Source organism: Athene cunicularia (assembly GCF_003259725.1).
Source record: "Athene cunicularia isolate RWA chromosome 2 unlocalized genomic scaffold, athCun1 chr2_part1, whole genome shotgun sequence".
Lineage (NCBI taxonomy): Eukaryota > Metazoa > Chordata > Aves > Strigiformes > Strigidae > Athene > Athene cunicularia.
In genome coordinates this window covers 59,974,034-60,043,628 of record NW_020799095.1, presented here as the reverse complement: position 1 = coordinate 60,043,628, position 69,595 = coordinate 59,974,034, and the positions used below count along the sequence as shown (strand labels likewise).

The following is a 69,595-nucleotide window of genomic DNA, read 5'->3' as shown; positions in this document are numbered from 1 at the left end:
GGGGGGGGGGGGGGGGGGGGGGGGGGGGGGGGGGGAAGAAAAAGAGAAAGAAAAAGTATGTTGCACGTTCACTTGTGCCATTATCAGTCAGTGCAAAAATAAAATAAGTTTTGTTGTGCAGTTATCCCAATGATTAAAATATAATAGGCTAATGAGATTACAAAGCTGATTGTGAACAAGACCAATTGTGTTAATTGGAGACTCCTGAATGGCAATTTGAGCTGCTGCCGCTGCTGAGTTTTGAAATATAATCAGTTTTACTAATTTTATCTGATTTCTTAATGAAGCTTGCCTTGAGCAATTGTTCTATGTGTTCTTTAGCAAACAGCGTGTGTCATAACTGCTGACATTAATCTTGATTACTTTAGTTAAAATAAATAGTTATACTTGGGCGGCTTTCAGAAAATACATCAGAGCAAATGTAATGTTGGGAAGAGATGGGGTTTTACTTCTTATATTTGTTGTTTTTTCAACACTGTATTTGCAAAGTCCCAACTGTGAAACATCTTTCTTGTGTGACCTGATCTCTTTCACCTGCCCTTCAGAAGACATTTTTGACTTCCAGAGAAAGAGGGATAAAGACAGTGTCTTTATTACGGAAAAATCTTTACTGAGAGGAAAAAAAAAAATCCACCAACAAAACCCATCTCAAAAATACTACAAAGAGCTTTTTCATGCATGAATCTCAAATTTGGCACACACATTCTCACCACCTCATGCTCCAGCTGCCAGTACTAACACTCAAGCCTTATAGAAATGCTCTCTCTCATATAGCTTATTTATTTTTATGGAGGATTAATATACTTAGGATGGCTCTTTGGAGCTTTCATAGTGCATTTGATGGGATGCTGTACCATATTGCTGCTTACAAAGGGACACATAAACATTAACAAAAATAAACAATAGAAGACGGGAAATGGGAATATAAGTGCAGTCTGAATTAATGGTAAACATAGCTAGAGATTGTTCATATTTCAGAACTCCTATTATATTATGGCCTTGCCTTTATAGGGATAATCCCTTCATAATTAAGATAATGGCTAACTAGTCTGATAGGTATTATACATCTTTTTGAGCCAGTATGCTTATATGACAACATAATTTGCATGTACTTATTACTGGACTATAAAATCTGTGGATTTTACATGTAGTTGCATTGATTAGGTACTTGGATGATAAATAGAAACCATTTTGCAAAAGATGATATAGGATACATTAAACATTTATTTCACCCTCTCTTCATAGCCAGCACTGGTTTGGTAAATTAAAAGTGTTTAGTCTGGCCTGGATAGTAATCTATGCCCAATTAGGATCTAAATATGTATAATAAACAGTCTAGCTTTTAATCCATATGCATATAGCAATTTCTTTAGTCATATGGTTTTAGAAAGAATTAAAGTTTTTTCTCTAAGATACAGTATTCTGGAACAGAGGAAGGTCATGGGCAGCAGTGCAAGCACAGAGAGCAGCTTTAAGACATCACTCACGAGGACTGCACTGAGTACAAAATAGCAGAATTTTCTACTCAGATATAATGGGTGAAAGTCTGGATTTCCTGCGCAAAACTCTGCTTCCTCGGTGCTTAAACGCACTACTGCTTGAAATGCTGCGGTTAGAAAAGATGTCAGCTTTTTATGGGCAACTCTGACTTTTACGGGGAAGCTGACTCCTTGCCCCTGAAAGCATCGCCCTTCATTTAAAACTACTTCCCGTCCTGCTTAAAAATCGAGCTAGAGATTTCGGGAAGAAAAAGAACCAAACATAAGATGTTTCCACAATGACCTTTCCTTGAAATAATAATAATTCATAATCGTGACTCATAACCATAATTCCAACCCTCACCTAGAAAGGCAGTTTGGCTCCCTCAAATGCCAAACAACGTTTAGACACACTTAAGTCTTCAGTGAGTAGGCTTGTGGCTTCTTTAGAAGGCCTGCTTCACCCAATGAGTAAAAAATACATGTGAAATTGAATTTCTGTATTTTCATTTCTGCTTAATAAATATGAAAACTTATACTTAATGAGAAACTACATTTACCCCTCTCTGCCTTCCTTAATGAAAGCTAATTGAATAGAACAATCTTCATTTGGCAGGACACATCACGAGGGTTTGACTATACTTAGAAATTTAGTGAGATAAGTAATCTAAAATGGTTGAGAAATATCCCTACAGCTTTCTGACCAAATAGGTGTTCCAGAGCAATTATTTCAAATGAGCTATTTTTGTAAATTTTCAAGTGTATACAAGTCTCAAATCTAATAATATCTGGCTGGCATTACATACCCAACTAGTTTTTATGGATCAACCTATTTGATCTGGTAAGTCACACTGCAGTAACAAAAAGAATATACTAACATTAGCTCTGATTTGCCTTTATACTAATGCATGGCACTATGAAAAAAAAATAAAAATCATTAGTGCCACTGACAATTTGGCTATATATGACCTGGATATCAATTCCACAGTACCAGTTGCAAATTCCTAGCCCAAATACCTTTAAAGGTACCATACAGTCTACTTTGTAATAAAATTTTTCACCTTTCCACTTCCCATTAGGACTGAATAATTTATTTCTCAAGTGCTTTCCCTGCAATTTACAGAGACCTAGGCTGCTGTAACTTTCAAAGGTACATTAGTGTGTGATAAGCCCTATTTTAGGTCCTTGCTGTGCTCAGTGCAAGAATGGCTACCAAGTTTCAAAGCTCACACGTATTTCTTTGGGGTCTGGCAGCACACCAAAACAGCAGCCTCTGCTAAAACAGCCTGGATTCAGCAGACGTGGATTGATCCTTTCTTGTTATGTGTGAGAACCATTTCCCTCAGCATGACCACTGCTTTAATCTTGTATTTTAAACATAAACAGAATGACAGATTTTACAGTATAATCTGGTAGGCACAGCAGCCTTTTAGAAGAATGAATCATTAACCTAGAAGCAATGGTTAAGTAAAAAGGACAGACAGCAAGAAAGGGGGAGAGAGGCAGAGGGAGAGAGATTGGTTTTGTTCATGATTTAACACACAACTGTGATCTACCCGCCTCTAAAATGCATTGCTGGAGTAGAAATAAACCTCGCTATAAGCAGGGCAGGAAAAAGTGGCAATACAAAAGAGCTTGAGGAGCATGGGGAGAGAGGGGAAGGAAAAATTAATTTAAAAATTTTCTCTCCTGCTGCATATTTGAAATCTAACACATACTTTTATGGTGGTAGTGTTCTTGTTGCTGTGCTGGTGTAAAGAGACTGAAGAGAAGGAAGGCATGTTGAGAAAGGCAATGCCTCTCATTAGACCAACTGATATAAGTGGAAAAAAACAGAGAAGAGGAAATATAGATCTACAGTTTTTCGTTATATTCAAGTCTAGCAGTTCAAAAGAAACTTCCATTCTATTACAACATTAGGTCATTTTTGTTTAGAGGATAACTAGATTGCAGCTAACATTGATATATTAATCAATTTGCAGAGGGAGAGCTTCTGGGACAGTTTCTCATTTATACTACTGTCCCTTTTGTATCAGACTGGGCAGATTAAATGTAATTTACACCCCTGTTTAAGTTTATTTTACATTGCTATGTTATTAGTGTAAATAAGAATCAGACCCTCTGCTCTTAAACTACTCCCAAAGGTGACTTGAATAATAGAGACCCAAATGTGAAACTGATACTGCTCATTCATTATCTCCTTTGTCTTAGAATAAATTTTGTTCTCATTTATATGATTATAAATGTATGTGTAAATGTATTGACATCACAGGTACATAGGTGGAGCAGGAGAATCTGTTAGCATTGCTATAGTTACAGCATTTATGTTTGTTCATCATGTGTACACATGTAGTGTTCTTTCTCCTTGATTATGTCTAGAAGATGTTAGATTGAGCTGTTATTATCTTTAATGTTTTGTTTGTGGGTTGCATGTTAAAACTTCACCCCTTAGGAAGACAGCATGGAAAAAAAAAAAGCCTTTAAACTTGTGGTTAGGGTTGGTACAGTCTTAAAAAATATATTTACCAATGTATGACTTAAATCCTTTGTGTAACTTGAATTTATGCTGCCCCGTTATTCACCGCAGTTAGTACTCCCAAATGCATATGCAACCCATGTGATCGGCATTTTTTTTCAGTCATCTCCTGAGCATTGCTTTATATACCTGAGTCACCAGAAATGATTGACCTAGATCAAAGTAGGGCAAGAGTGAGGTCATCCACTTGGGTGTCTGTTGTTATGTGCCTTAATATAATTTGGTGATGCAGTGATAGACCATGTTATTGTGACAGGATACATCAAAGGGAAATGAGATATGCTTGAAGGGAGTTCATGTCACCAGAAAAGCTTAGGCATGGCCAAGTGTGTGTATATACATGGAGCTATCTGAGGAGACATCCATGGCCATCTATAAATGACATCCTGCTGACCTGCCTATGATGGAGGACAATCATCAGCTGGGTTTCCCATTTGCTTGAGGGAATGAGCAATAACTCTTTTTTCTATTCTTCATTCAAACTAAGGCATTTGTAAACAAGAAGCAAACTCATACCAGATGGGAACTTACTTTTCATAATGCAAAGACCAAATTGTTATTTAATCATTCCAAATTGATTTACTATGTCAGACATCTCTTCTGTTGCTAATGGTAGGAGCTCAAGAATTTTGGGGTTTCCCCCCTTACCCTAGAATGCAATGTGACTTATCTCCCAGTTCTTATGACTTCACTCACAAACCTGAAGCCACAGATTAATCAATTATGTGCCAGGCATTAGAAGCCTTTCACAGAAGACATGCATGCCTTTACCTGCCTCTCCTCCTTCAAGCCATCTCTTCATATAAGAAAAAGGTGGCATTATGATCCTGTCTTTAATTCTTCACAGATTTCTTTTTTTAATGCTGTCACACCTGCACTTCTGAGATGCTTTGCTAACCTTTTTACTCTTAGTTTCTCAAGTGGATCTGCTCAAAACAGAGTATTGTTATTTTTCCAGGCAATAGTTACTTAAATTGTGTCATATAGTCTACATTCAGATTTCTCTTTCAGAAGAAAACATTGCCTCAAACTGTACATACATGTAGATAAAGTACCTCTGATATGTTTAGATAATTTAATTTTTTTTTTTTTTTTTTGTAGCTAAGATTTACATCTTTCCGTATTATTTTTATACTGCTATCTCTTAATTTTATTTTTTTTAACATATTTGTCATGTATGGATGTGGCTTTCTCTATAAGCCTTCAATATATATTGGAAGCTTTTTATACAACAAATAAGAATTATCTAATTTCACAAAACAAAAGGAAAAAACCCCAAAATATTAGGGTGGGGTTAAAGGCTAAAATTTACCTATAAATGCAGTCTAGCACTTAACCAGGCACGTAGTTTTAACTATAGGAATATTCCCGCTGAAATCTAGGACAGAGAACTGTATTTAGAACAGTTTTTAAACACTCTTCTGACCAACTGGGGTTGTAACAAGTTTTGCGTTGAAGCATAACACGATTAAGAACCATGGGGAGGGATGGGGGGTGGGGGGAGGGAAATAGGCTAAGGAGTTATCCTGGGTTGCCTGTAGAGTGGTTTTATTCCTGATGCCTTCTCTTGGTTGGACAAACCATAATCAAAGCACGCTAATGCAGCAGAAGCATGCTGTGAAGCAGCTTGCCAGGCACCCAGGGTTTGTGAGACAACCATTTCTGAACACTAGAGGAAAGGCTGATCTGCCTTATCTTCCTGCATGGACAAGACCTGAAGTGCTAGAAAACAGAGGGAGATGTTAGACCTTGGTTCTTTAGGTTTGCAGGAGAGTGCAGTCAACCTCAGTCAGACTGCTTTCTTACCTTCCTTCTCCTCCAGAATTAAATCAAAACTGACAGAGTAAGGAAAAAGATTAACATATTTGGAGTTTTGGAACAGAAATACCAACTCATTCTTGTTTATGATGCTTGCCTGGTTTGTGATTTGAAACAATAGAAAAGTATCCAGCTAGATTTTTCAAGCACGTGCCAAGCATAAAGTGTTGCCAGGCTTCAACCTTCCTTGTGACATCATCTGAAAGGCTGTGTAATTCCCTGCAGAAAAATACCCACAGAGATCATGGTAGCTTGCTTCAGCAGCTGAAATATGTTTACTGTCCCCTACACACCTGCATTTGAAGGAGGGTTTATGATAATTATCTAATTTGGGGTATGGAAAAGTTCACATACTGTTCATAAATAAACAGTGAGGACAACTGGGTGGAGAGATTTAAACAAAGGTGTGATCTGGTGGCAAAATAAAAAGTATGAGTCTTCTCTAGATTGCAGACCCCAAAATTGTCTCCTTTATCTTTCTTCCAGAAGAATTTGTGATCTCATGGAAAACTACCAAAAAAACCCCAGCTCTCTTTCCTTCTCCCAATATTCAGTAATCATAAGCCATTTGTCAAAAACAGGATCTCAGTGCTACACAGATCCACTTGATCCCTGTGTCTTCAAACATATTTATGTAATTCACCAGTGCTCACGTAATTCAGTTAGTTTGTGAAGCTAGCTTAACTATTTTCACCTTGTGGAACAACAGAGTTGCTAACTGAATTTCAATTGAAACTTTTGTCATACTGTTAATGCACATACTTGGGAGAACACCTTTTAGCTTTCATATTTCAACCCAAATGTAATAACTGGCATGTTGTCCTGAGAGGGGAAAGTTGAATCCGCATATTTCCTATCTTATTCACTCTGTGTCTTTTCTTTTGATTTAAAGAAAGACTACAATAACAGGAACTAATGCGAATTCTGATGTCTTTTGATAAATACCGTAATCCTCTATTTTCAAACTACAACTTTCAGATCTGCATACTTCAAGCTTTAGAAAGAAACATGTTTTCATTACTGTGCCTTGTCTTTTCTCTCTTTTTATCTCTGCAGTGCCGCATGGTTTTAAGCAGTGTTAGTCGCACTCTGAGGTTTTAAAAACAAGTCAAAACACTGATCTTGTATAATCACTAGTAAAGAAGTATAAACTAAAGTCTGCATTTTTTACATCAGTTTGGAATTTCTGATGGCAGAAATTTTGTTTTCAGGAATTCCAAAACTTTTTTCTTCATTTGAAAGTATTCAGTTAGTTCGTTTGAATGGATACTTCAACATTAGAAACCTATTGGAAGTTAAAAAAAAAAAAAAAAAGCTTGTTTTTGTCTTTCAATTATTATGCATATAATAGATATAAAAAGTTGGGCTCTACCATTTTGAAGGTCTCGATGGATATTATGAACAAAACCAGTTGGTTTAACTATGCCATTACACCATTTCTTTTATTTAACACGCTTGTTTTAAACAAAAGAAATCTGTTTAAGTAAATATAATTTTCCCTTCTGCACATTCTTTGAATTTAAAATAGATGTATTTATTTAGTGAGAAGTATTTTAAGGTGGGTTTTCCTGCAGCTGGAAAGATGTTGTGAGTTCTGTATAAATAATTTTTTACACAAATACCAAAGAAAAAATAGTTTTTGCCTAATGAAAAAGAGGTACAGCACTCACCATATTCTAACATTATCTAAAGGTAAAAATGAAGAAGTTAAATCATATTAAACTAAAAAGCTGGCTAATTGAATGGGCAAAGATTTAAAGTATCCTTCTGATCAGAGACAAACACATGAAGTGGGCAGCATACTTTGTACAATGTATTTAGCCACATATTTTACAGCTTACCAACCAACCAAAAAAGGGAAATCTTCCTAAAGGGTAAAAAAAAAAAGACAAATGCAAACAAAAGTAACAGATTACTTGAACCAAGCTAACCTCCTTGATGATTTAAATCATGATTAAAACAAAAAATTTAAATCCTAGGGAATTAAACCAAATCAATGAAAGCTTCGGGTTTGTACACATTTCTCACATGTGCCGCATTGAGACCCTGGCACACGCCTGCAATACCAATAGTAGTTAATCACGCCTGTTCTTACTTTGGAGCTCTCTCCTGGTAATCAAGCTTGACAGGTACCCCTGTCAACTGTACGGTTTAGCTCTGGGCCACAGCTGGATTATACCCATAATGTTTAAGGAATGAGCAATCCCAGTTTTGCAAACTGTGACGTATATGAATGCTAGCCAAGCTGCTACCAGTAGTTTGTGAACCACTTTGGTGTTAAATGTGACGTGAAGCTGGGAGCAGAACTGCTACCGTGGCTGCTGGTACCCAGAGAGACACCTGCCCCAGTCAGGCCTGGTTTCTCACCTCTCACACCCCTACGATCACCACCAGGCAACAGTGACCAGCCTCCTCCCCTCAGCGCAGAGCAAGGGAGCAAAATAATTTTCTCCCAGGGTCTGTGGTGACCAGTCTTATGAAAATGACCATGAACTTCAGGTTCAGAGCTGTCAGCTGGACCTCTCATGCTCCTTGCAACAAAGAGGTCCCTGCCCAGGATCTCCTTATAACTGGATGGCAGTAAGTATCACAGAAAAAAAAAAAATAGGCTTTTGGTTTGACAATAACTCTCACCACTATTTACCCTTTCTCAAAGATTTCTTTCTCATAGGTAGCTGTCTGCAATGGCTGCATCGAGGTAAGTTTGGAGATAAGAGTGTACCCAGATTTCCTGCCCTTTCTATCCTGTTTCAAGTCAGCCACTGTGCTGCAGGTTGAATTTCTCTAGCAAAGCGTGAGACCAACCAGTAATAAAATTTACCATGTGGTAGCTCTGGGGTAGATAAAGAGGCTGTTTCTTTGATGCTATAAACGTGTAACCTGCAACAGGGTGATGATGAGTCATTTGGCATTTTCTTTTTACTAGAAACCCACCAGTTCCAACTTTTAACTAATTGTCTTGCTGGGATTGAAACCTAAGTGAGTCAAACCCAGTTCAGTTATCACAAAAGCCTCCAGTCAAGGGGCGGGCTTGATAGCTGGTCGCACAATAGAAGAAATGTCTGGTTTTATTTCTGGTAAAAGAAGTCATTCTTTAGGAAATTGGATCTGTAAAACTGCGGGGCATGATACAACGATAATAAATGCATAGAAGCCTTCATATTTATTAATTGCACATATTATAAGATAGAAACCAGCCAGAGTAGTTTTCTAAATTGGGATCAAGATTTTTTAAAGCAGCAGCTCTTTGAGCTGCAGATTCTCATACAAAACCCACCAGTGAGCTTTCTGAGTATCAAGAGACTGTAGACTGTATTAGTATTTGAGGTAAGGTAAACAAGACCATCATGTGAAGCACACAGCTCCTTAAAATTGCCTCGTTCATATGTCCCAAGATGGACATTAAAAAACAAAACAAAGCAAGAAGTGACACTTCCTAAAATCTTGTCTCAAACCAGTCAATAAAAAGCAACTTTCAGAGATTACTTTCTCAGAAATTACTTGCAAGCTTCCATTTAGTGTTCTGAAACATGAATAAGTGGCAAGAAACTGCTGTTATTCCTAGCTTAGAAAGCAGAAACTCAGGCTCTGAAAGTTTATGTAACTTCTTCAGAATTCACAAAGGGCTTGGGAATACAACTCCTGTCCTTAGCCTCAAGATCCTCCATCCATTTTTCAGAAATGGGAGATGTTACTGTAATGACTGTACTCTGTTCCTTAGGGGGGAGTGTGAGTCTCCTCCCACCGTATTTTCTTGATATTGTACCTTTGATCTTTCTTGTCAAATTATTTCTTCTGTCTGTCAACAGAACATTTAAAAAATGAAATGCGTAAAGGAAAAGCTATGCCACACAGCAGATATAAAAAGCAACCATTCTAAAGATTTGTACAAATATTAAAACATACCTCCTACATTTAACCTGGTGTTGCTGGTGGTTTTCTGTTACGCTACCCAGTGGTATTTCATTGTTCCCTACAAAACTACAAAGGGATACTTGAATTTTTCCTTTTGCATTTATTCCAGTAATTAGTCATGACTGACATTTAGATACATACAGGGTGAGACAACCCCATGCATTTTATTTTGACGTTCCTTGATTTAGGCTCAGTGCTAAAAGAAAACATTTTCCTGCACTCCTCCTCTATATTTTTAAATGAATGTCATCCAAATGGCATTGCCATTCAAATGTTACAGCGAAATTCCTTGCATGCTGATAGTGCAGTGTGGGAATCTCTAAAATTGTCCCCCGTAGGTTCGAATTCAGCCCCTGAAGGTTCACTTGAGTTTAATTTCGCTAATCACACGGGGACAGTTATTTTTTGCTCTCGCTCAGCTTCTCTTTCACATGCGAGCACACACACCACACACACACACACACACACACACACACACTCACGCTACATCCCTCCCGTTCTGTTGCACTTAAGTCCAGATTAGCTCTGACCATTCCTGCACGCAAGCAGAGACCAACACAACACCACGGTGCCTAAGACCATAGGTGGGTCCTTTGCTTCAAGCCAATTTATTCACATTTGCGATGGTAAGATTGATTTTTATCCTGCATTTCTGAGTTTATTTAACTGATTTCAGAAACTGCCACAGAGGTGGGGGCAGAGATCGTCTTCAAGGTTGCTGTCATCTGGAATTTTATGTCCTTCATTTTCTTTCACTCTGTATGCCTGTCACATCGGCTTAACTGTGAGTAGCGTACTAGCCAGTACCTCTGGCATACTGTATATTAATAGAATATTGATATAGCCCAAATACTGTTGTGGGATTCATCATTTGGTAAATCCTCTGCCGTCTGCAGTTTTACAGAGCTGTTTAATTAGCAATTTTACAACCTCCTATTCTCTCATTAAATTAATTAATAATTAAGTTCAAATATAGGCATCTTTAATGTCATAATTATATTTCAGTTTTATGGTCACCAGAGTTTAGCTCATTAGGCAAGGTAGTCATAAACCATAGCTCTATTTAGGGGCTGCGGCACTGATGCACAGGTAGTCTGCTTCTGCTTGGTATTTTTATCCTTCTCACTTTCCCCTCTTCCCCCCCTCCCAACCCCGCTGCTTCTCCAGCCTCCCTCCCTCTCATTGCTCTCTGCTAGCACTGCCGTTTTTTCCTGTGGCAGCTCTTTCTCATTCATATGTTAGTTTTAAAAAATCCCCAACACACCCCCTCACATCTTCCCCCCCACCTACTCTCTGGAGCAGCGCAGTGACGCTGGCCTGTCATGGGTCCTGCTTCCTTGCAAGCCTCAGGGACCACCACCTTCAGGGCTGGGCACACAGCAGTGACAAATATTCTGTAGCATTGTATTGGTGACACTGTACTCCTGTTTGACTGTGTGATTTACCAAGGCATGGGACTTAGTAATGGCGTTTCACACAGTATGGTATGTTGTGCATTGTTTTATATGTAGTGGATTTATTTCAGTCATTATCACTGATTAAACCAGCTTAGTTGAAAAGGCAAAGCAAAACTTGGCTTTGAAATTGTTCTTATTTAATTTTGTTTGTGCTCACATAACCCAGGACAGCACTAATTATCTCTTTAGTGTAGCTCATATTTCTAATGTAATTCATATGTAAATTGTAATTTAATTCATACGGGAATGTTTGTGTTCCTTGCATATTCCCAGTAAAGAGCACAAACAGTGAATTAAAACTGTTTGGAAATGAAAACTTTATGTTGCCTTTTTTGAACAGTCTTTGATTTGTTTTGGCTTGTTGTTTCTCTAATGAATCGCGATTCAGTTGACTGGCTAAGGCCAACATACTCCGTTTCCTCTGTCCATATTTAGGTGCTTGCTCACTGGCCTGCTTTTCCTTCTGAATTTGGAAGGTGGAGTGGAGCTTTCTGCATGCTCACTACCTTTGGAAAAAAATCATTATATGATGACTACTATTAATTATGGGGCACATTTGTATGACTACAGAGCCTTTGAGCATGGCATGGCACTCTTTGTGCCACTTTGCTACTCAAACAGAATTGTGAGAGAGCACAGCAAATCTTCAAGAGTGTTATTTCTGGTTCAGTGTATCTGATAATGATAGGTTAAAAATGTGAGCCCAAACCAAATTTTCCACCTAATAACCTTTACATTTTTCTTGCCTTTTAAAACCATCAGACTGCTTAATGCAATATTACTGTCACCTCTAAAATCTGCTGCTGCCCACAGCAAAGTGGTCTTTTGACAGAGCAAATCAAAATTTCTTATTTATATGAGTAAAGTGTAGGACAGTAAAAGTTGTTCCCAGGCTCCCGGATTTTCAGGGCAGGTTTGCTTGCTGTATATGGGAATAATGCTACGGTACTCTCCAATACCAAAAGCAGAACTAAAAGTAACAGCAAATGCAACAAGGTGGGTGTCACCAGGAGGGCGGACATGGAGCACGCAAAGTCGTGGGCAGCAGGCGCCCAAGTGCTATTAGCTAGTGCAGCAGACAAGATGAAGTGAAAGACATGAAGGAAACAGAAAGGGTAAAAAGTTCAAATGAAAGAATAATTAAACCTGAAGATCTAGCAAGTTACGGAATGATGTTGTAAGATACAGCTTTCTTTGCTGGAACTGCCCTTCACATTTCCTAGGTAAAACTGCACTCATAACAGTAGGGAGATAAACGAATGCATTTCTTATCCTGAAGAAAAAGGTCTTTGCTTGACCCACACCAAATGAAGCCACCTGTGCTGTAAGGACTGAAGCCAGGCCCAGAGTCACTGCTTTCCCTGGTGACCCGCAACCTGACCTGCCAGTGCCCCCCCAGGTTTGGTGCCACCCCACTGTATGGTACAGTGCAGGGGACTCATGACATGACGGTCCTGGAAGCCTCTTCCCATGGACAATTGCTGCCCAGGCTGGTATGCAAAGCCTTCAGGGGAAAAATCCTTTATCACCCTCCCATCTTCTCTGTTGCTTATGGCCAGAAGACAGGTGGGGCTTTGAGGGCAAATATTTGTGTATTTGTTCCTGCTGCCATAATGCTGAGCTCTGGGACAGGTGGCCCTGCTCACTGGTGGGAAAGTTTTCTTGTGCCAGGACAAGAGGCAGAGGGGTCACAGACATGAACAAGCATGCCTGTTTCATAACATCGCTCTACCAACCCCCCCATCACATAAAGCTCTCTGTGTTTTAGGGCAATCTTGTCCTTCTCAGGCTTTGGGGACCCCCTGCAAATAAGCCCAGCTCAGTGACGCAGAGCATCAGGGCGCGATTTAGAGGAGCTGAACAGAGGGTGGATGACGTGGGCAAGAGGGACCACTGGTCGGGTTTCGCTGTGATCACACAACTGCCCCAGCAGCCAGATACCCTCCAGGGAGGAACACTGCCACATCTAGGGCACGCATTTAAAACACGCGTGTGCACACACACACACACGCACACTCCTCGTGATGACACAAGAGCTGTCCGAAACTATTTTCAATAATTGATTTGCTGTTTAATTGAACATCATGACTGACTAACATAGCTCATTACTTTACTCATTAGTTAATTATCGAAGAAAGTAGGACAAGTCAATAAAATGGAAGGCTGTAAATTCCAATACTAATTAGCACCATTTCCTCAGAGACATATTTAAGGGCAGATTGGCTACCCGAATGTCCCCGGACCTTGTAGATGAAGGGAAAGGGTAGACTTACCATAAATCTAGATTACCGGCAAGCAAGGCTCGTCAGCAGTAAGTAGTCAAGTACACAGGTGCTGAGCTACTGCCAAGCACCCTGTTTGAACTGGAATATTGGAACGCAAGCAGCACAGAAATTCCTATTTTTAAAAGAAAGGGGGGGGAGTGTGGTGTGGGTGAGGGAGGTGAGGGAGGAAGCACTCACACACCATAGAGGATCCATATTTGAAATAAATTATGCAAACTGAACTACTTCTGCAGAGCACATTTGCTTTCCTAAGCTCTCTCTTTTCCAGTCTCTCTCACATGCACTCACTTCACCTCTCTTTTTTTCGCAGTCCAAATCCTAGTCAAAACATCAGTGCATTCCTTCTGGAGTAGGCACATTTTTAACGTGTGGATTCTAATTTGTAAGTCTGATTTTGTTATTAAAAAAAAAGTAACGGAAATTATATTCTGTTATTGCTATTATTTTGTGTGTTATCTTTAATTTAAAATAAGTCTGAAATACCATCAGAGGTGGAATTTAACGTGTCCAGCAGAGCTTTAATTGAGCCAAAAAGTTATTTAAAGCAAATAAAGACAGTCTCAAAGATGACTGGGAGAAAAGAAGGCAAAGGGAGTGCATATGTATGTAAGCATGTTCGTATTCATATATATTTTATATATACATGAGCTTATATATACATGTATATATATACACATATAAATAGTGTATGTATATAAAACAATACATGCAGACACAAACATCCATCCACATAAAGACATACCTACTGAAATATGCCTATATAGGGTTATTGTTGCTCAGTAGGGGGAAATCAGCAAATTCCTTGAGTTCTGCAGTTTAAAAGCCCCCAGGTCTTACTGGCTGCCTTTTAAAAATCAACACAAGAGGACTCAGACTATGAAAAGGTTCTGTTGATATGCTGGCACACTGTTGAACAGTTTGTCTAAATTAATTATAAACAACTTCCCATCACTAAGGGATCACGACATACATATTTTCTTAATTCCTTTTATTTGAAGGCACATCTTGTGGGTCTTTCAACAAATAACCATTTTCCATTTTTGAAAAATTAATTTCTAGTTAAGTGAATGAAAACGGAGATCAAAAGCATTACTTGAGCTCAATTTAAGCAAAGAAATCACCCTAATAGCTCTCAGTCTGGAGCTTTAAATATTTAGGAATTCTAAACATATATTAATGGAATAATGCAAAAAAATGCTAACAAATGTCTATTACTTGACTTACTATATTTTGTACCTACAATTCTGATTATTAAGCCACAAGTTGTGATTTATTTCCAAGTGTTTTAAAAAAAGTACCTTGCCAAAGTGTTCTAAAGATTGTATGGATTTTTTAAATCAGCAGTTTTGAGAATCTGGCCTCTGGTGCTAATAAAGCAAGACTGAAATTTAGGGCAGAAGGGGGTAACTGTGGTTGTTTTGCTTAAGAGAAAGCTCCTGGTAGAAATAATGCAAGGAAAATTCTCTAATGATTTTAGTAAAAGGTTTTTTTTAAAAAAATAAAGACATATTTTATTACCCATGTTTGGGAGGGAATATTTGTTTGGGATGTTCTCTTTGCATTAGTGAAGGAATGAAAAAACACACAGCACATAAAATTGACCTGGGACAGAACAGAGAGGAAAAGAATTCCCCAATTAGATGTTCACTCGGTGTACACTAAGGCACAAGGTATATACAGCATACACAAGCACTGCATACTTGCTAACAGTTGGAAGTTATAAATGAGAACATTCCAAAAAGCAGGAGATGTGCTCTCTGTCTTGTCTCCAGACAGTGCCGAGCACTGTTTGATACTGAGATTTTTCTTCACGGTTCTGGTTAGGTCATGCTGGATCCCTAGCTATGCTTGAATGCCTTGGCTACAGGGCCTAGGGAAGAGTTCCCAGAATGAACAGCCAGCTTGCTCAGCCTACAAGGGCTCCATGTACATGCTTGGTATAGAAATGGGGAGAAGGCTGGGAGAAGACCCAGCCTCAAGCTTTGAGTCATGCTTGGAGCCACAAACGTCTCTAAAACATACACTGAGGTTTAACATATACAATACTTACATTTTACACTGACGTTTGTCATACATAATATAATGTACACAATGTAAGGTAATTCTGATTTGCATTTTTAACTTCTTGTCTGTATCTATTATTACATACTCCAAAACTGGAAGCACATTTTGGTTACTAAGTGCAATACCTAGAGCACTCCATGCCAGCCAGTGTTAAACATACAGACTGGAAGTGCTCTGATGAATTTGCAGTGGTCCTCTTTTTGAGACGGGCCCCCCAGGCCCCTGCAGCCTTTAATCAGCTGTAACTGGAGTGAAGCTGTCAGCTCCTGCTTGTATTCTGTCAGCTTCAGTACCACTTAGAGCATCTCTGACAAATGCACAATGCACATTTAACAGTCAATCTGTGAGCAAGCTTTTCATTTTGGAAGAAGCTTTCTAAAGTCCCGCTTTCTACAAGGGGAAACTTGTAAATTATTAGGGAGGGAAATACAGAAAAACATTCTTCAATCAAACTCTTGTTTTATGGAGAAATCCAGCTGGTATTTTTTCTTTAGTAGGATTGGCTCAGTCCAAGGTGAAATTCCAGGCAGTGCAAGACAGAGAAAGGGATAGCATATGATGGTGACAACTCTCCTCTTCTATCAGACAAACTGTGCTAGCTGTATCATAGAATAGCTATTGTTAGTAGTATTGTCATACAAATTATTCACACTGAAATATTTGTTCAGCTCTGGTGCATTCATAAGTTTCCCGTTAAGAGTTCAAACTTAAAAATCTCATCCAGCTGCACAAATTTCCCTAAATACTTTTTCTCCACTCACCTACCTCTGGTGTTGCTTCAACAACATACAGGTCTAAGTGTGACTGCTTGGGACAAGTGACTTTGAGCAAAGCTGTTCCTGTAAAGTACTAAATGCATTTCAAAATAACATAAACCCCCCCATCCACACTCAAGAATTCTTTCTTAGGTTTAAATTATTTGAAGACTTCTTCCTTATCCATTTCCTTCCTTATGCCTGACAATTTTTTCTTCTTTCTTTTTTTTTTAGGGGGGGAGTGTGTGTGTGTATATGTGTGTGTGTGTGCAGTTTATGGGCTGAGCCTATTATTTGCTACTTAAAGGTCCTCCCTATTCCCTTTGGGAGTTTAAAAATTCTAATATCTCTGCACAGAGCTCACTCCTACAATATCTGTGCTGTAAATGCAGCTGAATCTTACCTAATGGTGACAAAAATAAGGCCATGGCACATCTGAGCAAACTGAAGGGTACAAGGGGAAGAAGGGACAGACACAGATTCTTCACAAGTCAAAGCAGTCCATAGCATTCCATTTCCCCACAGTCCCCAGGGTAATATTGCAAGAGGGAAATTATTGTAACATTAGAACACTGAGCTCCAATAACCATGCCAGTCCCTAGGGACTCTGCTGTTTGCCATCCCACAACACAAAAATTCCCTGAATAGGCTCCTTCCCTAATCCCATTAAAAACAGTTTTCCCAAGGAGAGGACAGAAACTTCCTTGAGGTTGCTCTGAGTTAGAGTCCTCAGAAGACAGTATTTGGAGGTCTTCTATGCCATTTCTGTAAAATGGGAATGAAAACACTTCTGGTTTCCTGAAGGCACCACATGAAGATTATGGCAACCTCATCCAGACAGAAATTAGGAAATTAATTCTAAATTAATTAGAAATTAAATTAAGCATTGGAGTAATTAATATTTCTATGGCACCAATACATAACTATTTATTACTAATAGTATTACTGTTGTTGGTGTCACTTTTACTATTTTAATTATTTATTACTCTAGCACTTAGAAGTCCCCACCACAGATGAGACCACTGTTGCACCAGCCAAACAGAACAAATTATGGTCCTTTCTCCAAAGGGTTAAGGAGCAATGACCATTCTTGTGGAAGAAGTTCTGGTCCTACCAATACAGAGAGTTGCATAGTGAAATCTGGAAGAGTATTTAAAGGAAAAAGGGTATTAATTCATATTGCTTTCAGTGGGAGTTAGGTGCCTAACACACATTAAATCCAGGCCTAGATTAGTCAGTCGCAGCCAGTGACAAAGAACATTTACTGGCAGATTCAATAAACTGAAGCACAAGGAAAAAAAAAGCAGAAACAAACTTTTGCAGACTTCAATGCGGGAACGTTTCCAACCATATTTAAAAAGAGAAAAATTTTCACACAAAGCCAGGCCTACCCATCTTGCAGAAGTCCAAGGAATGAGCAGCACGCCAAAAAGAGTCCAAGTGAAGCCACCCATCTTCATTACGTATTAAGTAAGAGGCAGACAAATGGGGAAAGCAATACATATTTGTGCATATATTTGAAAAACCTTTCTTTCCTGCAGCTAGCATTCATCAAATTCTCACTGCCTCTCCCAGTCAATTCTCTCCTTCAATTAACCAATAAGTCAGTTTGTTCCTTCCCCATCAGAAAAATCCCTATCTCAGCAAAAAATGCATCACTTCACTATCAGATCAATTCACCCGTCCTTCTTGATGCTCAATCAATACACTCCTCCTCTGCATCTGCTAAACAACAAACAGATCAGTGGAAAGAAACCTGCCTAGGAAGCTTCTGTCCTTTTATTTGGCATACTACATATGTACAGGTGGCTCACCGGGCACCTCCTGAGCGTGGCCAACACGCAAAACAGTACGTAGAGAACTGGATTTTAAAACAACGTAAATAGCTGAGCTTTTATTTCCAACAACATTGAAGCTGTTTGGCTAACCAGTGGAATTATATGCTAAACCAAAAGTGCATGCAAAATTTCACTATATAAAAGTAAACAGAAAATTGAGGATGCAATAACAGCATTTTTGGACAATATACAGCTTTTACAGATCACAGAATCATTCAGGTTGGAAAAGGCCCTTGGATCATCGAGTCCAACCATCAGCCCTACTCTACAAAGTTCTCCCCTACACCATATCCCCCAGCATCTCATCCAAACGACCCTTAAACACCTCCAGGGATGGTGACTCCACCACCTCCCTGGGCAGCCTATTCCACTGTCTGACCACACCTTCTGTGAAAATTTTTTCCTAATGTCCAGTCTGAGCCTCCCCTGTTGGAGTTTAAAGCCATTCCCTCTTGTTCTGTCAAATCATCTATTCCACTGAACTATTCTGACTTAGTTTGATAAAAGTAACAAGTGCCCATACACAAAGCTCTAGACATCCTTAGACTGCAAATGGAAACAGCTATGCAGAAAGAAAAAAAAATGTATTCAAATAAAGAGTGACTGTATACCAGGGACTTTTCATTTGACCTCACCAGAAACCATCAATAAAGTTCAGTACATTCAAGATGACTTTGCAGATCAAAAATGTAATGAAATATGCTATTAGAAAAGCACAAGCTTATCCAAGAAGTTGCACCTTCTGTACAAAACACATACCCAGATACAAGCCCAGAGACTCCTTCAGCATGGGCAGGCATCCAACCCTTGGTGAAATACAGTTACCTTATAACAAAACAAAATGGCAATGCTCAGCAGGTTAGAGCATGAAGTTAAAAGTCTGTGTTTAGATTATAGAAAATAATGCAATTAGCCAAATTGGATAGGACACTGATATCAGTACTCACAAAAAAAGACAAGACAAGGAGCTCACTTCCACCTTCCACCTAGAAGCCTTAGGCAAACTACAATAAGCACTCCATCTGCCGATTAGGAATTAAATTTTGTGAGGTTATATTTTGGGGGGTTTCTCCACTATTTAGAAGTGTAAACACTTAAAATATGAACTGCTAAAAGCAATGGGTCTTTGCTTAATTGTTTTAAAAAGTCCTGCTCAATGTCTTTTCACTTTGGTTTTGGTTTTTTTTCCCCACTTCAACTGTTTGCTCTCTGGAGCAGTGAGAACGGATATGGAGCATATCTGTTACTTCCAACTGTTTGTCAAATCAAAAGTGAAAGCTACACCTTTTTCTCAGTGATCTTTTAAGATTAGTGCATATTTTAATAACTACAGTGCTATTTGAATATTTATAATAAAAAAAATCCATAGAATAGTAATGAGTTTGCCATTCTCATTCGCTGCCTGTTTCTTAGTTCTGTTTTGCCATTAACTGATAATCTCAACATAGTAGCCCAAGTTAGTCTTGGGCAAATGTTTCAGCTGCCTATTTTATTTATGGAAGAATGCAGATTTGGGCCAACCCAAACTATTCATAAACTTGTGCTGAATTTTATTAGTAGGTCACCTGAAACTAAAAAGAAACAAATTCACAAAAGTCAGACTGCCCCTTTCCCCTTATTTCAAAACCATGTTTCCATATATTGTCTCAAACTGATTCTCTTCTGTTCCAGGGAGAACCAGGTCTCAGTTTAACCCACTTAATTGCAACTTTAGGCACCAAAATCTCTCTAAAAACACCCAGGGAGCTGTAGTCTCCTTTGGGAGTCCAGCTGGTTTTCAATGCCTTGCAGCTGGGCATCTCACTTGCGTCAGAGCTCACAGTGTAAGGGCTCCTCCCTGCAAGGATGTTGCATCCCAGTTTAGGTACTGACAGTACCCTAGCAGTGAGGTGGGACATCACACACTACCTTCAGTTTAACTGCAGCATAAAAGAGCCAGGGGTCAAGGTTATAAAAGATGCCACAAGACATACAACGATTAGAGACCTTTTCAACTGAAAGGCTAGACCAAGATACATCTTCTCTGAGACAAAAACATCTTCACTTTTGAGACAGCTTAAGTCTATGTGTATAACATAGACATATGTATTTCGCATTATACATTTCAAACTGTGCATTGCTAATCACTTCTGATACGGCTTCTTTTGAGAACACACAGAAGCTGAGACTTTGGCACTGTCAGCACTGCAATTCAGTTTACCACTGATTTTCTAGGCACAGCAAATGGAGACCTTTTTAAGACTGAAAACTCTGAGGCAGCTGACAGTGCGATCTCTCCAGCCTGACCTTCCATAATACAGACATGAGTTTATTCTGGATCATAGCTGATTATATGTGCCTTAAGACTCCAGCACAGGGAAGTAATCTCTCCTTACTACATTGAACTGCCTTGGGCTGGGTAAACACAGGTTTCTGAGTGTCACCCCACAACTGTAAGAGCTGCATTGAGGGGAGGGAGGGGAGAACTAATCTATGCACAAGATTATGGAGAGCAGAGGAGATTGCAGGACATAACTGTGCCTATCACACTCTTTGTGATCATCACCCAATGGTTCTGCCTTAACCTGGGAGGACAGAGAGAAAAGAGGATATGAGATTTTTCTGGCCAAGCAATTTACTTCCACACTGTGTGGTAACAGGGAACAATACCTATACATCACTTGACCAGAAAGATGTTTTCACACTGTTGCCCTTGAAATCCTTATTTTTGTTAACCACAAGAATGACTTTACTCTTCTTCCTCTCCATTCCCTTCCCTTTCAGCTCCTAGTAGGAGGGAAGGGGTCGGGGCAGCCTGCTCCCGGCCCCAGGGAGGAGGTGGCAGAAGGCTGGCCTTATTTACCTTAGCCATTTCCCCGTGTAATCTGGGTAATCGTGTGGCTAATCAGCGACGCGGAGGAGCCCCCCACGCCGCAATTCACAATGCCAACCCATTCATATTTCATACAATAGGGTATTTAAGTCATTCCATGCCTTGCCAAGGCAATTGCGCTCCCTTTGTTCCAGTGTTTTGGGCAGGGGTCTCCTGCCCTACCCCCTCTTTCACACCAGCATATGTCCTAGCTCTTGCCTGCTGCAGCTGGACAAGGGCTGTTGTTTTTGTTTTGTTCTTCAAAACCAATGAATCAGTTACGGCACTGTGAAATGTGGGTTAAAACAGTCCCCGCATGTATGCATACATTAGTCATTTGCTACATTACAACTTCACAGCAAGGTGACCAAGGAGGCAACAGTGTTCATGCTCTTCCATTTTGAATGGGCAATCTGTTGAGCACAAAAGGAAATAATAAATAAAACACTGACTGCACGTATTGTTTCAAAAATGGCTCGCCATGCTATATCAAAGTGAAATAAAAGTGTCTCTACCCCGATGTACTGCAACCATAAAGAAAAATAAAAACCTGCTCTGTAACTGAAAATTACAGGGTTCACATTAGGATATTGAATATTAAATTCAAATCACATTCCTGCAATAAAGATTGCTATTGCTTATTCACCTTTACTTGCTGCCCCTCTCACATTCAAGATGGACTGAACTCAGCAACCTTACAGTAGTGATAGGATCTGATCTCCTTTTTGTACAAACCAAAGCCTACAGTAAACACCTGCAGTTCAGGATTTAGCTCTCATAGAGTGTGTTGATCTGTGGATCAAATTGGCACAGAGGTATTGCCTTCATCTGCTAGACTAGACCATCATCCCTCTTCCAACCCTGCCTGGTAATAACAAAAACTCAGTTCTCTACAAGAACTCTTTCGTACCTTGTACAAAACTGGTGTTGTGGATCCACTTCTCTCCCAAAGCATAAAGAAACGACACATCGCACAACTCCCTCAAAATTAATATTACAAGCTAAGGTTAAAGTTTGGAACAGAAATGCATTTTTTTATTTTTAATAATAACCTTAAATGCATTATTGTGAAATTCATGTAATTAAAAAGATGTGTTTAATGACAAGCTAGACAATGTCACTCATTCCTGGTTCAAGTTCATGCTACTCCACAGATGTACTGCTGGTGCTGAAACATGTCACTCATTATTTTTCTCTTAGAAATGCCTGAGCTGTGTTGTTTGGCTTGAATTCAGCATTTGACAGTTCACACCTGTGCTCTGTATTACAATCAATTTTCATTTTTACTCCTAAAATTGAAAAAAAAAAAAAAGTTTGGGGCCTCAATCTTGAGAGCAAATTTTCCACAGAAATCTAAGCCTTCTGCAAAGAGTTAATTAGTCAGCACATATGCAGTATTTTACAGACTTATAAATAGTACGGTATTGTATAAAGTACGCAAAAGGAAAAATGTGTAAGCATGCTCACCTAGCTATTTGAGTGCTTAACTGTAAAGCTAGAAACCAGGAAATCAAAATCTTGAGACGAGTAGAAGGCACAACACAGATGTATTTAAAATTTCATTTTGATGATCAAAGAAGTTACAATATCTTGTTTCAAAACACAGTTTTTTAATGTCAGTATTTCGAAGCCTCTATTTTTTTCTTTTCTTCTCAAAACCCAGATTTAACAAAAAAAATAAAAATAAAAAAAGCTTGTCAAAACTAATCTTTCAGAGCAGACACTGGCACTCCTATGTGCAGCATCAAATAATCTACCTGTACATCTCCCACTGAATTAAGGCAGATTTTGTTGAAATTGCTATCCAAAGAATTTATACCACTTGAAAACGATCCTGATACAGCTAAATTTGTAAATGGTTATGTCCCCCAGCACCCAAACAGCAGGGACACAGCTACAGCAATATAAATGTGCTAATCCCAGCACGACGTATTCCCACATCTCCCTGTATCAAATCATTCTAAAGGGTTTTCAATATACAAGTTAATTAGCTACAATGAAGCAGCAAAGTAACGTCTAATGAAGACCAGGGCTTAAAATACCAGAAGTGGCCTGTTGTACCCTTTCCCTCCTCTTTAATATTGGCATATTCTTTTGAAATGTGTTACAGATATAGTTCAAGTGTAATTTAACAGCAGAAAGAAGGCACTTAATGAACAGAATGGTTTTAACATATATATGGTAGACACATTGGACATTTTAAAATATGCATATTTAACAGTATCTACAAGAATACCATTTCTGTATTAGCATCTAAAAATGCTGCTGCCATACACTATATACACTATAAAGACATATATACACACTTGTAACACTGAGCAAGAAGGTGACACCATTTTTTTACTGAACACATGACATTATATTCTAATTACCTACTCAGTTTCTTATTTCTGAAAACAATCAGTGCATGGGAAAGCAGTTGCATGCATTCTACTCAAAAAATTAAATCTCTAAAACTAATTGCACAGAGTTAAAATTATACAAACAATCAATGCCTGACAAATATAACTTGCAGAGAGAAGATTAAAAGGAAAAAAAAAAAAAACAAACCATAGGAGAATAAACTTAATTACCTAAGAATTACCTGCTTTCAGGAAAACAGAGTTGTCACAGTTGCATGCTTCAGATTTATCTAAGAAATGAAAAGCCTTAATTAATTAAATTAAGGTCCTGATCCTGACTGGATGTGGAAGTCAATGAGACATTACCCATACGAACCTCATTGCTGGAGTGGGACTGAACACTCCCTTTTGCTGTCTATCAAGGATGAAGCTCATCTTGTAATCCCACCACTTCATTAGCACCTTTCCAGCACATTATCTTTGCCCTAATCCTCCTGTCACTTTAGGGATTCAGGGTCATTAGAGCATTTGAAGGGTCGATGTTATTGTGGTGGAGGTGTGAATTGATCACTAAGATGACAACTGGTGACAAGTGTACTTTATTAGTCTGCTACTTTGCCTCTTAATTGCTACTGATTAGCCTGTCTGTTAGAAAGAAAATTTGGGCTCCTTCTGCCATTGCCAAAGATTACATTGCTTTCTACTAGGACATCTAACAACTTCCCCCCACCCCACCCCCACCCCTTGAAATGAGCCTATTTAGACATAATATATTCACTCAACTCAGTAGAAATATTTATGTGAGTAAAACCACAAAGTAGGGCCCTTTAAACTTCCCTTTACATTTTGTTTAGCTTTTGATTGATAGCAGAATTTTGCTGTTAAAAAACCTCAGATATTTCTGATTGTTACTTTTCGTTCCCAAAAACATGAATAGGATCATATTTTTTCCAAAAATCCCATTTTAGACATGGCTGTCCTTACTATTTGAATGGATTTCCAAGAGGATGTGCTGGCTCTTCAAATATCACATTGCATTTAAACTACACATTAAGACAAAACAACAACAAAAAAATTAAACTTGTGCACCTTGCCAGAGTTCACATGCTTCAAGTCTTAATTGCTGCTGACCACAAGAATTGAACGTTGAGTCATGCAGGGCACATATGCCAGCAGCAAAGAAGTACACTTAGTATTTAGTTTTACAGTTCCCTGCTTAAAGAGGGGAAAAAAAAAAAATAAACAAAAAAACCAAAAAACACCAACACATAAACTTTTCAAGCTAGATAGCTAGCATAGAAAAATCTTAGTGCAGCATAAATGTACTATCATACTTGCTCGACAGCAACAATCTTTGTACTGCTGGTGTTTTTGTTTCATAACAGGTTAACATATCTATAAGGATTATGATTAGCAGCAAGATAATATGAATGCAGATCTCTGTAAACTGTCCACTTTTATCAACGTTAGCTCAAAAAGTAAACAACTCCCAGATCTGTTCCTACTCCAAAACCCACTAAAATTCAGCTTCTGGATTACACGCCCTTCCAAAAACAAGTGCTAAACTCAAATCAGCAAAAATTAAGAATTATAACAAATGTCTAATCTTGAATTGTGCACTGGATACATTATAATATGAATCTAGTCGCTCAAGATGAGTATTTGACCTTCCTGGAGTCATCTGAAGTGTTCAGGGTTATTTTACCAGATCAGTATTTCACATCCTAATTTTCAAGGATGACACATTTCCCATGAAGAAAAGCTACTTCATAAAATTCAGTGACTGGGTCTTTGAATTTACCTGTGATCAAAAGAAAACTTCAAACAGTTTGTGCAATAATCTGATTCCTCCCTTCCTATTTTAACCATGCCTACGTAGAACTTTTGCACAGGCTTTTTGTTTGCTTATTAAAAGAAAAAAGCTTGAAGATGATGGGAACCTTTAATTATTTTTTATTTGATTTCAGTAGAGAAAAATAGCAAATACCTATGGTATTAGTTGTCCAAGAGTATGACTGCCTTTTATAGATAGTTGTACGTGCATAGTCCTGTTCAGGAAAAACAAAGGTTCTTTCACTTTACCGACACAGGTTAATACAGAGCACATCTGCTCCTATCTAAGTATTGCTTAGTCTTCTGGTCCCACTGTCTTCTGCAAAAAGATCTGGCTCAGTATTTTAATGGAAGTCTCTGTAGACCCTATTTTAAAATGTAGCTACTTTAACTTCACCATTTTGAGCCTTAAAATATTTTAATTTAACTAAAGCAAGGCCCATGTGTGGTCAGTGTAATTTCGGTCGGAGTGACTCACGTCGGTTTTGATTAACCAGTACCTAAACAGTTTGGTTTACCTGAAACAAATTGGCCTGTGTGGAAATAATACCCATACCAGCTACAAGAGGTATTGGGTTGATGAGCATGATAGTTGGGAGACAGAATATATCTGAGAACCAAATGGAGAAGGTAAGCACTATTGAGGTCACTTCTGAAACAAATGTTTATGCTTGCTTTACACAGTCTGCTGCAACAAACACAGTCTTAGAAAAATGACCATTATCTGGCAGTATTTCTGGAAACATATATACCTGGACATTCATGCTAGAAGATGGGTACTAAGAAACAGAAGACATTGTAAAGGCATTGAAACAAAGTGGTGCAGTGAGATGTGGTTGAAATGTTTCCTTACCATTGCCACTCTGTTCATTCAAAATTTGGTTCCCATGGAATGTAATTGCCTTCCTGAAATAGAAAATTAGTGAGCAGCTGTTCCTGGACAGAGACTGGCTGACTAACCATAATCTACTCTTTATGAATTAGGTAAATCATAAGGTCAGATAGATTTTTGGTTTAAAAAAAAGAAAAAAAAAAAATCAGGCAAATGATGCCTGCTTGTCTGGATAGCTTTTCCAGTGATTTGAGATCTCTCCATTTTATATTAGAAAACATGGACTGTCCTGCTGCTCAGCCTTTAAATTTTAGTAGAAGTAAGCATCAGACAGCAATTTCTATGGTCAAGCCACTTCATGTTGTTCAGCGGTTTGCTCCAGAGCTACTCACAGATCAGAAGAATATTGTCCTCTTGGTGAAGTTCCCATTCCACTGAAATCTAAGTACAAGTTCATCTATCTTGCAAAAAAGAATTCTGAGTAGGTCCAAAAACTCACAGGAACAGCTTTCAGGAAATTCCTATCAAAGAAGGTAGTCCTTACGTGAGATGTGAAACAGTAGCTCAGAAGAAAGGACACTGAATGCCTTGGGGAGGGGGATCTTAGTGTGCTACAGTGGCTAACTTCTCTAACTTGATGGCACAGACAGGACAACATCATGAAGAAGAAAATAGGTGATACTACCTCTACATCTGGTAATGAGAAAACTGCTCATTCATACTGAAATATACTTTGATGTCCATATTTAAAGGACGGGGCAGATCATTTGAAAATTTTAAGAGAATAGTCACAAAACTAAAAGACTGAAATATAGGACCAAAACTGGGAGAAGACTGTAAATTTCTCCTGGAGGAAAAAGTCTGGTATCAAAAGAGAAACTAGGATCTCCTGACTAAAGGCTGTGAATAGTCATACTTTGAGCTGAAGGAGGCCATATATTTTTCAGCACAGGGAGGGTACATACTCCTTTGCTATGAGTGAAGAGAGACTGTTCAGTAACAGATCCATCCTCACAGGTAAAGCTGAATGGTTTTCTCAGAGACTTGCTCTTTTCAAGCAGAGCATCAGCAGATGATAAGGTACCAGAGTCAGCTCTAGGGTCCCTGTGGCAGAGGCCATATCTGATGATAGCAGCGATCAGTTCTAGACTTAGCATCTCTATAGGAAGTATCCCTGACCCTACCAATTTTCTCCCACTGCCTGAATAATTCCAGGGTTTCTTCCCTCCCATAGCCTTGGCTTCCCAGACTATTGCTCTGGTGTATAACGCCCAGGCACAATGCAGCTACTGTGCACCCCAGGCCCTCTCACAAACAGCCCTAGTAAAGGAGCTTAAGGATGCCACAGCATCACAAAGAAATTAAGGTCGTCTTTTCCTAAAAAGTACGTTGATATTATGCATTGGTGTTAGCAGGACTTCCAGTTCAAGAGATAGCTGTTTGGACAGGCAAAGCTCATGAAGTCCTGCTCAGATTGATAGCTTAGCTCAGAACTCTGGCATTTGGATTAAAGCAGTATAGAAATGAATCTTATATTTGACATTTAAAACACTTTCAAAGGGAACCTTTTCCACTGCCTGTAGTTTCTTAAATCATAGCAGAAAGAACTGCCATGGCAGAACGGTGTGAGAAATTACTTTCCAAGTGCTTCTGTTTTCCCACATTATGACTGAAGACATTAGTCCCTGAATCATTTTACATCCTGGCATTATGTGCAACAACACTGTGCGTAATAAACAGATGATGCAGCAGAAAGAGAATTTAAGAATTAATTTCTCCTTTCTTTTGGACAACATCTAGAATATAAATGCGGTCTGTGGCAGCTTCTGCTGAAAGAAAAAGGGCTGCTTTCGGAGGTCTAGCATGACTAAAAACTTTGGATTTATACAGTCGACTCCTATTTCCTGTGTGACCTTGGCAAAGTCACTTATTGTAACATTTTCAGAAATGGATGCTATTTCCTCAGGCTTTCATTCTACTTCTCATCTCCAGAGTATCTGACTGTTTTGCATGTACAACCCATATCAAAAGTAACTGTCTCAAGGGACTTTATGTAATCCCTGGATCTTGATCCTTTCAGGGCTTAAGAGCTCTTTGACATAACATACATGGCATGATTTGTTAGCTTGTTTCAGGACATCCCAAAAAAAAACCTTTTGGGTTTTACAGAAAGTTTTTATGGACTACCAGAGTTTTGAAAGCCCAGTTTGAGACAGCTAAGTCAGATGAAGTTAGTGGGAGATACAGTAGTTCTGAAATATCAGATCTTTTTCCAAATTTATTTCTTCCCATGCACATGAAATGATACATTTAACAATTGAAGGATACAAAACTGAGAAGTGGGTGTTTCATCTTTCCCATATTTCTTGGCTCTCAAATCAGGGTTTAGCTATTTTGGAATGGTTGATGCAGAAGTAAGGAGACGACCACTGAAGAAGTTGAAGACCTCCATACTTGGAGGAAATGAAGTAAAATGTTTTATACATATGCTTATATATAAAGTGCTTCGTACATTTTCTAACAACTTGCACTGATTTATAAGAAACTTCCTCTCAAACCCAGGTGTTCAGGTTAAATTAGTAATTGCATTTCCAGTCTGCTTCAGTGTTAAATAAATAGTACATACTCTCGGGCTGAAAGAATCAATTCAGCAAGGAAGGACTACATCAGATTACAAATACAAACAGACTAAAGCTCTGCTGATCTGTTAAATTAGCTGTTGTAGGAGATTGAGATACACTGTGGACTTTATCTTCACCAGTCTTCGTCCTGCTTGAGGTCAGACTGAGGTGGGATATCAACCTTCACAATCAACAGAAATCATGTTCTCATGAATATTCAGGAGAGTCTGACAGAGCATGGGAACCTGAAGTGTTCTGAAAAGGCTTGGAAAAACATCAGACTCTCTGTTGGTGTTCATTCCACCAGCCTTAGATATTCTCTAATTTTTACCTTAGGACAATTTCAGTGATGCCATCTTATGGTTCTCACTGAACTTTTTACATGTGTGTGCTGTATATTTTACTGTGCTCATAGGAAATGTAATTTTTCATTTCCATGGCTTGAACTTTCATTTTGATGTTCCTCCTTTCAACTGTGTGCTCAAGAAGCTTTCGCTGGCTAACATTTCTTCTCCCTTTCTTTCTGTTTTAAGAATATATGTAAGAACATCATCACTTAAATGCTCTACATAGTTCTTAAGAGATGTTCCATTAAGTCAAAACTATACCAAGGTGTCAATATTTATCCCCTGCTTTACATACTGGATCATAAAAAAAAATATTTAGCTTTTCTTAAAATTCTGGACGTAAAGTTTGCTCATAAAAATCGAAAATAGTAACTTCTGATCAACCTATTGTTTAGTTCCTTTGAACACCTCTTATTGCCAGCATCAGGACAGCAGACAATGGCATATGCTGCTCTTACCAGCAAAATTTACAAAGGGACAGTAACCAGTAATGAAAGGAAAGTGCATGGACGTGTTCCTGTAGTTAAACCAAACTGAAGTGGAGTGAAAGTCCTCTGTACAGGTGATCATAACATTGCATACTTGTTAGTGAAATACTGACAAGTAACTGTGTCAGCCACTGTGCCTTGCACTGACTGCCTTTTACACTAGCAAAATCCAGTTGTACTAAGACTAGCCAATAAAAGCAATAAAAGCAGATGAGTAAACCATAATGTGGGTATGAAATACAAAAAAAAAGGCAACACCTGGAAAACAACAGAAATGTGCAAAATCATGATCTGAATAGGATCAGATGAATTAGCTGTGGCATTCACTCTATCCCCTCAAAACATAATAAAAGATATTATTGTTTGAGGGGGAAAAAAAATGGAACTTGGCTCCAGTAGCTTTTCTTAACTGCCACTTTCTAATATTTTGGAAACAAAGAAACTGCGGTACACTGAGCTGAATGGAAACACAAACTTTCTAACACCTCAGTAAATAGATGAAAGAGAGCATTAAACTAATATCTGTAAATCAGGGAACTTGAAATTAACCCCATATTCATTAAAAAGCTTGCTGATTTTATGTTTTTGTTATCTTTCTGATACAAGTCTGAGAACAAAAGTGCTTAACAATTCCAGTCAAATAGGATAAGGGCATTAATTCTTGTTTGGATGCAAGAGCAACATAAATCATCTGTTCTAAGCTAACAATTTAAAGAGTGCACGGCACTTTATGTTAAATAAAGTATTAACACTGAGTTAAGAACACCTATTAAGGGACTTTGAGAGTTCTGTCTCACATTACCTTACACCGGTTTTGAAATAACCTTATTTCAGCTTTTTAATCCCATAATTATTCCACAACAGTATTGTCAGAAAACTCTACTGCTTCTAACAATTTATAGCTGTAGGACATTATGTGAACCACTTAAGTTCTTGTACTTAATCATATTATCAGCTTGGCTCAGGTTAGTGTCTTATCTTCTAAGTTTTAAGATATATAACTTTGTAATTGCAAGATAATTAAGTGTACTTGATAATTTAAACTTCTGTGGTTTTTGAAACAAAGTGCTGAAATACTGACAAAAAAATCAATTTTATGTGTGCATGTACATATATACATATACATGTATAAACGCACACTTGTACTTAATATATACTTGTGATTTGCCTTCACTGAGTCATTTAGCAGAATGAATTCTTCCCAGCCACTTTCAAGGTTTATAGGTCAATTATCTGAGGCTTTTCTTTCAGGACCTCAGTTTTCTTTCCGAGATGTCTTCTCTTTCTCTGTTCCCAATTTCAGTGCATGTACTAGATCCACCGCTGTGCAGATACTCCTATTAGATGTTGGCACAGAATTAATTTATAGCCTGAGATTCTGAGAGGAGAGTGTAAGAATTCCTCAGTGGGGAAGCTGATCTGGCAGCAGAAGGGAATGGTGGGTGGTGAATTCATGAATTTAGGCATTGGCTTGTGTCTCTGGTCAGACAGGCCATATCCTTCACTTGTTTGGAGCACAGTTACCCTAATTACCTCATTCCGAGACATTCTTCATAGCCTCCTTTAATGGAGTTATGTCTTCTTCAGCAATACTTCTAATCTCTTTGACTCAAATAGGTGGGATTGTGAGTGTATGGAGTATCTAGGGGGGATATGGCAACTTTATATGTTTATACAAATACATATCCAGAGAGAAAGAGCTCTCCAATGTTACAAATTATTGATGTTTAGGTAGAAATTAGAGAAAATTTAGGAGATATTCCTAATGGCCAAAAGCTCGGATGGTCTGAAGTCAGTACTATGAAATAAAACTTATTGAAATATCTGTATGTTACTGTAGTTGTCAGAAATAACAAGTAACAGCCTTGAAAAAGTGGGTCTCTTACTGTGTCTACTTTTTGGCCCTTCAGTACGAGACAGGGACAAACTAGAGCCAGTCTTGCTGAAGACCAAGGGCCAAGGACTAGAGCTGTATGTGGGAGTTGAACTGGACAACCTCCTCAAGTCCCTTCCAGCATGAATTATTCTATGACTCTGTTAGTCTTTCTGGTACTTCTCTTCAATATAAATTATTTGGAATATAACCAAAATAATATAAAGTGAAAAAAGGTCCCAAGGATCATCCTGGTCTGTTCCATTTTTACCACCTCCTCAGCCAGGTTTTCCATCTGACAGAACTCCATAAAGTTTTAAGTTAGCAAAGAATCTAGCACCCAACCCTATTGGATTTAAGTACATTTGTCACAGAAATTGATTGGGACAATTAGCTGAATAAACAGATATAGCATATCTTTAAGTGCCATAAAAGTGACATGACTGCAGGTAAATCATATGAATAATTACAACCAGGAGTCAGGTTTTGCAATCATTCTCTGTACAGACTTTGAATTGCAGGGCCTTCTGGTGACTAATTTGCCACTTTTTATAGAGAAATTAAAGAACACATTTGCAGTGATGGCCAAGCTGCAAGGTACCAGCGAAAATACTAAAACATGACACTTTTAAGAAACATTGAATTTTGCTTTTGTTACTTCTCACAAATATTAATGTGAGCACAGTGCCAAGAGAGTGAATTTTTATGTCTGGAGCTGAGACTAATTCATTCATGAAAAGAAAATAATTTTGCAAAACAAATAAACCTTACTTCAGGCAGAAGAGAACGCAGTTTATAAAACCTTACCCAATCAGAAAAAATAAGAAAACTACATGATTTAGATAACCACTCTGATTGAATAAGCTATTTAATTCTCAAAGGAACATTGTAAGCAGAGAATCTGTGGGAAAATCAAATATGAACACTGTTTACATGACACATAATTGACATTTTTTTCATTTCACATTTTAGACAAAAAATCCCTTAAAAAAAAAAAAAAGCCCAATTCTATCGAAATTGTTCATTGTCAATTTAAAATAAAAGCTAAAATGGTCATGAAAAAGAAATGGAACAAACACAAAGTAAAATTTTTCCACATTTTAGTACATAGCTCGGTTAACTTTTGAACTGGGAAGATTCTGAAAATCTCTGGGCGTACTTTTAAATACATGTAAAGGAATTGTTTTCACAGAAATTTTTCAACACCTGACTTTCCAGACAGCTCTGTTTTTGACAGAAATGTTTAAACATCTAAAAAGTAATAAAATTTGCACTATTACTGAGAAAAAGTGGACTCATCTGAAAATAAAAAGCTGTTGTTACAGATAGATTAACCAGTTCATGAATTTACCGAAGAGTTTATGTCTCCTACATTATGCAATAATTTAATTTTAGATTTTGGATTTTTGATCTTAACATTTTCTTCTTTATATACATATATGTGTGTGTATACATTTCTCTCTCTATCTCTCTCACTCTCTCTCTCTCTAAACTAGATGAACAAACAGGAGACAAACTCTAATAGATAAGAAAACTTTGTGTGACAGTTTTGGCTAACCTTTTCTTTCTCCCCTTTTGGCTTGTTTTATTTCTGACTAACAATGATTTATCTTCTCAATTCATTATAGTTATTTTTGACTTTGTGTTTTCTAACAATTTTAGTGAGACCTGTAATCTACAAAGCCATGACTATATTGGCATGGGCCAAGATGTTCTTTTGTAAAGGGTACTGTAAAAGAGAAGGTTTGGGGAACATGAGGGCAGTTTTTCTGCACCTTCCCTGTTTCAGCAGAAAATCACTGTTGTGAAATGTAGCCGAACCTTTACTTTGAAGTGTCCAAAGGAGAACATGCATTCTTGTACTTCAAAACTGAGTCCTGCTCAGCCAAGAAATCCAGACATGTGCCTCACTACTGCTGTTTTTCAGTCCCTCTAAATGGGATCTTCCTCTAGATGTGCTGCCAGTCCCATGTGTGAGCAAATTCATTTGGAAGTGCTAGGGGAAGAAAAAGACAAAAAAAGCTTTTGCATTTGTTTGGTCATTATGGAAACTGGGCTATGAACTAATGTTACTGATTCATAATGCATTCACACACTCAGTTTATATAAACATACAAAGTCTGGTGGGGTACCCAAGGACTGTCAGCCTGGAAAAATGGTGAGGATTCACTTGCTGGGCCACTAGCTCAAGCTTCCAACCACATTTGTGTCAGGCCCTCAGCTTCTGGATAAAACCAGAGTGAGTTGCCAACAACAGACAAGAGATAACTAGATGTTTTCCAGTCTCAGGAAAAATCTAGTTCAAATGGGTATACCCTGAAATTTGGACTACAGTTCAGATTTGTTCTTATTTTGTCTGGTCTCTGCTTGCATGAGACACGTGAAGAACTCAGATTCTTACTTCTGTTTGCCAAAACAATGCTAATACAAGGTCAAACATGAACAATTTACAATAAACATCACTGAATCTTGGTCTAAACTGGAAAAAAAAAAAAAAAAAAAAAAGAAAGTAAAACCCAGCAAAGTTATCAATAAAGCAGATGGCTGCAGTTACCCATGCAGTGTAATAACATTGATACTTACTATACTAAGCACAAAGGTTATGGATCTCCTCAGGATTCCAGAATTTGTTCATCAGAATCACCTGTTCTCTTTATTTTCATATATTAAATGCTAGCCCTTGGGGACAGGGACCTTCTTTCTTGATACAGACTTTCAGTTCCTAACACTTCCTTTCTGAGAAGTCCTGCTTCTCAGCTGAATCCTGTGTGTTAGTTTGAGAACTCAAAACACTTATATGCAATGGAGCCATAAGCAGGCACACAAAGATGGGTTTCCCAGACTCTTCCAGTCTGGTTTTCTGTTGAGTAGCAGCAGAGCACCAACAGGTTTGACTACAACACAGAGATACTGACACTGCAGTTAAGTTCCCTTTAGCTTTATGGGGTTGAAAATATCATTTAAAAAAAAATGAGGGGGGGGGGGGAAGAAAGTAACAGACGTTTTTACCAAGTTTTCTGTTTTCCAAACATCTGTCTTTCTGCCCATCAACAGACTTATCTGTGCTAGTTTCCTTCCATGCCAAATATTGTTATGCAATGTGCTCTGTTTGGGTCAGATGCTAGCACAAAAAGAGGAGGGGCTGGGGCCTTTCTAAGAGTGAGTTCATTTGAAGAGTTATTTATTCAGTACATTAAATCAGTTTTCCACCGGGGATGGTTTTGTTCTCAGCGTTCCTCTCACTGAACTGATTTGGAATCAATGCCTGATCTTGTGCCTGCCTCTCTTGCAGCTTGCCTTCAGTCTTCTCCTTAAGGAAATTATGCATGGAAATTCCTTTTTACGAGCTTTTGCTGAAACCACAAGTCTATATCTGAAATATATGCTACGGCAAAATTTTGCCCAAAGCTTTGTCTTGGGTATATAAAGAAATTATAGGTGTGGACCAATTTTTGAATTAGCATGAAAACTGCTTTTATGTGCATATGAGAAAGGCCTTTGAAACATCTTGCCAAAGGCTTTTTTGTCTCCTGGTTGTTATAAGAAAACATGGTTGCCCAAAAGAAAAAAACTGATCATGGTTCCACCTTAATCAGATTCACAATCGTGTCCTAATGCAATTTGTCCTAATCCATTTCTAAGGAAGACAACCATTTATGATTTGGAAAGACATGTGGGAATAAATGTGGCTATATGGAAATCCCCTGAGTCCTTTATGTAGTATATTTTACCAGTTCATAAAAAAAAACTAATTACATTTTAGAGAAGGCGGCATTATAGATGCGATGTATATTCTAATACCAAACCCCTCTACCCGGGTGTCCTACAATCAAACTGTGCTCAGTTTGCAATATCACAGTGCATTTTGTATCTCTGTGGCTGGTTTTAGAATAATGATGCCATGCTTAACACATTTTAATACTGATCACACATTTCAGCACATGGCTGAAAATGCTGCTATACTTGTTTTGTTTGGTAAAAGAATACCTTCTGCTTAGTATGGCAGCAAATTGCCCTTGCAGCAAAATAGATAATTACTCGGAGCCCATGGAATAAATTAATTAATATTTGTGCAAATATCTGTATATTCATCCATACACAAAACCTTATATAGTTATTTCATTAAAATGACGTGCTCCAAAGAATGAAGAGACAGTTCAGTGTGTTCAGGAATCTGCTTAGACATATCTACCCCACCTGTGCACATGCACCTCAGGAAGTGAAGGATGGGGTAGGAAAAGGTACAAGAAAACACTTAGGACTTAGCTTTATACATATGATTTGTCCCATTGGAATTGTGTGAATAAAGTTAACCATAAGTGTTTTGAGGACTGGGGTCCTAAAATAATACAGAGGAGTTCCAAATGTAAACCACTCGAGGTTTATTTGCACTGAAATTCTTTCATGTGCTATTTCCCTCCATACACACACATTAAAATATTATAAATGTTATTGTTAGGAAAAATTTTGCTATAAACATTACTGACCATAATGAATGGCATAAAACTGGAGCAGGTCAGCAGTGTATATAATCAGTCTTTCTATTTACCCATTTGTAATAATTAGGAGATCACGTAACTCATGAAATCATAATTATCCAGTATTTCATAATTTGTTTTTTACTTGAAAAGTTTGGAAGGGAATGTTTTCCTTTTGCATGCTCACATCTGTAGATGATTGTTTGTTCTTCAACTGGTGAAAACTGAGGCCCTAATTCAAAGCTTATCTTCTGCCCTGTCCTTTTTATCAGGTAATTGGTTTCATGTACTGGAAAAGTTACTGCTGCTGAAGAAAGAATGGTTTTGCATGCACCCAGTAAAGGATTTTTTTGTTTGTTTGTTTGCCTGATGAAAAAATAGATCTCTGTTGAAGTCAAAGTTTTGTTTCATATAGGACTGCAAGGTAGAAAAATTTGGACCTCTTCCAAACATTCAAAACACATTGATCTTCTTTTGTGCAGCTATAATGTTAAATAAGACAAACGGGAAGAAATAAGGTGAAAGCTGTTCAAAATTAAAAATCTGTTTAAATCCAGAAATATAAAGCAATATTTCAATATGAAATTATTTTTTAAGATTTTCTGAATAAAAGTGATATTGCTAAGCATTTCAATTTTTATGTCTGCATGTTTCAAAAGCAAAGTTTCCTCAAAGTGTCTTAAAAACCCAATGGAAAATTAAGTGCTTCTTCATAAGAAAGTTAGAATGTTAGTGTTTTTTTCCTTTTTTTTTTTTTTTTTTGATTATTTACTTTAAACACACAGAAGTGCAAAATCCCCACTTGTTGTTCTAATGATTCTCTATGTAGTGCACCATATGACTGAAAAAGAATTGATTTACCCCTGAAACCTTCTAGTTGCTGTCAGAATAAATTTTGACATTCAGAAAACTTCATGCCTTAGCAGCAGCATTAACAATCAAAGACTCAGACAAACTTCAGTTGGGAAAAAGGTACATTGTAAGAACAACTTTACTGGTAGTTTCTAAGAAGAAGGCCCACGATTAGATGCCTCCTGATGCATGAGCAGAACCTGAAGTAATTCGTAACAACTGAGTGAGGTTAAGTCTCCAAGAAAATACAAAGTCTCCAACATGTTTACAGTTGAATAGAAAATGAAACACAATGCATTTTTGTTTCAGTGCACTCCATAAGTATGTCTCCAAACTGAAGTCCCAATTAACTAAACATTGCAGCAACTAAACCCATCTCCTTTCAAGTTACTGTATTTACACATACATATACACAAAATCTAACTGTTCTCCTTTGATTTTTGTTGTTGTTATCAATTTGGTTTGTTGTGGAGTTTAGGTTTTTTGCTATGTTGGAACTTGCTTTTAATTGAAAAATAATTTCTCCCCATGTATTTGGTTTCAATGTTTGGCATATGTTTCTTATGCACATATCACGTCACATATAGGCCCGGACACCATCACTGGTCTAAAAAATACCACTAGGCAAACTTCATAGTGATATGATGAAAATAAACTTTTTAATGTTGAGAAGTATTAGAACTAGTACAGAACTGATGTGTCCTGAGCTGATGAGCAAACAGCATTCAAAAGTGACAAATCTAATCAGGTATGGAAGTAAATGTGCTCAACTTGAGACATTTTATAAAGAATGGACATTAAACACTTTCTAAAATTTTGCTTTCTTTACACTGGATATCCAAAAATAAAGATACCCCATTTTTTCATTTTTCTTTTTAGTATTTGATATTAGGTTTTTTACATCTGAAAGTTGCAGACATAATTTTTGCAAACTCAGCATGCTCGATATATAACTTGAAGTAACTTTAACAAGACAAGACTGATTTTCCTATTGGGAAGATTAATTTCTCATTGCTGTTGTTGTATAAGTACAGGCCTGTTTTCCTTTGTAATAAATAAAGCTGAAGTCAACACATGTAACCACCGGTATAATACGTGCATGTTGTGAAACTTGCCCTGACTCAAATCTGTTTAATGGTTTTCCACTGAAAATTCAACATCTGCCAACACCACACAAATCTTGATAACTGATGTCATCATGAACACATTAAGCCTCGGTTTTTAACATGTTAGGAAAACAAAGGGTTTATGGAAGACTGCTAACAGAGGGCTAAATCCTGGAGCCCTTGTTCAACAGTAGGAATTGTTCCTTAAATAAGGTGTGAGTAAGAACATCTTAAACCTGGCAGAATGTAAGCAAGCTCTTGTTCCACATTAAATTTAATTAGCCAAGTCATTCATGAAAATGACAACATAAGATATGAAACCTGTCACTGCAAATCACCTTTCGTCACTGAGCCTGATTTGGGAATGCATGTCCTGCTACACCAGCTACTGGCTTTGATGTTTCGCAGCTGTGATACTGCAGCAAGGAAAAGCCATTTAAATAGAGAGGGAGCTCTGGAGGAGTCAGGCATTTCCCCGACGGATCTGAAACTTCTCAGCAGAGGCCATCCAGAGATACATATTCAATAAAAAGGTCCTCATACTAAAATCTCATAACATGCCTGCAGAATGCCTGTAGCTGTAGCTAGGGGAAAAGCTGTGTAGTGTTGAAACAGCAAGGAGCATCCATCCAGATAAAGGAGGAATCCCATGTTATCGCTAACATCCATACACCTGCAAAACTGATAATGCCTATCCAGCAGTTTGTTTCCTGGGCACAGAGGTGGTTAATCAAAGTTACAGCATAAGACCTGTGGGGGAGGGAAAGTCATTTAATTAATGTGCCAGATATCCTTGCCAAAGCTTTTGCCAAGATTAGGTTCAGATTGTAAAGAAATCTCCAAGAGAAGGATAATTCTCAACACCTGCGGGCACTTTTATTAGCTGCTTGCACAGAATAGAAAACCTTATGTTAAAGTATTTGTCTCTGCTCTACCAAACTGACCTCACATGCTTTTATCTGGCCATAACCATAAGCAGATTTTAAAGCAGGCTGCAGAAGAGATTGCTAATAGGCAAGTGCTCTGTGGCACTTGAATAATCTGTGGATGGAAGCAATCACAGGAAGCTGTTCAAAAGGGACACAATCAAAATTCATTGTTGAGGGTAGACTCAAGTGCACAGAGGAAGAAGGAAGTGAGAGAGATCATGAGGATCTTTAACACATCCTGAAGAGGCATCCAACTAATGTAGCGTCCTGCTAGATCCTGGTCCATGCCACCAGTGCAGAACCTTGGCTTTGTTAAGGGGACTAGCAAAATTCCCTGTGAACCTCTAAATTTTTTCCCCTGAACATATTTCAGTGGTGTTTCTGGTTTGGTGGTTGTTGTTGGGTCTTTTTGTTCTTTTTGTGTTTTGGTTTGTTTTGTTTTTCCAGAGGCAGTTGATTCTACAGAGTCTTCAGAACAAGGTTCAAAAGTTGAATACGTAGCCACAGTGCTTTTAAGGAAACAAAAACCTCAGTAAACACCTGATGCATTTAGAAAATGATTACAGTAAATCTAGGAAATTATTATGTTCTGGTACTGCATAATGTAACTCCTCATTAAAAGAAATTAAAGTGAATTTAAGATTTATCTGTATTTTCTTATGAAATAATTTGGCTGCATCTGAAATGAACCATTACAACTGCCTATTGGAAGCTTGTGGAATTGTTACTCATCCTTGATCTAACAATATGCACTTTCAGCACATATAAACACTTAGACACATGGATAGACACGTACAACCCAATTTCTGCAACCATTTGTGGCAATGAAACATGACTTCGCAAATGTTCATCATTCCATGTGCTTTAAACATTTTCTCTTTAATCTCTTTTATCCATTTAAATCTTATTTTTCTGTGGGTTTTTTTCTAGCCAGAACAGCAAAAGGGCTCTGATTTCTACTCTTCTAGTGCTAATTAAATAAAAATACTAGTAATTATAAAAAATATCAACATCTGCAACTTTGGAAAATATAGTAAAAAACTTTAGATTTTTTCAAGAAATAGTCTTGAAATGTTGCTCTGTGTTTTGGTGGGATTGTTCTGGTTGCATTTTCTTGTTCCTGTCTCAGCTTCACCAGAGAATCCTTTTAAATAAAACATTAATGACAACTCACAGCTTGGCAAGTTCAGGTCAGATTCTTCCTTCTTCACTCATGCTAACTAGCACTTCATTCTGCAAGAGCCTAAGTCACCTAGATGAGTGATGATAATAATAAATAAATGACCAGGAACATCAAGAAAGCTGCAATGAATCTAAACCTTAACTCATCTGTCCTTCCATTCTTTCTCAGTAAACATCACAAAAACAGTGAATCACCCTAAATATTGATTACCCTTTACATCAGGTAGGGTAATTTATGGCACTTACTGTGCTGGCAATCTAGCATGCTATAAAGTACTGCATGAGGTAAGGAGAGCAGAGCTGTGACAGAGCCTTGCCACTTGCAGTCATTTGCAGAGGAATTGCAGAATCAGATCCTGCTGTCATGACCCTAAAATTCGGGATGTAAGGCCCTCCCACAGCCTCTGAGAATATTGCGACTGATCCAATAGCTCATACACCAAAACAACTCCTGAGCAAATACATCAGTTCAGAGCTGACGATGCTTAACTTTCAGAAAGCGGAATATAGTCTTAATTACAATGAACTTTGCACACTTTATAAATCTATAACTATGATTAGCTTTTACAAAGCAGATCATGAAAAAAACCCAGATGTATTAAGATATTCCTAAAGGTATTCACGCTTGTCCAGGAAAGTAGAATTGCTGTTACGGCTTTTACACTATACTTCATAATTTTCTGAGTCACTAGAAAAAAAGCAATCCAGCACTTTCTGTTTATTGGTTTTCTCCACGCTCCAAATTCAAGGTGATGGCCTTATCCTGTCATTATGTTACAATTTACAATCATTCTGAATGTATCCCTAGGAATTTACTTTGAAAACAATTCTGAGTATGTATATTCAAGAGCCATCTTTTAAAAGACGGAACCTAGTATTTAACACACCATTTTCGTTACTGTAAAGATCAAAGGCAGCGGTGCAAATATCCTCGTTAGCATTGCTGATACAGGCTTATCTGGATAAAACCTAGTTATTCAACTTGCTATGAACAATGGAATAAGAAATTATATAGACTTATGTAAAATGTAACACACTTTTGTGTTCTGTGGAATTTGCTTGGGCCCCAGCCCTACAGAGTACACACATCTGAGTTTTACACCTGACTAGTTCCACCAGTTGAGGGAGGGTTACTCATGCGTATCATGTTAAATGTGAAAATAAGTGCCTGCAGGATTGTAAGGAGCAACACAGGCACTGAAAAGACAGCATAATCTTGATGGGCAAATAACAAACATGTTCTGCCATGGAAAAAAATAAGTGAGCTTGCCATAATAGCTTCATCAATGCAAATCTGGCAGACACAGCACCATGGAGGCTGGCTGCAATTTTTCCACTATAAACCTGACCTGTAACTCATTAACCTAGCACTAAAACAGTATTCACTTCATGTTCAGTTCTTCGCAGCACTCAAAGGAAAAAGTAACTGGAATGAATTTCTATTCCCTTCTCCTGGAAAAAGGGCAAGGCATGCCATATTTGTAAATTTTCATGAATGCTAGAAAAAGACTATAAAAGAACAAATGACTGACTTATTGAATGTATTCATACAGCACTCACACTAGCTTTTGTGATTTTATTGTTCACATTAATGCCATTATACTGTAACTCTTCTTTGATACTGCATTGCTCTCACGTAAAAATAAACGAACCTTCCCATAAGACCAAAATTGCAAAGGTCCAAGACCAATGATAAAACTGCTCCTTCTTTATTTCCCTGGGTACTTGCCACCTGCCCCATGGCTAACACTGTACTCTGTAACACTTCTGGGTATATCTGCAAAGCCCACAATGCTAACAAAATGACTTCTAAATCTTTTCCTACAATCAGAGTTCATGAATGGCTGTTAGTTTAAAAAATATTAATGGGAAGCATTTCACCAAATACTAACATTGCTTTTACTTTCATGGGGTTGTGCCAACTTAAAACTGAGCCCAGGGTGGTTGTTTTTGCAAGGGTTTATCAGAGTCTCTCTAATTGAAGATAGGTCCATAAATAAAATATCAGGCTTTTTTTTTTTTTTTTTTTTTTTTTTTTTTTTTTCCCTGTTATTATTCTCATTAACATAAGATTAGATCACACAAAGGTCATAGCATGTGAAAAATTGTGAAGCATTAGATTAGATCCCTTTAATGGGAATAAAACCAGTACTTCCCAAATTCCTTCAGGAAGCTCAGATTTGTGGCTCACTTGGAAATTTCCAAGCAACTGGCTGAAGAATTTCATTCCGGCATCCCCATACAAGTATAAACTGGAGAAATTTAGAGTGATTTACTTTATTTAGTTTTTGTATAAACCTCCTAACTAAAGGACTGCAACTTCTAGATAAGGGAGCAGAGGTCCTTGCAACCTTGGAAACAAAAGATTATTTTTGCTGTGTTTGACAAAATGCAGTTTTTCCTATCTTGAATTTCCCCATCTCATTATTTTCTTTTATTTTGGGGTCACTGAACTTTTAGGTTGCCCCTTGACAGTAGCAAAAGTCACCCCAACCCATTACCTCTCCCCTGCTCTGAATATTGTCTAGTTAATACATCACCACTAAACTGAAAGATTCCTAGCCTCGACTTTATTGTTTTCTGTTTCTATTTCAGACCAGAGAAGACCCCATTTGCCTTAAAGCCGGCCTGATTTCTTCCAGCCTTGTTAGCTGATACAAAGAAAGAAGATACTACTTCCTACAGTCCTAGGCAGTACTCTGCAAGTCACCTTGGAGATCGGAAAGACTGTGGAGCTTTCTGGGAAGAAACTTTCTTTTGTTTTTATTTCTGCCCTCCAAGCCATGTAATTAATGCTGCACAAGCACAGATATACATAACTCTTACAAGTGACTTTTTCAGAATCAGTGCCAAAAATGCAACCTACCGTGATTTGTGTTTTTAAACTGCATAGCAGAGGCTGATCAGCACTGCATCTGTAGTCTAGAGGCAAACTCCTTTGCTCATACAGGCAAATTACAGGTCTGGTTGAACAGCAAGAACAAGCTCTTAACTCCTACAGGATTTTCTCTACTGCCAGGTCCAGTTCTATAAAATATGACCTTCAAATGGAGGGGGGGAGCCCTAATTCTTTTCTGAGTCACATATGCCAAATTTCAAAGCTTTATGCTTGGGCTCTACCCACATTGAGACAGATACTGCATGTTACTCTCTCTTCCTCATCTTCACACACTTTTATCACTGAGATGCAGTTCTACATTTAGAATGAGTTGCACTGAGATGCAGTCTCTTTAGAAAGAGGTAGTCTGAGAGACTGTATCTCCACTTTCTTCAGTAAAGTGTAGCCATACAGACATTACAAACAGTATAATTTCTTTTGGTCTTTCCTTTTCTTAGAAATATTGGTTTATAATGGGTTAAAAATCTGCTGCTAAGCAGTGACCATTTTAAGGTGTATTCTTCTCCCCTGCTGATTTGCCCTCTGACCTTCTGGGGGCCAGGGCAGCTGCAGACTTCATTTTTACTCTATTTCCTGGTCTCTCTCCTGGCTGTGCACTCAATGTTTCCACAGCAGATTAATGACAGCTAATAATATCTGATATATCTGGACATTGCCACATAATGAGTTGCAGTCCCACTGGGTGCCCAAAGTGTCACTACTAACAAATTCACCAGAGCTGCACATAATTAGCATGTAAAGGGAGTGATCATGCAGTAAATCTGGAGGGGAAGATGGATAGCCCATGAGGAAAAAATATAAGGAAAAAATACTGTTCTTAACACTCATTGGTAAATGAATGTTTCTTGCCATGAATATTTTCTTGATAACAAACTGTGGACAGGTTACCTTTACAGTAACATTATTCCTTCCACGGCTGATAGGCAGAATTTCATTATGCCACTGCTAATGTTACAATATTTCTGCAAAATGTCACCATATGTAAATTAGAAGAGGTTAGGGTTTTCGTCTTAGTTTTCTTTCAAGATGCACTGTCCCTTTCTGCTCTGGCCTAATTCCTTCCTCTATTAGTTTACAGACATGCTAACATTTCCTCAACCTTGCAAAATAAAAACCGTCATTAGAGGATCTTCCATCTCCAGGAGCTAAACAGAAATGAAGAAACTCAACACATGACAGAGGGAGCAAAGATACAAAGTAGAAATTAGTTTACTTGATGAGGTTTTTATCCAAGTATAATCTTTCCTGACATGTCAGAAAACGCCCAATAAAGAAAAACAGGATGCATGGACAGTGTGAGTTACCTGACCTGATCTGGACACAGGTGATCAGCTGCCTTCCCATCACATGCTAACTTGCTGCCTGCAGTCTGGATGTGTGCAGGCAAAGAGGCTTTCCCAGGAGAAGGAGGTTGACAAAGAGCAGATGAATTGTCCTGACGGGCTGTACTCAGCCTGAAGAGCCCTAAACTGGACAGCTCTGCTCTAGTTTAAGTCATTCATTTCTCCTCATTAGAAACCATTGCTCACCAATGCTAAAGACTTCATTTTGGTTTGAGGTTGTGTCATTTACAGGCCTTTTGCTTCTTTGACATCTGGGTGGGAACACTTGCATTTATGTGAATCCAGCTTTGAGGTTTATTTGGGCAATTGGCCAAAACGTGGTTAATTCAAAGTAGTAATAGTAGTAGTAGTAGTAGTAGTATTTTGCTGAACAGAGAGACCTTTGCCCTGAAGGCTTCAGCCTTTAAATTGTTCTTGCTCATAAGGCACTTCTGTCATTTGAGCAGGGAACGAAGTCAAAAAGGAAGCCTCACTTCAAAAAAATAAACCCAAATCCCAACAAACAAACAAACAAACAAGTCTATCACATGTATATTTTCCCATGATAAATAGTTATTTAGAGATGTGAAAAATTCTTAAAGTCTCACTCTATTCTCTGTAGCTGCCTTCTGCAGAGAGCGAGCTTGGCCAGGAGACCCTTGTGAACCTCAGACTGAGCAAGCATGAGGTGACTCGTAACCCATTTTAATATCAAAAGCAGAAATTGCACAGAGCTCAGGTACTAGACCCTGTTTGCAATGTCGATGAGCACTATCAATAAACCTCAGCACTTTTAAGAGTGTGAACTGCTACTCAGCAGTGCAGGGAAACACCCTGGAAATAACAGTAGCTGCTCCTGTCCACTACTGCATTCCTGCTTCTGCCATTAACTCATGGGCCCCTCAGATCAAAGCTCTGAAAGTTTCTGTATTTGCCACTCATACTGCATTTCATGCTGGCTTGTGTTCTGTTGGAGAACCAACTTTCGGAGTCACGCCACTATAGCTTTTATCCTTTTCTTAAAAAGAAAGTTTCCAAACTGGATGTTGCACAGAAAAGTATAAACTCTAGAGGCTCAAAAAAGCACACAGTTAATTAAGAAGTGAGAATTTATTTTAAAAATCCCACAAGTTTTGCACCTTAGAAAGGGCAATCCTACTGTTTTGGGGTTTTTTGAGGGGGAGTGGGGGGAATAAATTAAAACCCTTTAAACTCTTCCTAATAACAATTTTAATTTTGAATCCCTTGTTCTATTACCATCTCTTTGCAATCCATATGGTAACTCTCAGCACAGTTACTCATTTCAAAATTCACCTTCCCACATAATTTCCTTGTATACAAAAACCCCTAAATTAACAAAAAAAAACCCCAAAAAAACAAACAAAAAACCACCAGCCCAAACCCAAGAATGCTTATACTGTTCACCTTGTTTTTAATGAAAGAACGAAGCTCACAGACTATCCTGTTCCCACAGGGGCCTTTTTTTATGCAGTCTTAATGATAATTAACTGACAGTGATTGATGGCCAGTGCTGAGGTAATAGAAGATACAACTGTACCATTCTATCGAATTCACTTTTTCATTTTTTTATGAGTACTTGCTTATTTCTGAGTAACATCAAATTAATTATTTGTCCAATTTCAATTTTGCATTTAAAGTTCATCTGAAACATATTTGCCCAACTGATCTGTCACCTTGCTGACTGGGGTTTCATACTCTCCAATTTCATTCTGTGTCAAGCTCATGGAAGGCAAATACTTTTGCATTAGAAATACAGGAAAACACATATATTTCCACATTTTGTAGGTAAAAGTATTTCTACTGGAAAATGGGCCCCAGAGCACTGAGGCCATACAGAATTTTTGAATATGTCCACGTGGAATTTTATTGAAGGGAGTATGAGTCTTTTTTAGCTTAATTTCAAAATATTGTTGTTAGCATTGCAGACATCTCTAGGGGTATTTTTATATGCAGTGAACCGTTTTATTACAAAATCACCTTTGCTGAAAACCTCCCAGAGTCTCACATCCAACTTTGGTCTTGTTAAATCTCACAGCATCTCATACATTGTCTAGAATGACTACATGAAATGACTACATTTTATGCTTTATTCTTTAAATTCACTGTTTTAAATAATTGTTTCCATTACACTGGTTGTGTCAGCCTGACAATTTTGTATATATATCAACTGTTTTAAAAGCTTTTTGAAGAGGTCTATTGCTTTACCTGGAAAATGGTCCAATTTGAAATATCTGCTACACAGAAGACCTCATGTTTTAAATTTCTTTCATCTGACAGGTGAATTCTCTCTAGTATTTTATCACTTGTTACATTTAAATGATATTATTTTAACTGCTTTTCTGAAAGACTCTCTTTCTTTTATTGGTTGAAAGAAAAATAAGTTCTTTTTAGACATGCAGCGTTTCCTTTACAGCTTCATCGCCCTTTCAGTGTGTCATTACATATAACAAAATGTACACACAATGCATCCCTTGGGAGTTGAATCTTATCACAGTTCAGTACTTTCAAAATGAGCATTTTATACCACTTGGCACCCTGAGGACATGTGAGGTGACACCGCTGATCTCTCAGGAGAGACATCGTTCATTACTTACAGGTCTTGTTGATGGAGAAATTAGGCAATAATTATATTTTGTAAATTCTAGCAGCACACACACACACCCCACACACGGTCAAAAGACAGAGATTGTGGTCAAACTGCATCTGCCTGGGCTTCCATGGTTTTTGCCTACCTTTATGCCCTCCTTGATGAGAGTAGCAAATCAAATTCAAGTACCCTGTGCTGAAGGATCCTTCACCGAGTCAGATGCTGCTAAGACCTGACTACTAGGTAAGACTTCCATGGAGGTCTATCAACCAGTCTCAATTACCTATACAGGTTATTGCTCAGGGAAGTGGGACACCCCATCCAGGGGCTGCCTGCTGGGTGGGGTGTCCCACTGGAGCATCCTCTCCCAATAAGGTTAGTGATCATTTGACACACAGGGGACTTCCAGGATTATGGCCAATAAACCTTCCTCACTATGAGAGGAACTACTAGTGGCCATGAATGATGCATTTTCAAGCACTAGAGAAGATGGGCAATACATACATACCTCCTTACTTAAATGATTTTTGAGGAATGCTTTCCTTAAGAATAGTCTAGGAAATGTTGTTCTGTGCACAAGAGAACGTACTGCTGCCTCATGCAGAAGTTACACAGTGCCACTTCTTCACAGACAACTACAAATAGAAAAAACAATTGCAAGAAAACCAAAGGTGATTCTTTTTTTCTTCATCTGAAGGAAAAAAGCAGCAACAACAAATGACTTTGAGTCAAAAGAAGACTTCCAGGTGACTTGAAATTAAACACTTCCTTCTCACGTCCTGTGGGTAAAGCAAAGGACTGAAGTTGTGACACAGCAGCTGGGAGAGGCATTTTTATCCCTCATCCTACTGACTGGCACCTGCATGCAAACTTGTCTTCCTCCTGAATGAAGTTGAACCAAATTCAACCTGTCCCCCTCAGGAAAGGATCCTGGCCACTGGGCAGCTGTGTGTTTGCATCTCTGTGTATGAGGTCAGGAGAAGGGAGAGCATTCCTCTTAATTTCTCCTGTAGAAACACTGCCACGTATTGCCATGGAGAGCACGTTAGCCACCCAGCTGGAGTCCTGCCTTGCCACTGAGCCAAATTCAGCTCTTTTTATAAATGAGAAGCAGCACTAAGAGGCTAAGGGACTCCACACCACTTTCCCTGATTTAAAATATTATAGCAGTTCTGACATTCTCTGGGCAAATAGTTGACTTAAGTTCAAAAACCCATCAGCTAAAGGTAGGAAAGGAGCTCTTCCAAGTCCTAACCTCTGTGATGATGGAAAAGTTGAGAGGCCAGGGAAGCTTCATCCCTCATAACAAAAGTTTAGTCTCAATTTCTTTCATCAGAGAAAATTACTCATGAATGTAACACAAATTGGTGCTTTTCAGCAGACTTGCTTCTTATTTAACATACACCCATCTATCATATCTGTATAAGTAACATTAGGAACATATATTAATGAAAACAATCATCTGATTATAAATCATCTGGTATCTGAAACAACCTTAGGTGTCTTCACAAGAAGCAGGAATTATGCATTGCATGCAGGACTTACTGAGCTAATGATACTTTTACATTCTGTGGTGCTTACTATGCGCAAAATAATGTTTGAGATCATTTAAGACCTAATGCCACAGCATAAAAGACATCCTTAATTTTATGCTGGTGGCCTGTTATAAAACAAAATAACAGCTAGACCAGTCTTCAGGGTCCCCTGTGCTGAGCTATTGCTTGCTCTCAGCAAGGTGCATTTACAGATTTGCGAATTTCTCCTGCCGATTGAACCACCTTATTGTGTTTTGATACTTTCACTGCTTCTAGTGAAGTTGGCTGTCAAAGTGCTTCTTAGCTGGAGAATGGATTTACAAAAGACTTGTGTCAAAATGTCTTTGGTGGGTTTCAGGACAGAATCTCATTTACCTATACAAGTAGTCAGAGAGATCATCCTATACAGCAGAATCATGGCTGCTCTCTTTACTGTCTAAATCAAGCCTTCACTTTTCTATTCAACTCTTAGGTCCACAGAATGAGGAAAGATGAAGAAGAAGGGACTTAATCTCCTTGTGTCTTGTATGCTGTTAATTTAGAGGAATACATTTGAAAGTAGCAGCAGGCACCTAAATACTCTGGAAGCAATAGAATCCACATGCACTGAGGAACCCTGTGAAAGGAGAGCAGTAAATTATATATTCCAGTCCCTAGTTTTAGACTTGTACATCTGAAGATCTGGACCAGGCCTGGTCTCCTAGCTCCTATGGTATGTGCCTGCCATGCAGGCAATGGAAATCCAACCTGCCAGCTAGGAATAACCTGGAGGAGACCAAGAACTCTGCCTTTGTTGTGATCACAGTTTGATTTGAGTAGCTGAGACTTTACAGGTGAAAAATGGAGGAGACATTCCTTCAACTGCACATAATTAAGACAAACCAGAAATATGGACAACACACAAACCTTGTGGCACTTTCTCTGGAAAGTTTCTTTTCAAAACAGAAATATTTAGCTAAAAGCATTTCCTCCTCTTCAAATTTTAGATATGCCTGGAAGAGAGCTCTATTTGAAGCACGATACTTGCAGGATCATACAAATGTCTGATCCAATTAATGGCAACAGTTTATTTCTGGGGAAAGGTCTACCTCCCTTTGTCCCACAGTTTCAGGAGAGGTTTTCTAATGCAGTTTGATGGTTGTTATCAACCAACCAACCAGCCTCTTCCAAGAGTGGAAAAATTAACTGATTAAAAACTCTGCTAGTGCCACGCCTCTGTACACCCAATTCTATTCTTACTGGGCACGCTGCTTGCCAAAATAATATTTAGTTAGGTCCAGATGATCAGACTTCCCTGTTGTTACACCCATTTGTACAAGCACCCATTAATTTTGAGCCAGTGTTACTTTGCCAACACCTTATGAAGGGGAATTGGAAGAATGGAAAACAGCCCCTACTAAACTTCATCTAAACAGGTTTTGTTTCAGCAAAGCAAAATTTGTACCAGTCTGCATCCTAATTACCTCAGCCAAATCTGCTATGATTTGTAATTATATTATTATTTTAAATTAATCCATCCGTAAATTACAGTTGTCTTTTGTTTATTCACTTGTTTAGACTGGTCTAAAAAAATGAGCAAGGCTTTCAGACATGTATAATAAAAGCAAAATGACTAAAAAGACCTACTTTTTTTTAGTTTGCATTAATGAGTTCATCCCAAAATATATATGCAATAATATAGGAAATTAAGTTATAAATGTAGGGATGTGCTCCGAGTCACCATGAAAATCTGCATGCAAATGCATAATAATCACAAATCTACATTATTACAGTATTAAAAAATACCTACAATTAAATTATCATGTGGAAATAATCATAATGTTATTGGAAACTCAATTATTGTGGCAACCCTTGTCGGGGAATTAGCAGGCTATGGCAAAGGCAAGTCAGACCTGAATTCATCAAATATATATTATCACAATATTACATGTTCACTTCGATTCCATGCAAAGACAAACATCCTCACTCACTAGTGTCTGCTCAATGCATTTGTATTATTCATGAACAACTCTGTGATCTATTATACATACAAAACTGATTGTACGCTGCTTGCCGGAGGCTACAATGCAGAGACACAGAATTAATTTTATTATATACACATGCATGATAATTGTGTAGAATTCGGTCAAATATCAAACTCTGCTCCTGTGCTCCATTATTTTACTTTCCAAAAAGAGGTCTAAGGTCAGCAGCAATTTCTCTTTCGCGACAGTGAAACTCTTTGTCATTTAGAGTAGAAAGTTCCTGGGTACTAATGAGCCTGGAGCTGTGATGAATGGTCACACATTCCCTTTCCTTTCCAACCCCCACCCATCAAAGGGAAAATGTAACTTTTATTGAGATTCTCAAGAATTCCTTGCCTCTCATGCACACAGAAGTCACTTTGGGCTGTGGACTTAAGAGACTTGATTTGTCAGAGATGAAGGCAACTTTTTTGCTTGTTTTGGAGGCTTAGCTAAAATTGCATGAGAAGATGATCAACAGTTAAGGAAACCTATTTGCAGCTGTAGCTTTATTCCTGTAGGAACTGTTATTTTCAAGACATTTAAGTAAACCCTCCAGAAGACACCCACAGGGCCATCTTCCCTGTTACAAGTTTTCATTAAAAACAAACATCTCCCCCTTTCTTCAACAGCACAAGACTGATAGGAAGGCCTTTTTCCTCTTCTCCCAAAACTTCCAAACATTTTGCCAGAAAGACAAAGAGTAGTAGCATCCAAGACATTTGTAATTGTTTGAAGACCCAAGGAGATAGAAATAAATCAAACTTGAGAAGGAACTTGAACAAGGCTCACCACCTCAGAGTCCTGGTCTGATTTCAAATATAATTGAAAATGACCAGGACATTCAACTTCAACATTTCATTTTAGGTAAAAGCCAGGTCTAGGGGAATAAGTGGTATGCACAAATTTTGGCAACAATAACTACTGTCACTCAGTTTAAGTGATGTGTATCAGCTCCCATGAACCGCAGTTACATAAATCCCCCTGAGCACGCATCCAGATGAATGATCCAAAAACTTGTCTCGGGAATGAGAAGAAAAAAAAGGTAATCTTTAAATGAACAGAAAAACTATCCCATGCTGCATTAAAAAAATCAAACCCTGAAACATCTTTCCTTGCAGTTCCATTCACTCCCACTCTACATCCACTGTCCAGGCTTTTGGCTATCATCATGCTTATCTGAATCTCTGATCTTTAAGACTGAGAACATTTACTCCTTGCCCGGTTCATTCAGAGTAGGGTTTTATTCAAGCATATCCCAAACCTGCTCTTGCATTACTGTTGTGCTTTCAACAGTCATAAGCAAAAGGTGCACTCCAATGCATTTATATTCTAGATTCATAACATTTATAGAAGTAAACCGTAATAAAGACTCTAAATGGTTTTTCTAAGTCGACTCATGAGCCAGGGGAGATTTAAACAACTTCATCATTAAATCTACCTTTTGTATGCTTATGTCATTCCCAGAATCCATAATTTTCATAGCTCTGAGAACAATGCAGGATGATCTGCATTTAGTAGTGCATTCCTCACAAGTTTTCCACAATATCATAAATTTATTACATATTGGTAAAATAATCACTAAATAAATGAATGTGATAGACACACAAGAAGAACTCAGGGAGGAGGAAGTGAATGAATTCCCTCACATAACATGTGGCTCCATCACAAGCGATAACAAGCAAACATGTTAAACTGGGCTGTTTATTTTGGCTGACTCATAGCCACAAACGATAGAAACTTCAAAAACACAGCTCTGAACAGTCTTCAAGGCAGCAGTTTAGCTTACTAAAATGTTGGAGATGCAGAAGAAAAGCTCTTTCACTCAAAATAACATCTCGGTAATGCATTTTGTCACTTAATTGTTTATAACACCATTCTGTTCTTAAAAACTTCTGGGTTTGGTTAGGCACAAACATACACCCTTTTTAGTGATAGAAATTACTCCAAGAGAGCTGGCATCTTTTAGACATCCCACTCTTCCATAGCAAACCCAGGATTATTTTCTGCTATTTCAGTTTGGCTAGGCAATTAGGTGAGCAGCAGGACCTTAGGGCTCAGGCAGTATTGTTTAACTTCAATCTTCGTTGTAAAAGTAGGTAACAAACTGTTGGGTCACAGAGAAGATTTCTTCTGGAGATTGTTAGCTTGACAGGCTCCGGCAGGCAGAGTAGAATAATGGGGAGAAAGGCCCTACTGAAACCACTTATTTTGTCATCATTGTCCAAGACTTGTGACTTCTTACGCACATACATGAAATTTCAGTAGTTCAAGCTTGTACCTCTGGCTAGCACTAAGCCAGTGCACTTTGAGTTCAGATAAAAAAAAAAAAAAAAAAAAAAAAAAAAAAAAAAAAAAAAAAAAAAAAAAAAGATTTTAATAAAATCAGTTAAACATCAACCAAACTACCAAACCTCTTAATCACACTGGAAATCAAACAATTTGAGAGGACATACTTTTGTTAGACCTGAGATTGTTGCTCTGTCTGGTGTGCCTGAAAACACCTCCATGGTTTACCCATGGCATTCTGGCACTTTCCCACTGGCCTTCAACTGGTAAAACATACAAGGCAAAAACATTGCTGTTAAGCACATATTCCGAGCTTGTAAAATAAACTTATTTTTAAAATCACATAGCTTTTAATTGCTTTGCTCATCTCCAGTTATTAGTAGCCACACTAGAACCACCAGCTAAACAGCAAACTGTTGCAAAGACGGATGTTATTTCCTCAGTTAACATTTATTTTGCATGTATCCATAAAAGCGCTACATGGAAGAAGTGTGCACACATGGATCAAAGTCTTGGCTTCATTTTCTTGCCAGCTATCAGACAGCATTGCTCATGCACAAATCTTTTTGTATTTAATATTCATGGTGCAGAAGCATGTACTGCTCCCAATTAGGATTAAGAAATTTTATGAGAGGTGTTATACAAAACAAAGATTGTCACAGTTCTGCCACAAAGCACTTACAGTTGGACAGGTTGACAGCTCAACTATTGCTACATTGTGTATCATGTGAGAAGTAGTTTTAAATGTTATTCTAGTTACTCTTAAATGAAAATATTACACTATATGTAGATCTATGTAGTAATGGAGGATATTCCACTTCTTGCAACAAACGCAGGACAATACTTCAGCAGTTACCAAGGCAAAATAGCTACTTTGTCTTACCAGGGATTTTTTGTATTTTTGTGTATATATTTTATTTCAGTCAAAAATTCAATGACATAATAGTATTAGTCAAGCTGAATCTAATCTAGAAGATAATTAGTTTTCAAACAAAAAAGAAGTTGACCAAAATTAACAAAAGTATACATTTTGACTCTCATCCTAATGGGAACAATTCAGCACTTGATTTCAAAATTTAGTAATATTTCTAAGAGATGTGTCCCTTCTTCAACACTTGTTTCGCCAAGAGAGATGACACCATAACAATTTTCTTGTGTTTGGTTTAACAGAACACTTACTCTTAACCAGTGACAAAAAGGCTTTTCTGGTTTATGAAGTACAAAAAAATAAGAAATAAATAAAATCTTTGCATAGCCCTACTGGTCATGATCAACCTTCCTTCTTGGGAGGCATATTAAGACAGAACAGGTTACCTCTGAGATGAGTTTAGCAATTAAACATTTTTGGGAAACTTGCACTACTGACAGAGAACAGCTTTCCCATGGCTGAGCAGAGAGCTGGATGGGATCAGAGCTCAGGAGTAATGCCTCCCAGTCACATGCGATCCCCAGCTCTGTTCTGCAGCCCACTAAAGGCCCTCGGCAACATGAATCCCCCCCAAATGAGGTGGTAGAGGATGCTTCTTCAAATATCTCCTTGATGCCAAGGATGTTTCTATGGTAATTCTGCGTTCAAAGTTACAGGCTCGTGCTGCACGAGAGGCTACACCAGGGCCCAAGGAGATGAATGAACCTATCTAAGGTTGTGCATCCCCAGGGGGCTTCCATAATTTTGGGTGCACAGAAATGCAAAGACGGAATAATGACAATGTTGTGCTGCACTTCAATTGTTGAATTACTTCAATACCTTGCTCACAGATGTGTGCATGTGAATCTAATCAACCAAACTCCTCACAGACAGCAGAGATTATTCTGAGATATTATTCCCGCTTCTGCTACAGAAAAAGAAGCACCGGCCTTTCATAACCTCTTGTATACGGTGCTGTGTGTGTGAATGCATACACACACCCCCTCTCTCTATACACACACACACACTGAAAAGTTTCCTGTGTATAGCACATTATTATCAGAAAGAGATGACTTCTAACAACACTCACCTTTTCATGCAGAAAAAAACACACCAAAAACCTCTTTGATTGTTCATCTACCTAAACATTTACAACAACAAAACAACAGGGGAAAAGGAAAGGTGGCACTATCAGAAATAAGTATCTGAAGAAAATGAGTTTTTTTCTTATCACTTTAAATCCTAGAAAAGGAAGCTTTTCACTACCTTTTCTTCTTGAATCATTCTGTGCTTCAGTTCCTAAGTCAGCACATTTAACTGTTCAATTTGCAGTTCAATAATAGGGACTAACATTGTCTTTTAAATGCATACAGAAAAGTTGCATCTTTTTGCTCTCATTTTCCCTGTGTGTTTGTTGCATACTGACATCAAATTCCCTGCAGGCATCCTAACCTTTCAATTGGAGAAACAGTGCTCCAGGGTTTTCCACGTGTCTAATATACCTGGATAAAAACTGCTAATTGTCACTAACTTCCATTAAATGACAGCAGTAAGGCACGAAATATGCTCGATTTGCAGACGCTAGTGCCACTGGGAGTTAGCAGCAGATTAATAATTGTGCAGACCTCAAACATTCCCCTGGCACTGCCAGTCTGGGTTTCCAGTGTAATGCTAGATTACAAGGCCTTTCTTTTTAGCTTGCTTTCCTAAAGAAATAAGGCTTAGGCAGTTGCACTGTCTTCCTGTGCATGCGTTTGACTGTCCTACCTTCCCACAATAATTTCTGGTCAATCTGAATACATTTTATAGGAGGGTAGAGGTCACAAACATAAAATGGCCTTAGCAGTTTTGTGAAAAATGGGCAGCTAGGTAGATATAATCAAGCCTGAGCTTAAGTGTTTCAGACATCCTGGCTTTCTAGATTCAGATGTTCTTGCAGAGAGATGAACCCTAATTCTACTCAAATTTTGTTAGCACTGAAAGTAGAAGGGAGATGTGCCATATCACATATTCAGAAGGCAGCAACTCTTACATGACCACTTTTACAATCAGGTGTCACACTAGGTTCCCAGTTGTGTTTGGTTGTTTGGTTTTTTTTTTTTATTTTTACAAACCTATAAGCCAAAAATCCTATTTCAGCTTGAGGCTTTGAGTGTACATCAGGAGTCAGCTTCTTGCACAGGTACAATCTTGCTCTGGTTTCCTCCAGATAAGTTCAGGAGCCAACACTTTACCTTCCCCTTTGCTCTGCTGTTGCTGCTGTTTCCTCTGCTCTTGGAATACATGGGCATGTACTCTTGGGTATGAGGACACCACCCCTATGGCATGCAAGCTTACTGACGGCTCCGGTGGCATGACGAAGCTCATATCTGCATGCAGCAACACGATTACAGCGAAGGTGAGGGCGAGGTTGAGCCGATGTGTTTCAACACTTCTTTCTTGGTATTTATGACTGTGCCGTAGCATTCTTGCAATCTGGCCTGCTGCTGTTCCAGCTGCTTATGCAAGCTCCTGATTGAGCGCAACAGCAGAAGCCGTCGGTACATAGCTAGCTGGAGCCGGTACTTCTCCTTTTCCTCCTTTTTCTTATTTTCTAAAGTTTCCATTACTTTCGCAGTCTTCATCCAAATCACCCGACCCAGACTACAAGGGGCCATATTGCCCTTGGCACTTCTCCCTGCCTGCTGCAGATGGTAGACTCCAGGGTCAGTTCCAGGCAGGCCAGTGACAGCCTGTGGGGGCTCGCTGGCCCTGCCAGGCACCCTTGGGACCTGCAGCACCTCCGAACTCAGGTCTTCATCACAACAGGGGCTTTTGCAGCACAGGGAGGCAATGTCCACAGGTTGCAGGTTACCAACTGCCACAGGGTATGACGAGCCACCTAACGATGCATTTACAACTGTTGAATGATGCTCATCCAACCCAGAGGCTGTCCTCTGTGCCTGGCCACCACTAAGCATCTCTGAGCCAGTCAGGGCTTTTGCCTGGGCCACGGCCTTGCTGGAGAGGACAGACAGTCTTTCTGGCACTGCTGAGCTTCCCTTGTCTTCATTAAGGCCGGCTAACAAAGGGCTGGCAGAGCAACTGGGGGATGCTCTTACAGCATCAGGATTCAGAAATTGGTCTTCATCATCACTGTTATTTTGAATCCCCTCTTCATCTCTTGGTATTACAGTTCCTGTCTCAGCCATTTATTGCATGAGCTACAGAAACTTTCTGTGGACAAAGTGGAAGTAAGAGGGTTTCATTTCCATATACATGCACACAGAAGCCCAGTGCAGAGTGACATTTGGAGAAAGAACCTCTCTTTATATTTAAGCAATGGACCTATTACTTTTCTAATAAAGCACAACCCTTGGGTCACTTCAGGCCATTTCTTGTGATTTGCATTAGATGTTCTTCGAGACACAACATTAATCCAATAATAATTAAAATGATATACTGTACTATTAACATTCTCAAATCTTTAAAGGCAAGTGATCTATCCCTGCAGCACTGGCTGTGCTGACTAATTAAACAGAATACAGTTGTAAATGGGCATTGTAAGCACTTCTCCCGTTTAAGAACACAGTTCTAACAAGTGTAGTTTGTAGAGACGGGTGAGTTATCAGGATTGATCAGCTTTAAAGGGAGGTGGATGTACCACAAACAGCAGCTTGCATTTAAATGCCCTCTCCAAGATTAATCTGTCTGCTACCAGTTTGTTTACAAGGTTGCCTTTCCCCCCTCTATTAATTCTAACAGCAAAGCTATATTAGCACCACGCTAGCCATAGACAGGAAAAAGAAACCAAACACTTACCGAGGTTACTGGGGGAAAGGAAAAGAGTTACAGTGCATTGTGTCTGTGTATCATGTTTTCTTGAATGTGAGTCAGCACAATCTGGAACAGAATCATCACGGTGCTGGAGCAGGAGCAGCAACAGCATTACGCTGTTCCACCCAGCAACAACATAGTCAGTCCCAATCACAGAGGAGAGCAGGGCTGGTTTCTCACCCCACCCCACCCCCGTTTCCCCCAATAGATATTCCTCCCTGGCATCCAGCTTTGATGTCATCTTTGAGCACCAAAATGAAATCCAGGGTTGGATGACACTTTTTTTCCCACCTCAAAAACAAACATACCCAATTCACTCATTCTACAGGGAGACAGTATCTATGGCGCTTCCCATCCTTTGCCAGTCAGCAAGGAGGCAACACAGCACCAGAAAGGGTGAAGAATTCTGGATGGCAGTACACACATTTTCCTTCAGAGAAAATAAGCTTAGATAAACTTTAGCTGCATGAACAATCTAAACCCAAAAATGAAACAAGCATTTAGCACCAACTGAATGCTAAGCATAAAAGCACACAGAAGTTGTAAATGTGTTTAATATACACCCACGTTTAATTACGCTGGCCTAATCTTTAAAGAGAAGTTCTACATCCAGCTAAGGTATCCCACAGAACAATAAACTTTATCTGCACCTTTGATGTTCAGAAAAGCTACCTTCAGCATCCTCTCTCACTTGTAACACCAGGAACAAAATTCACAAATCATCTATCTGCATCTACTTCAGTCAATTTGCCATAGGGCTTCACTTGCCCCTAGACTTTCTTTCTCTATCCTGCTAATATAAATCTAAGAAAAGACCAATCCAAAATACTATCTAGAATCTTCCTGGAGCTGGAAAAGAATGAAGGTAGATCCTATCTCCACTTCTACACATGCTGTAATATAATAATTTCTTATTTTTCATCTGTACTGACTATCTTTCTTCTGGATGAATCTGTCAGGATATACTTCCAACACTGGACCTATAAAACCTGGTTAACATAAATTCAAATTTGTACCCCGAGGTCTAACTTTGAATGCATTTTTTGGTGCAAGAGATATTTTGCACTGAATTGGTAAAATAAACTAAACCTGCTGTGTTTATGTACCAGATCATGCTGCAGATTATATAAATAATAGTATGAAGAGATTAATATCCAGTGAGTTAATAATGTCTGTAAGTTTATAGCTTGATGATTCCTACTTATCTGAATCACAAGTTACGGTAATTGAAGAATATGGAATTCAAATAACAGGGATTTTACTGTGTTACACACAGAAAAGGTTCATTGTAATTCAGCATTATGTAGTTTTGGCTGCTCTTCTCTCCAAAGCACTACAGGCATATCTTCCTACTACAAAAAGGACAGTGGACGGGTGCTAGGTGATACACGGTCTCCAGCGGTAGTATTCTGTTCCTCACTTCTACCTTTGCTGCAAAATAACTATTTTCTAATAGTCGAACGGGGTATGAAAAAACAGAGGTTTGGTTTGGGGTTTTTTGTGCGTTGGTTTTTTGTTTATTTTTGTTTTAAAAGCTCTCTGCAGCTTTAATTTTTTCAGCAAAACTTTACAGGCAGTGTTGCTTGAAGGGATGGGGAGAGGGACAAAAAAGTGGTTTTGCTAACCAAATTAATTTAATCAAAAATAACATTAGATGTTTTATAGGTGTGGATCTGGGTGGAATAAATAGCATCTGATACAATCAACTAAACAATAAAACTGCAAACCATCAAAACTCATTGAGCTAGATGGCTTTTCATAGAATATTATGACTTCAGCTGTAATCTATGAAGCTTAATAGCAAAAATATTCAGTCCATTTGACTTAGAGATTCAGCAAAATAGAAATACCATAAAAGAAACATATTTATTATTGCTAAAACACAAGTGCTGTTTATGTCTAGAGCTGCATGTGTGTTTCTGTTATTACCCACTCTTCTGTTGTTCACGACTTCCTAAAAATCTGACCTAAAGCATCAGATGGAAATTATCTAGATTCAGTTTTTCTCTAAAGATGAAATATACTGAACACTTCTGTCAAAAAGATGGAGACATTCGAGTACAAAAGCAGGAACAAAAATGGTCTTATGACTGGGGAGACTGAGGAAATCTTCCAGGAGAAAGGCCTCTTGTGTAATTGACAGACTGGGGAACAGAGAACAAGACCACAGTTCCTTTCAAATGAAAACTGAGATGATACAACGATCCTTCTTTTTCCCCTCCGAGACTGTTACCTTGACAAAGTGACTCCTACAGTTTAGCTCCCTTTTATTTGCAATTCAAAGTTTAATAGAAAGACCTGAAAAGACCTTACAATATTTTCTTCTGTGAGAGGCACATTGTGAGAAGAGTTTGCTGTTCCCACTGAGAACCTGTTGCAGGCAGACTGTTCAATGCTTGTTGCTCACTCCTGGCCTAGTTTTCCTTTTTGTGTGAAGATTTCTGGGCAGAAGCTGCTTCAGATTTACTTACCAGAGAAGTGCAGATAAGTAAAATGAAAGCAAAGACACTTCCAGTGAGGTTCATTGCATTTTACCACCCACTCACAGGTAGATGTGACTGCAGCAGTTTCAAGGTGTAGACCCTGAGGAGCCACCTTCAGGCTGTTGGTCTTGCACGCCCCTGCAAAGTCTATGCCAGCAGGCATTTTTCATCCATCACACTCCTTCATATATTAGCTACAAGAGGTACTTGGCAACCTACAGGCTCCTATCTGTAAGCACATGCTGAAATGCTCTGCGCATACAGGCTTCTGGAACAAGGGCTTAGCCATCACAGTTGTGTCTCACATGGTAGCAGGAAAGAAATGGTCACGGGGGAGTCCCTGCTGATAGTCATGACAACTACTTCTCCTTTCTCTTCCAATTATAATGCCATTCTCAAACATGGACAGATGTGAGGACAGGAAGGTGCTTGGTCTTGTTTTTTTATTAAGTACAAATGTTTTACTGAAGTTCAAAGCCCAACAGCCAAACACATTTACAAACAGCATCAGAAGGTGATAAGCACTGGCGAAGATATGCCATTTTGAGACCATAGTCTGGGAAGCAATGTTGGTTTGTATTTGAGTTTGGGGAATACTTTTAACAAAGTAGTAAAAGATATCCTATTACACGGTAGTGTAATTCCATATTTTATATTAATTGCTCTTAAAGATCAAAAGCCATATTCTGTCTGTTAATGTATACACTCACATGGCCTCCTATGAAATCAATGAGATCCACATGTGTGTATCTGAGGCCTAAATTTTTCCCCAAAGATTCTTTAAAATCCTTTTATAGGGCAGTAAGTCATAGAAGAAAGTTGTATGTTCCCTTTCTTCTGCCTCTATACCCAAACCAGACATGAGTTAATACAGGCTGCTCTGCATTATGCTGGATGGTAACAGTATCCCGAGGGGCCGCTGGCCAGCCAGGGTTTGCCCTAGTTCTGCTCTCATGCTCTTCCACACCTAGACATTTCTGCGATCCTTTTACAATAGCAGAGTAATAAGAAATGGAGCCCAGTTCCATGTGCAGCCCACTGATCATATCAAGAAGTGCTCTAGATATTTTAGTGGCAGGGAAAAGCACATGGGACATATCAATGACTTTCCAATGGATTAGGTATCTATCTGTACAGACCTGCAGTGCAATCATGTGTGCAGATAACCTGGAAGCTTTTAAGGAAAAGCACAGTGGATACATGATTTTACCAGTGGAGAAAGGTGCAATGGCTTCAAGCATGTAAATTCAGGGATTAGAGGAAGTCATCTTTATATTAAGGGTAAAAACATTGAAACAATCTGCCACAACTGGGAAAAAATTAGCAGGCTTGCTGCCAGTCTCAACAGAACTGCCTGTCAGAGGTGCAAATATCTGAAGGAGTAGCTCAGACTGCTTTCAGTCTAAGGTTGAGTTGAGCTTGCAAGCTTCAAAATCTCAAGACTGAAGGTGCCAGAGTGACCCAAACACTAGGAAGGGCTTGATGACAGCTCTCACTGAAGTATTTCAGCAACTCCTAACCCTGCTTGGGCTTAAATACTCCCAGGGACACAAAATGAAAAAAATATTTAGATGGTTTTATAAAGATATTTTAAAAGTGGAATGTTTTGATTTTTCCTCAAGGCAGCAGCTGCTCTCCCTACCATCTACATGGAAAGCATTAGCTTATGATTTGAATCACTGTTCACTGAGTAAAAGAATAACAGCATCGTTGCCTAAATCAGTTTATAGTCTAATTCCACATTCCTGCCATTGGATCCATGGAGACATGTTTTTATGATGTAACAGCCACAAAGAACTTTCTAAGTCTTTCTGTGAACTCAAGGATCTACCTCAGCTCACACAATAAGTAGTTAAGGTGGACAGAAGTCAAGGTGGAAATGGACAACACATAGGTACACGTAGCTAGCTTTTGTTTGATGTTCTCCCATCTGGACAGACCAATCTGCATTGGGCAGACCCAGTGGGCATCAAATGGGCCAGAACATTTCAATGTGCAACAAACCCTTTGCATTTTGTCTAGAGTAGATTAAGAATGCTTCACAATGGACTAATTAAAGAGGAAGTCTTACAAGACCAGGGTGTCTGCAGCATACACTCTACAGACTATTGGAGGGGGTAAATGGAAATCTTTACAGTGACTTCAAAAAAACACGAATCTTGAGAATTTCCAGTTTACCCCATTTACTGTTTCTTCTTCTAATGGATAGAATACACTTGTCTATAAATCATTACAATTGTACTGAAAAGAAAAATCTGATTATACACCGAAAAAATCATGGCTTGCAAAAATTATCTTCCATTAAGTGTAAAGTGAACAGGAAATTCTAATCTATCAAAATTTGATTTTTTTTTTCCCCATAATAAAGAAAAGATTGTGTTTTATGATATGAAAATTAAAGGTGGCCTTCTTCACTGTGATGCTCTTGCCTCCCTTTTTTTAATCTTAATTTTGCAGGGTGCCTACCATTTTTTTTTATCAAAAAATAGAGTGTGGGAGGGGAAGAGAAAAAAATGCAAAAGAATTTAAGGTAAGAAGATCATGTAACCTGTGATGCTATTACAGCCTTCCTATGGACAAGAGAAAAGATGGTACTTGAAATGTATTTGAATAACCTCCAGTATGAAAAGATTTTAAAGTATTGCTCATATATTGCAAGATCTCCATGCCTGGCAGGTAAATACTGGATTACCCAACCTAGCTGTTAGATTTCAGATGTGAAAATGAGTATGTAGACAACTCACGTGTCTGGTTACAATTCACATCCGGTATGCATTGAGAGAAAAATCCTTTCTGCTAAGGAATATGTAAACAGACTATGTAATTTTTGATAATTGATGGTTATGTTTGCTTTCATTTTGACACTTGATCACAACTGACAAACAAATGGCTAGGAAAGAAGAAAACTTTAAGCTATAAGAATAATAAACAGAGCACTATGAGAGATGGGAAAAAAAATGCATGGGAGGAAAACTTCAGGAAGTAAGGCTAAGCCACAAATGGATAGACAAGTAATTGTTTGGTGTTTCACCACAACTTAAAATGAAATTACAGACCTTTCCAGAAGCCAAGTGCTTTTTTTTTTTAAAAAAAAATAGCAACATTAAATGCTTTGAAAAGGGTGTGCATTTTCTCCCTTAGCTGTTAAACCAGAATGGTATGAGGCGAGAATATTTTAAAAATTACATTTTTATTAAGAAATAGTTTCAAGTGGCTAAAAAAAAAAAAAAAAAAAAAAAAAAAAAACCATTTCCACAAATCTTAAATTGACTCATGAGGAACTTAACTCTACAGATCAATATCAAGGACTGAAAAGACTGCATCTACAAACTCTACTTTCACATTCAGTATGCCTTGGTGCATAGCCCACTCTTGTATCACCTACATATCAACCCTTGCAATCCAGCTTTACTCATAGGCTCACCTGCTGTCTGTGTTGTCCACACACAAACACAGAGGTGAAAAACCTTTCCCCAAGCTCACCTGAGGCTGAAAAGAAGGTCAGGCTTGCTCACTCCTTAAAGCCTTCGAGGCTGCTAACGTGGCTGAGATGGATGAGAGTGAGTAGGATACAAGCCTGTCTGTCAGCAAAAAACATGATCTCAGCAGTGTGTAGTGTAATTGATCTAAATCTCAGCTATAGCAGTTAACAGACTCCAACAGAGAGAGAAGGCATATGGACCACAGGGTTTGTTGTACTTGACCGTGTTCTTACTTTGCAGCATAGGCATTGCTCAGCAACCTGGACTTTAGCAGCCTGCTTCCAGTGGTTAGCACAGATAATTCTTTCACACCAGCAGTTTCATTTTTACATCCAGAGGCTTTTTGCTGAGTGTCTGTCAAAGTCCAATTCATTACCCGCAGAATTATCAGCTAAAACCCTATCATTTTTCTATAAGTAAAATTTGTAAGAGATTAGAAAGTAACAGAGAAAAGATAGTCATCTACAATTAATAAAAGATAAGCCTCCAAATGTTTGGAGGTTTATTTTATAGATGTGTATCTACAGATACTTATTTCTTAAAGGAAGAAGAGATAGGGAGTCCAATTTTTACTTGACTGAACATCGGACAGGCTAAGAAAGAAGAATCTGAAATACCAATGGCACTGAAGTCTCAAGCTGAACAGAAGAAATAACATGTCCTTCCCAGAAACAATAAGCACAGTTAGGGTCTGGATTTCAAAATTAGGTAATGCTTCCTTGTACCACTTAAGTTCTCTGCAGTTCTGCCTGTTTGAACCTTGACCCTCCACTGAACTTCCCTGAGCCCCAAGCAGAGGTCCTGCTAGGACTTCACTGGCACATGTAGTCCCAAATCCTCCTCGTACACAGAAAGCACTAGCAAGCTGTTACTAACCCCAGTGATGCTGAGCCACAGTGTTATCCTCAGTCATGCTTACAGAGCCTCCTTGATATCTACCTGAAGAGCATTAAAAGAACATAGAGCAAGACAATTACCAACTATAAATGTGTTATTTGCCACCTTGCAAACTTTTTCTCCATCTTTTCTAAAACCTCTGCTGAGGCACCACCATCAACGCCTTATTGACTCCTGAAGAGGTCCCAACACTTAGTGGAGGTATTGGACTAAATAAGATTCTGAGAGCAGTAAGCAAAAACATCATGTTTGACTTCACACTTGGCAAATTACTTAACAGTTCCTTGCTTCCCTTCACAAGATTGTCTTGGTAACAACCGCTGCCAGTAGGGATCTGAGACAGTGAGTGCAGCAAATAAATAAATAAATAAATAAATTCCTACATATGTGAACTCCACTTCCTTAGGCAAAAATAATGACTCATGAGTGAAGGGTCTGATGCTTTCTTATGTATGGTAGTTGTACACACACCACTGTGCAAGGAGCCTTCCAGAGACTTCTGTCATTGCTTGGGTAAGCGATAAATCAAATTGCCGGTGTCCTGATCTCAGGAACTTGCATTACTCTCAAGGGAAGGCTGCTGTTTTGTAACTCTAAAAGGGGGGCACACCTCTGCAGCTTCTTTCAGTATAGGTTGAGGGAATGTGTATCACATATGCCAGAAGGAGGTGGAATTGGCCAAGTCAAACAAGTCAAGGCAATCCAAAGCTGTGAGACAGGAGAAAAATAAATCCATGTGGAAGGACACATAGTACATGTACGAGCAACATTCACTTCTTTGAGGTCTTGCTTTCTTGCTTGGAAGAACAAACTCCTTTCTGAACTCTGTTCATTTTTACAAAGACTCCAAGCTTATTGGACAAAAGTACAGGACATCTAATCTAGGTAATTTATCTCATTCTGAAGCGTTTTTAACACAGACAGGAGAAGCTGCCATTCAGAATACACTTCCTTTAACTTCACTTTCAAATGATGTAATTTTCAGGTGACTAAATCAACAGTAGTGCACTTTCACAGAATCATCTAGGTTGGAAATGACCTTGAAGATCATCCAGTCCAACCGTTAACCTAACATAGATAGCTCCCAACTACACCACATCCCTCAGCTCTATGTCGACCCGACTCTTAAACACCTCCAGGGATGGGGACTCCACCACCACCCTGGGCAGCCCTTTCCAACACCTAACAACTCCTTCTGCAGAGAAATGCTTCCTAATATCCAGTCTAAAGCTTCCCTGCCGCAACTTGAGGCCATTACCTCTTGTCATGTCACTTACTACTTGTTAAAGAGACTCATCCCCAGCTCTCTGTACCCTCCTTTCAGGTAGGTGTAGAGGGCGATGAGGTCTCCCCTCAGCCTCCTCTTCTCCAGACTAAACACCCCCAGTTCCCTCAGCCGCTCCTCATACGACCTGTGCTCCAGACCCTGCACCAGCTTTGTAGCCCTTCTCTGGACACGCTCGAGTCATTCAATGTCCTTTTTGTAGTGAGGGGCCCAAAACTGAACACAGGAATCGAGGTGCGGCCTCACCAGTGCCGAGTACAGAGGTCAGATCCCTTCCCTGTCCCTGCTGGCCACGCTATTGCTGACACAAGCCAGGATGCCATTGGCCTTCTTGGCCCCCTGGGCACACTTCTGGCTCCTGTTCAGCTGGCTGTCAATCAACCCCCCCAGGTCCCTCTCTGACTGGCAGCTCTCCAGCCACTCCTCCCCAAGCCTGTAGCGCTGCTGGGGGTTGTTGTGGCCCAAGGGCAGCCCCCGGCATTTGGCCTTATGGAAACTCCTCCAGTTGGCCTCAGCCCATGGCTCCAGCCTGTCCAGGTCTCTCTGCAGAGCCTCCCTACCCTCGAGCAGATCAACACTCCCACCCAACCTGGTGTCATCTGCAAACTGACTGAGGGTGCACTCGATCCCCTTGTCTAGATCATCAATAAAGATGTTAAACAGGAGTGGCCCCAAAACTGAGCCCCGGGGACACCACTCGTGACCGGCCGCCAACTGGATTTAACTCCGTTCACCACAACTCTTTGGGCCTGGCCATCCAACAAGATTTTTACCCAGCAAAGTGTGTGCCCATCCAAGCCACGAGCAGCCAGTTTCACCAGGAGAATGCTGTGGGAAACGGTGTCAAAGGCCTTACCAAAGTCAAGGTATACAACATCCACAGCCTTTCCCTCATCCAACAAGAAGGTCGCTCTGTCATAGAAGGAGATCAGGTTTGTCAAGCAGGACCTGCCTTTCATAAACCCATGCTGACTGGGCCTGATCCCCTGGTTGTCCATTATATGACTTCTAGTGGCACCCGAGATGACCTGCTCCATGACCTTCCCTGGCACTGAGGTCAGACTGACAGGTGTATAGTTTCCTTGATCCTCCTTTCTGCCTCTCTTGTAGATGGGTGTCACATTTGCCACCCTCCAGTCCAATGGGACCTCCCCAGTTAGCCATTATATCAGATAAATCACGGACAGTGTCTTGTCGAGCACATCAGCCAGCTCTTTCAGCACCCTTGGTCCTCCAAGGAAACCACTATGCATATCATAGTCCTGCTTCCTGAGAAGGCCCAACATCGCCTCTTCATGGGAAGCAGACAATAAATCTGTTTTCTTTTTTTGTTTGTTTCAGTGCATGGACCTTTGCTTTGCTTATATTAAAACTGCTTTTGTTTTACCCACAAGGTTTGTTCTTGGGGTTTTTTTCCCCCTTTCTCATTTTCTTTCCCCTCTTTGCCCTGTTGAGAAAAAAGGGTGGAAGGGGGGGAAATGATAGAGTGTCTTGGTGGGTACCTGGCATTTAGCCAAGGTCAAACCACCACACACATCTAGATAACTGTTTAACAGTCATTGGTTGAACAATTTGTCTAATTCCTTTTTGAAGCTGCTTGTATCTTTTGGCTTCTATAACATCCCATGGCAATGAATTCTGAAATCTAATTTTACATTGCGTGAATAGCATTACCACCAGAACAAGCCACACCTTTCCAGGGATTCAGTAACATGCTGACACCATCCTATTTTTGTCTCGTATAATCTCATGAATCATAAGCAATACAACAATTTTTTTTTTTTTTTTTTTTTTTTTTTTTTTTTTTTTTTTTCCCATTATGAAAAAACTCTTTTAAAACAATGGCTATCAACAGGCAAATGACCTGGTCTACCTTTGCACAGGACTTTGTCTTTCTCACATAGTTCATGCTACCATCAACCCAAGTCTGGCTGAGGCTATTCAGCAAAGGTGGAAAAAAAATGAGTAGTAAATAGGTATTTTCAGAAATAAATGTGAGGCTGGGAGGGGATAGGGGGTCCCCTCACTCCTGAAACAGCCCAAGTAGGAAGCAGTAAGTCTCCCTGGAGAAGAAAAGCTAGGAGAAAGCAGCAGACATTTCATAGGGAGTGTGAATGAGAAAAAGGGACTGGAATAAGACAAAAAGATGTCTTTAGATTTCCACAAGAATTAAACTGGAGAAAGGGGAGCAGGAGGGACATTGGAGAGGCAGATTAAAGGATGGTATTCCTGTTGTCATCAGCAGAGAGCAAGTAGGAAACGAGACCTGGACTGCCTTTCTCCCAAGTCAGCTGCCCTAGGCAACTGTTTACTTTGCCTTTGCCCAAGCCAGCATGAGATGTTATGAGTTTCCAAAATGCTCTGAGTCATGGATGAGATCTGTGACACCTTTCAAGATTATGAATCTCTTCTGAATATCCATTATGCCAATGATATGTAACAAAATCACTGCTGTAATGTGATGCACATGTCGAATTTAAGGATGCAGTCCCTGCTCAGATGGCATCAGCAGAGGGACACATCAGCATGGTGGATCACCAGAGCAAATGCTTTAGCATGCAAAGTGATGCAATGTGTTTCAACAACAATTGTTCCCTTATGTTTGCTTCTGTGTCAGGTTTGACATGACTATCTGCCAGGACAACCCTCAGGATTCTTTGCATTGCTTTTCAGAAGCTGATTATGTGATCAAATATCTAAAGCACATAAGATCACTTCCAAGATTCAATGAGATAGATGTGCCAGAAAAGTCAGTAGGTATTTGAAATAATTGATGCTAGACCTGGATTTTTCAAAAGAATATGTATTTTGTTTTGGATTTGGGTTTTTTGTTGTTGTTGGGTTGGGGTTTTTTCTTCTTCTAGTGCACTATCATATAAACTGCCTAGAAATTCAGCCATAGCATAATGTTCACATCAAATGAAATTCACCGATAAAGAAAGAACATACACATGGTCCTCCCTGAAATGGAAAAAATCCAGTCTTTGTGTAGAGTAGATACTCTGTGAGCCTTCTTACCCTGAGCACATGCCTAGAACAACACGGTAGACTCCAGTGGCATAGTAGAGCTGATGCTTGTAGGACAGGGAGACTCAGCACTGAGCTATAGCTCTTAGAAGCCCTTTCATCCCATCTGTGACACTAAAGTTTTTTCATTAAATGCCCAGACCCCTATAAAAACATTGCCTATGTGAATGGTTGTAGAAGAAACGGGAAAGGTTGAGGATAGGTTACCTGCTCTTTTCACTTTTCTATTGCATTTCCAGCCTATCCTGACCATCACACAGTCCCCAAAGTGAGGAAGCGTGATCCACATTCAAGAGACAAGGGAGGAGGGCAAAATGACTGGGGTATTTGTCCAAAAGTCACAATCTCAGATAGAAGCTTCAGCTTGTGCTCCTAGTTCTGAGTCTAGCCTGGCACAAGTGTCTCACTATGCAGATTTGCAAGAGCTTCAGGCCCTCAGAGGTATTCAGGCACTAAAACCAATGAAAATTGGTACCTATACACTTTGAGAAATCTGTCTTTAATTTCACCATCCCATAAATCTCTTTAATGGAGACATCCTTCATCTTTTCTGCTTCACAAGCCAGTTGTGAAGCTTAATTACATGATAATTATGAAGTCCAGTAAATACAACATATATTAAGAGTAGTTAATGAGATTTCTGTCACAAGTAGACTCTATCTCTTGTGAAATATTACTCACATGTTGCCAAAAATCCTGTTTTCAAGAGAAAAACACAGACATATTCAATATAACACAAATCCATCTTGATTACTTCCGTAAATAATATGTTACACAACTCAGTGATATTTATTAACACAGCATGGAAAATAGCATAGACTTTTCCGACCAACATGAAATACTGTCTGCTCATCCATGTGGCAGTTGTTACCTGAAGTGCCTGGTCAAGACTGGGACCCCAGACCTACAAGAGACGTACTTCCCAAGGGATCTAATGGCTTAAATACCTCAAAGACCTGATGTGAGGTCCCATTCCACCAAGTACCATGTACATCCACTGCAAAAAGATGGATTCTGTTTCAAATAGGGTATACTTGGTAATGCAGCTTTACTTTACCACTGGGCTCCATATATAAAATGTGCACATGGTATTGTAGCAGTTGCAACATTTCAGACAGTTCAGATACCTTGCATTGCTTTAACCCTTCGTCCACAGTCTTTG

At 38.8% G+C, this 69,595-nt stretch overlaps 1 protein-coding gene and 1 long non-coding RNA gene across 2 annotated transcripts; one reads left to right on the top strand and one right to left on the bottom strand.

Annotated features, from left to right (window-relative positions):
• The first annotated feature begins 10,214 nt into the window (after positions 1-10,214).
• LOC113477150 lies at positions 10,215-46,382 on the top strand. Its single transcript, XR_003397849.1, has 3 exons — positions 10,215-10,331; positions 10,424-10,531; positions 42,476-46,382. It is a non-coding gene; the product is annotated as an uncharacterized LOC113477150 (long non-coding RNA).
• An 8,810-nt stretch (positions 46,383-55,192) lies between these two features.
• On the bottom strand, positions 55,193-57,395 carry C2H1orf216 (chromosome 2 C1orf216 homolog). The gene is made up of 2 exons (XM_026843307.1): positions 57,245-57,395; positions 55,193-56,659 (listed from the first exon to the last, which is right to left on the bottom strand). The coding sequence occupies exon 2, from the start codon at positions 56,632-56,634 to the stop codon at positions 55,831-55,833; it is 804 nt and encodes a 267-aa protein (XP_026699108.1). The 5' UTR covers positions 56,635-56,659; positions 57,245-57,395; the 3' UTR covers positions 55,193-55,830.
• Positions 57,396-69,595: the final 12,200 nt, after the last annotated feature.

Excerpts from the sequence above, each read along its gene's own strand:
- C2H1orf216 (XM_026843307.1), bottom strand. The coding sequence starts at position 56,634 with ATGGCTGAGACAGGAACTGTAATACCAAGAGATGAAGAGGGGATTCAA.